The sequence below is a fragment of the Phyllobates terribilis genome, unplaced genomic scaffold (genome assembly GCF_046119375.1).
Source record: "Phyllobates terribilis strain yellow unplaced genomic scaffold, ASM4611937v1 Scaffold_1__5_contigs__length_1240528914, whole genome shotgun sequence".
Classification (NCBI taxonomy): domain Eukaryota; kingdom Metazoa; phylum Chordata; class Amphibia; order Anura; family Dendrobatidae; genus Phyllobates; species Phyllobates terribilis.
This window is the reverse complement of record NW_027362761.1, coordinates 195,685,526-195,757,614: the sequence shown is the minus strand read 5'-3', so window position 1 is coordinate 195,757,614 and position 72,089 is coordinate 195,685,526.

The window sequence follows — 72,089 nt, the reverse complement described above, 5'->3', positions numbered from 1 at the left end:
ACTCGGCGAGCTCCGAGCATCTCGAGTACTGAGATGCTCGGGCAAGTACCGAGTACTTGCGAGTATGCTCGCTCATCACTAGAAATTACAAAAGAGTTAAAGGGATGTTACTGCTAAGAATAATTATACACAAGTTCTTCTAGAAGACATAAAATTGCAGCTATGTGGTGCAGGTTCACTTAAAAATAACTTTTTGGGCAGGCATAATTATGAATTTTGTGGTCAACTATGCCGAATTTCCAACAGTGCCCCCAACGATCACAAATTGGTCTTCTTGTATGTGCCAAATGAACCACTGCTCCAGGGCCTGGGTTTGACAGAAAACCTGCCATAAATTTGCAGCACAATTTGTGGGGATTTTACCTCTTTTCAAAAAAGAAAAAAAAGAAAAACTGAAACAGAAATTGAAAAGCTGTAATACAAATTGACGTGCTGGTTATTTTAAAACCCACACTGCAGGTCAATTTTCATACCGAAAAATTCTATAGCACGAAGTTAAGTTCACGTCTCATTCACATTGTGATCAGCTGTGGACTTTGCGAGAGCGAATAGGTAAGGAAAATCTGCTGTATTTCCATATCATGTAGACACACCCCAATAAGAAAAAAACATAGCAAATAAAAAATCAGATGGGGTCTGATTTGGCTCTGTATAGCTCAGCATCTCTGCTATGGCATTTGTGTATGTAATCCTTTAGTTATAGGGGAAAACTGCTGCTAGTATAGGGCAGCTAATGTAAAAACTCCTTTTTAGAGGAAAGAAGTATAACTTGAATCACTATTGCCCTTATGCAAAATCTGTAACAGGGCTACAAACTGCAAAGTGTCATTTATAGTGACCCACCCCTTTTGTGGAGCAGAAGGACTTCTTAGCTCCTCTTAGGCTATAAGGTCCGGTGGCAGGCATAGTCTCTGCAATTCTTATAGCTTCATCTCTCAAACATCAGTTATTTTTCTCATACACCGAAAGATCCGCATTTCAAAAGTGTTTTTATCAGTTTCATTCGAATTTTGTCAGAGTGTCTGTTTTTACCATCAAAGTTTAGTCAGATTTTCATCAGTTTTTCTCTGATTAAAAAAAAATGATGAAGGCTTCTTATATCAGTCTGTGAAAAATGGACACAGATGGCATCCAAGTACCGTCCGATTTTTTCATAGACTTGCTTTGGTGAGATTGACTCGTATTAAAATCGGACATGTCTCTCTTATTTTGTGTAGTGAACTATAAAATAGATGGACATGTGAGCAGCCCCATGGATTATAATGGATACGAGTTCTATCTGTGAAGAACACGGTGCAAGGCAGCGCTAGTCATCATACTGGGGGATACTCGCTGCACCGGGTCAATTAATGCACACCAGCAATGTCTTTTCAGTATTTCATAATGCAGAAGTTTATTATTTTACCATAAACCGCAGTTCACACATCTAATGTCCACGAGCCCCAAGTGGCAGACAGGCCCACTTGGCTCCAGGTACAGCCTTCAGCAAGGTAATAATATAGCAATGTCCATATCAATGTCCATATAACGCAGTGTATTACCTTTGCCGGGTTTTTAGCCGCTTCAGTCCATTTGGTTTGCCACCACTGTGGCTTTGCGGCTTCCCAGATGGGGGTCTCTAGCCGTCGCTCCCTCTAAGGCTACTGGTATGCTTACACCGTCAACATCCAGCCTGCGCCTTTCAGGACTCTTCACCAAGCTGGTTTTCCCAGATGGGGGTCTCCACTCGACCTCACTAGGCCTCACACGAATGGTGTCCCACACACGGGGAACAGGCCTCACGCCTATCACACTGCCTCAAGACTACCAGGGTTTATATATCCTGTAGCACACACACACACACACACACACACAAAGGACCTTAGCTGATGTCACAGTCATGTTTTCAGACCTTCTGTGTGCTAAAGGACATGTGTGATGTCACAGTCATGTGACCAGTCAGCTGAGGGGGAGGTACCTGGTCGGCCAAAACATACCCTGGACCATACAGTAATGCCAAGCAAGGTGCTGCATTACAACGGTAAAAACTAAAGTCTGTAGAAGTCCTCATTCAATATTTGAAACTATTTTTAAGCTTGCTTAAAAGTCATTGTTCTCAGTAGCACATAGTCCCATGTAAACAAGTGATGTGCTGTTGAGAATAATAACATTGTATGCGCACACAACGATGTGTAAATGATCTGACGTGCGCTCTATCTAACAGGCTATTAAAGATCCGTCGATCAACTTCCATATAGACAATTTATTTATTTATTTTATGGCCTTCAGCTCAATCTCAAGCCATGGTGATTTGATGGATGAACGCTCTGTAAGAAGATCAATCTTGTGCAAGCCTAGATATATCCACCAGTGTCTTCTCCGCTGTTATCTTGATTGTATCAAGCCATCGGGTTGCTGGTCTTCCTCTTTGCCTTGCTCCACCTATTCTTCTGACCATTATGTCATTCTCCAGTGATTGCTCTCTTCATATGATGTGTCCAAAGTAGGTAAGTCGCAGCTTGGTGATCCTTGCTTCGAATGACATAGCTCTCTTGATTTGTTCCAAAATTTATTTTTTTTGTTCTTGCCATCCACATTACTGGTAGCATCCTTCTCCAGCACCACATTTTGAAGACGTTGATTCTTCTTCTGTCTTGTTTCTTTATCGTCCAGGTTTCGCATCCATATGTTACTACAGAAAAGACCAGACTATGTACAAGCTATGTCTTCATCGCCAGTGAAATGTTCCTCGATTTGAAGACCTTGTCAAGTGACTTCATTGTTGATTTGCCCATAGCTATTCTCCTATGGACTTCCGGTGTCATTGCTGCATCTTGCATCTTAATTGATCATTGATACAAGTAGGTAGAAGTCCTTTACACCTTCCAGTTCGTCCTCGATGGCATGACTTTCAACATTACTGATCCACACAAATACACACAACAAATACACAATACATACATCAAAAACACAATATATACATCATATACACAATACACACAACAAATACACAATACAGACAAATAAACAATGCAGACATCAAATACACAATATAGACAACAAATACACAATACAGACAACAAAGACAATACAGACATCAAATACACATAACAAATACACACAGCAAATACACAATATAGGCAACAAATACACAGTACAGACATTAGATACACAATACAGATATTAAACAAACAATACAGACAACAAATACAGAATACACACAACAAATACACAGTAACAGCATTCCCAGCAAATACATGTAACTGCTACAAGAAGGGCTGCATGTGTTGGGTGAAGGCCACCAGCCAGCAGGGGATGCCAGGCAGCATGGAGGAGCTAATAAAGCAACTGGTGCAGGCTAATCTCCAGCAGCATCAACAGCAGCAGCAGCAGTGGCAACAGCAGCAGATGCAACAGATGCAGCACAAACAGCAGATAGAGCTTTTAGCCGAGGTGATCCGTGGCAGGGCAACCGCCCCACCCCCAAGTCCAGGTGATGATTCGCACATCAGGAAGACTGTAAGAAGAGCATTACAGAAAATGACCCCGGGGCATGATATAGAGGCCTTTCTGACCGTGTTTGAAAGGGTCGCCGAGAGGGAGAAACTTCCGCCAGAGCAGTGGGCAGAGGTGCTGGCGCCATACTTGATGGGGGAGCCCCAAAAGGCTTATTATGACTTAGCTCTGAAGAATGCCAAGGAGTATGGTAAACTGAAAACCGAAATTCTGGCACGCTTGGGGGTGACCATGACTGTCAGGGCACAGCGGGTCCACCGCTGGGATTATTACCGGGACAAACGTCCTCACTCCTAGATGTATGACCTTTTGCACCTGGTCCAGAAGTGGCTGCAGCCTTAGTCTTCTACACCTGCATAGATGGTAGAGCGAGTTGTGATGGACCTGTTTGTACATTCACTGCCGAGGCCAATACAGACTTGGGTTGCCCAGGGGGATCCCCGGAATGCAGATGAACTGATTGGACTGGTCGAGAGATACCAAGGTGTTCCTTGGGAAGGCAGCCCACCCCATACTTGGGGTCCCAACAGGGGCAGAGGCCCAAAGGGGGTGGGGCATCCAACGTCTAAATGAGCAGGGGAGGGCGTGCCCAAGGTCCCTACGGGTGATGTTATTTGCTGGAGGTGCCACAGCCCAGGCCATATAGCCGCCCATTGTCCTCTGACTCCTGCAGATGGACTGCAGCATGGGACGCCACTGTTCCCTGTTAAGCACATCCGGCCTGCAGTGTGAACTGCCCACCCAGCGAGGGGCCACAAGCGTGTCCCACGAAAGTGAACGGGCAGCAGGTAATGGTACTGCTAGACTCCGGAAGTCTGGTGAACCTTGTGAGGGCCACCCTTCCTCTCCAACTGATCCCGAGAAAAAAAATCGGTGTACGGTGCATTCATGGTGATGCTAAGGACTATCCCATGGCCAGAGTGAACACTGCTGTACTGTATATCCATTGTGTATATAGTGTTTGTCTAGTGTGTCATTAAGGCAATTAAGTATCCAATTTAACCTTGGACTGGTCTTTTATCTCGATCCACGAATCCACAAGTCTGTGTTCTCAGTTTAATGTCATATGCTGCCAGGGCTGGTTTCTGGCCTGATATAATCCTGTTAATGGACCAGGTTTATACAGTGGGGGAAATAAGCATTTGATCCCTTGCTGTTTTTGTAAGTTTGCCAACTGACAAAGACATGAACAGTCTATAATTTTAAGGGTGGGTTAATTTTAACATTGAGAGAATATCCAAAAAAATCTAGAAAATCACATTGTATAAATTATATAATTTTTTTTTGCATTTTGCAGTGAGAAATAAGTATTTGATTCCTCTGGCAAATAACACTTGGTGGCAAAACCCTTGTTGGCAAGCACAGCAGTCAGATGTTTTTTGTAGTTGATGATGAGGTTTGCGCACATGTCAGGAGGAATTTTTGTCCACTCCTCTTTGCAGATCAATTCTAAATAATTAAGATTTTGAGGCTGTCGCTTGGCAACTCAGAGCTTTAACTCCCTCCATAAGTTTTCTATGGGATTAAGGTCTGGAGATTGGCTAGGCCACTCCATGACTTTGCTGTGTTTCTTTTTGAGCCACTCCTTTGTTGCCTTGTCTGTATATTTCTGGGAAGACCCAGCCACGACCCATCTTCAATGCTCTTAGTGAGGGAAGGAGGTTGTTGGCCAAAATCTCACGATACATGACCCCATCCATCTTTGCTTCAGTACGGTGTAGTAGTCATGTCCCCTTTGCAGAAAAGCACCCCAAAGTATAATGTTTCCCCCACCATTCATCACAGTTGGGATGATATTCTTAGGGTTGTACTCATCCTTCTTCCTCCAAACACGGCGAGTTGAGTTAATGCCAAAGAGCTCAATTTTTGTCTCATCTGACCACAGCACCTTTTCCCAATAACTCACAGAATCATCCAGTTGTTCATTGGAAAACTTCAGACAGGCCTGCATATGTGCCTTCTTGTGCAGGGGGACCTTGCGGGCACTGCTGGATTTTAAACCTTTAAGGCGTAATGTGTTACCAATGGTTTTCTTGGTGAGTGTGGTCCCAGCTGCCTTGAGATCATTAACAAGTTCCCCCCATGTAGTTTTAGGCTGATCTCTCACCTTCCTCATGATCAAGGATACCCCACAAGGTGAGATTTTGCATTGTGCCCCAGATCGATGTCGATTGACAGTCATTTTGTATTTCTTCCATTTCTTGCTATTGCACCAACAGTTGTCTCCTTCTCACCCAACGCCTTACTTATGGTTTTGTAGTCCATTCCAGCTTGGTGCAGGCCTATGATCTTGTCCCTGACATCCTTAGAAAGCTCTTTGGTGTTGCCCATGTTGTAGAGGTTAGAGTCTGACTGATTAATTGAGTCTGTGGACAGGAGTATTTTATACAGGTGACTATGTAAGACAGCTGTCTTTAATGCAGGAAACGAGTTGATTAGGAGCATCTAACTGGTCTGTAGGAACCAGAACTCATAATGGTTTGTAGGGGATCAAATATTTATTTCTCACGCAAAATGCAAATAAATTTATCTAATTTATACAATGTGATTTTCTTGATTTTTTTTGGATATTCTATGTCTCAATGTTAAAATTAACCGACCCTTAAAATTATAGACTGTTCATGTCTTTGTCAGCGGGCAAACTTACAAAAACAGCAAGGGATCAAATACTTATTTCCCCCACTATATCTAATGAGGAACTGGTGGCAGTCCTTCCAGGCTGGCAAGGCTCTGTTTCACTAGTTACCCTCATAAACTGAGAGATCGGAATGGATTTTTAATTGCAATTAAATGGCAACTTGTATAGTGAAGTAAATTTTTTGATTTGTGGGTTTTATAATTAAATCTATGGATAATTTTCCCTCTATTTCTATGAATTCTTTTATGTCATCATTTGAAGAACAGTTTATTTTCCCCATTCTATGTTCATTCAGCATTCTCTTTATTGGTGCTGTTACATTGATGACATTTTCTGCCTATGGGGGGTGGGCACATTGGAAAGCCTTCGAGATTTTCACTTTATATTTAAACAGCATTTAATCTGAGCTTTAGTTCACATTCTGATTTCAAACAGAACAATTTTTTTGGACACAACATTGAAAGAAATAGATGGAAAATTATCCATAGATTTATTTATCAATGTGAGTGGCCTCTTCTTGTCTCCACACCACAAGTATCTCCAGTATTAGATCAGAAAGATAAGCTAGACAGCAGTGTGAGCATTATGTTCTTACCTAAGCACACCTGGTATCTTCAGTACTAGATCAACCAGACATGGTGGACAGCAGTATGAGCAGCCTCTTCTTACCTTAGCACCACTGGTATCTCCAGTATTAGATCAGAAAGACAGTAGACAGCAGTGCGAGCAGCTCTAGTACTAAATCTCCAGTACTAAATCAGAAAGACAGCGAAGAAAACAATATGAATATCTGCTTCTTACCTCAGCATCCCTGGTATCTCCAGTACTAGATCAGAAAGATATGGTGGACAGCAGCGTGAGCAGTCTCTTCTTACCTGAGCACCTATGGTATGTATGTAGCAACAACTGTCATTTTCACGAAAAAAAGTCCGAAACGTGCGCGTCGGGGCTGAAGGCAGGAGTTCCTGATACTACTCTTATCTGGACTTTGACTACAACAGTTATAATCCATTTTGCCAATTTACCTTTTTGCATAAAAAATGAGTTAGAAGCATTGTATTTAAGTAGGCAGCAGACTAATATACCAGCTAAGCACTAAAGCACTTTAAACATGAAAATAATCAAGGATATGCTACCAGGCTTACCTCTTTGACTCTTTAGCGGCACTTTATATAGCATATGTGTTGATTTCATTCATAATGTCTAAATTAGATAAAATGTTGTTGTAGCTATGATTAAGTGTATGTGAGCAATATTGATGTTTTTCTGGTGTTGATACTGTTGCCTCATACTGTACTTAGTTTACAAATAGATTTCTAGATTAGTATTTTTAGAGTCAACTATTACAAACTATCATGCTGATTTGATTTAACCTATTATCTTGTGAGTATAACTAAGCAATGATACATAGCACGACATACCAAAAAATGTTAGCTCATATTTATTTTGACTACATCCTATGGTTATTTTGTGCGATTAAAGCCGCTACTGCACAGGCAGTGTAATGAACCATTTCTATATAGGTGAAAATCATAAGCTTTTCATTTATCTGTATATAAGAGTATTGATAAGGCTATACAGTATATACTGTATATATAAATTAATTTGTATACCTGTATAGCTAGGATTATTAATTGTAGTTCCAGCTCTTCATTCTTTCCAGTACCCCTTTTTCTGAGTTTTATTTGTTTTTAAATACAATCTCTAATGAAAAAAGTGTTTTTTGTTATTATTTCTATGGTCACGTCTGGTTTTTGCCTGGGTTGAAAATATATACTCAAAATATATACTCATTAGTGATGAGCGAGCGTGCTCGGGTACTCGGCGTTCTCGGCATCTAGGTTTCAGCCACTGCCGCTGCATGTGTCGTGGCTGTTAGACAGCTGTGGCACATGCAGGGATTGCCTGTTTGACATTCTGGAGATTGTGAGAGGGAGTCGGGTCCTTCAGTCACCCCCCTTCGGCACCCTTTATGACCACGTGGGGTGGGGAAGCCGAGAGTTGCCATGGCAGAGAGAGGTCAAATGATGACCTCCAGGTCTTCCAGCAGGGTCTAAAGGGCGAACTGCCAGTGTAAAGCTGACATGTCTCATGCATTGCAGTACATATCCCATAGAGGGACAAATTAAAAAAGCTACAAAAAAAGTTAGAATTGTTTAAAAATATATATTAAAAAATCACTAAATATAAAAAAAAAGTAAAAAAAAAAATATACCAATAAATACGCATGTTTATGTAAAAACGAAAATAGACAAAAAAGTACACATATTTGGAATCACTGTGTCTGGACCAACCCAATTTATAAAACTGTCACATTAGTTCAGTGAACACAGTAAAAAAAATAATAAGCGTAACAAAATAACTATGCTTTTTCATCAAACTGCCCCAAAAAAGTGGAATAAAACGCGATCAAAAAGTCGAAAGTAAATAAAATTGGTATAGCTGAAAACGTCATTCCGCACAAAAAACAAGCCGCCATACACCTCAATCAGCAGAGAAATAAAAAAATTATAGCTCTCAGAATAAAGCGATGCAAAACAATTTTTTTTCTATAAAAGTTTTTATTGTGTAAAAGCCCCAAAGCATTAAAAAAGATATAAATGTGGTACCGCTGTAATCATACTGACCCGAAGAATAAAGCTGCCTTACCAATTTTACCACATGTGCTGCAGCATACGGGGAAAACAAAACAAAAAAATTCCTGAATTGCTGTTTTTTGTTCATTCCAAAAATCAGAATAGAAAATCTTAAAAAAATGTCATGTGCCTGAAAATAGTACCAATAAAAAAGTCAACTCGTCGCAAAAAACAAGATGTCACATGGCTATGTCGCCAGAAATATGTAAAGCATCTTTTAGTGTGTGACAGCAGCCACACATAAAAACTCGCTATAAATCTGGTATCGCTATAATCGCATAGAAATACGTGATTCAGACGGAACCCACGGCGGAAGAATCCCTGTAATGACGCAGATGGAGGCACTGTGGGCATCATCTGGCCTGTCATCTGGCGGTGTCCATCTTTTTAAGCGTGCATTAAAGTGCCATCGGCCACAGTTTTGTGCACTTCTGAAAAGACAGACAACGCTGAACAGAGGCCAGACAGAGTCCAGAGTAACTCTGCTGCCTCATTATAGTGAATGGATCCTTTAATGGTTTCATCTGAATCCCGTCATTCGGAGATTTAGATAGAAACCCCGATGTAAGTGCTCAGTGTAGAGCGCCGGATTAATGTGATCCCAAATGTTATGTAAAATGTTCCCAACAAAATCTTCAACTCAATCCACAAAAAAAGCAAGTCACCACCCAGGTTCATCATCTGTCAATGGAAATATAGGGGGCTTACAAGTTACTGGTAGCACAAAGGCTCTGGAAAAGCACTAAGGCCCCCCCCCCCTTCCCCATAAAATGAAATACAGCAAAACATGCACTCCCAAATCCAAATGTCCCCCTGCATTCTGAGCCCCAGTGTGCCTAAACCACATTTAGTGTTCACATGTTTGACATTTCTATAGTGATGAGAGCCTGCATAATTTACGGGTTCAAGTCTCCAGAAGCATGAGCTGGGCACAATGTATGGGCACTTCAATGTGTGGCGCCCAGCTGCGCTTGGTACCACAGATCCTAGAAGGGTGCATTAATGGAATCCTCCACAAGAGGCCCCCATAAGCATTCACACACCTCCACCTTCCACCTCAGAACAACAGAGGGAGCCCGTTAGGGATATAAATAGGGAAGGTGGAGCTAGGCAGTCTAGTCTGGAGTCTAGAGACCAGCAGTTGAGCCTGAGAGTTCCTGTTGAGAGAGTTCCCGCAGAAGATGAGCCTGAGAGAGGTCAGCCTGCAGAGGAGCCCAGTCCAGACTCAGTTGAAGCTCAAGTAAGTGAGCCCAAGGCGTGCCGACGCCTGTAAGAGCGGTGAAGAGCGGCAAGCTGCCATTAGTGTGAGTAGCCTAGTGAGGGCCCGAGCGAGGCCGAAGGCTAGAGAAGTGAGTAGCAGTGGGGGCAGAGGAGCTTACCCAGCTCACCCCGAAACATCTACCGGACACCGGGTCCGAGCTTACCGGGATCTCTACGACCCAGTAAGGCATAACCGGAATCCGTGGAGAACTACAGGTCCCAGGACGACCAGAGAGCTGATACGCAACAGAGCCAGGAGACACATAGGCCCCGTAAGCTGGGAGCGTGCACTCCAAGAGAAGGCCCTACCACAACGTCAGCCAGTGCAGGACAGAGATAAAGTTAGGCTTAGCTTCAGGCAGGTCAGAAACTTACTACGCAGAGGCAAGAAACAGGAGGCCCTACACCCGCTCATTGGGGAGGATCCTGATATGCACCCTTCACCCTATAGTGCTCTGGGATGTGCCTGAATTACCACCAGTAAAAGGTACTGAAGTGACTATCGTGTCCGTCCCTGTTCTTGCTCTGACCCGGCTGGGTCTCGCCTGTCCTGCATCCCCCCTCTCCATATACTGCCCTGAGGCCTAGCTCCACATGGGGGGAGCTATACCATCGAGCTGCCTTATCACCGGCCTCAGCGGACTGCCGCAGCACTGGTGATTCTCACCAGAAACCACAGGTGGCGTCACGAACTTCCATAAAAATTAGTAAACCAAACCACCCTTTTAAAAGCTGACCCCAGGGTACGGGCCCGGGAGCCGACCACCGCGACATCTCCAAGGCCAGGCAAAGGCCCGGGTACCGAGTCGTCCCCATTCCCCTGGGCTAGTCATTCCTTTCCTGGCGTCACGAACAGGATTCCGTGCCCGCTGCAACGGCGGAGTGTTATTGCCCATTGCCAGCGGGTACTGTGCGCCTTTAATAAAAACTGTGCATTAAACTGTGGTGAAGATGGAAGCCATTGTCGCGCTGTGGTGCGGGAAGAAGAAGGGCGTAACCGCGGGAAACCGAGAGGCGTACCTGCAAAAGCGCGTGAAGCCCCGGACACACCCTACACCTTGACGTCAAACCAGGAAGCGTCAGGTCCTGGAAGGAGCCGCGGTGAGCGCTCTGACGTAGGACGCAAGCGACGCAAGGTCCTGAAGAAGACCGTCACCTGCGGAGCTGTGGCCTACTGGAATAAAAAGAAAAGAAGGTAGGCCACGGTTCGCTAGGGGGGCGCCAGAATGTCCAAGGTACAGCAACTAGCCGGAGCACCGGTTAACGTCCCTGATCCCGCACCCGATGCCGCGCAGGGCGGAGCAGCCGCCCCATCAGCAAACCCTGTCACTCCTGTCATCCCCATAACTCTACCGTATATTCCAGGGGCAAAGTGGCTCCCCCAGTACAGCGGCAAGCCAGATACCCTGTCTGTATTCAAACGGAAGATATGCGGTATCCTGGACATGTACTCTATGACAGGCAAGCAGAGGGCCGCTGTTGTATTAAGACAATTGACTGGTGCTGCGGAGCGGGAAGTGGAAACATGGTCGGCCGCAGACCAGGAGTCAGTGTCCGCAGTCGTTAAAAAGCTACAGACTGTTTTTGAGGATTATACTAAGGCGGACCTCAGGATGAGGTTCTACAACTGTTCTCAACAGCCGGAGGACAATGTTCGGGACTATGCCTGGCGTCTACAAGGGGCCCTGCAAGCTCTGAAACAGGTTAGTCCAACCAGCATCGAAAATGAGAACAAAATGCTGAAGGAACAGTTTGTCCGGGGACTGAAGTCTCCTGAGGAGAGCAGGACTCTGCGTTGGTGGTCCCTGGATCATCCAGATGCCACCTTTGACAATCTTAAGGACATGGCTATAAAAGGACTGCAGCCTCTGGAAACAAATTACATCTAATGTTACCAGGGTGGAGCCACCCCAGTGCCGGCAACACCCACCTTTTCCCCTGTAGCTGCTGAAGCCAAGGTTCCAGCAACGTCCCCTAGAGAGCTGGACAGCCTGTGCTCTGAGGTGCGTCAGTTGAGCAAAACCCTGACCACTGTGCTGAGTGCCCTGCAGCTGTGGACGGAACCCGAGGAAGAAGGGAAAATCCTGCTAGCTGATAGCCCTGAGGATGTCCCCTGGATGAGAAGGAGGAGGAGAACAACACCACCCTCTACGAGGATCAGCGACCAGCGCTGTCCACAGAGGGACCCTGCCTGCTACCGATGCCGCAAGACAGGTCACACCGCCCAGAATTGTCCTTTAAGCGAGAAAACCCTGGGGCCGAGGGCCGACACCCAGGAGTAGATTTCCCAGGCCCATCAGACTGGTACAACAGGTTCGTGGGAGGAAGACCTTTCCCATCCATTGTGCTGGACGGCATCCCGACGCACGCCCTGCTGGACACAGGGTCTCAGGTAACTATAATGCCTGAAGTCCTCTACAAAATGTTCTGGTCTATGGACGACCTAAGTCCGCCAGCTCCAAATCTTTCTGTCTGTGCCTCAAATGGACTCCCCCTTAACCTAATCGGGGTTAAGAATGTGACAGTAAAAGTGGGGAGAGTGGAGCTGAAGGACCAGGGGTTAATTGTAGTAGAGACTAATCCTGATGATACCAATCCATACATGGTAATTGGCACTAACATTGTTGGTAACTGTTTGGGAGAAGCTGTGTTCTTGCTCTAACAGATAGCTGACACTGCCAGACCAGGACAGAGAAGGGCGTTGCAGAAGGAGATCCGAGTCCTGATGTACCAACAGCAAGTAAGGTTAACAGATGGTGAAATCGGTAATGTGCGGGTGACAGACCCCATTCCCATTGTGATCCCCCCTATGAGTGAAATGCTTATCTGGTGTAGAGCAGCCATAGGTCTTAGAGGACAGAGCTACCAGGCGGTAGTGGAACCCCTTTGCTCCGAGCACAGACCCACGCTCTTAACCGCCATAGGAGTGGTGGATGTATGCAATGGGAGGGTGCCCGTTCGTCTTCTCAACATTGGAGAAGATGAGGTTAAATTACCACGTTATTCCACTGTTGCCAAATTACATGCTGTAAATAATAACTCCATTCACAAGGCGGAGTCCTTAACCTCACTAGACGAAGTGGAGGATAATGACCCTGCAACCCAGGTGGAGGATTGGTGTCAACAGCTCCATGTTGGGACAGACACCACTCCTGCCCATCAGAAAAAGGGTGTACACCGGGTGGTTCAAGAATACGCTCAGGTGTTCAGTAAGCACCCACTTGACTTTGGGAGGATTAAGGGGGTGCAACACCATATCCCCACAGGTGACCATCCACCCATGAAAGAGCGGTATAGGCCTATACCACCAGCTCACTACGAGAAGGCAAAGGAGATGCTGCACGACATGAGAAAGGCGGGGGTGGTAAGGGATAGTTGTAGTCCCTGGGCAGCTCCCCTAGTGTTAGTCAGGAAAAAGGATGGGAGCATGAGAATGTGTGTAGATTACCGACAAGTAAATCACATTACACATAAGTATGCATACCCTTTACCGCGCATAGAGGAGTCCCTGGCTGCCTTAAAGTCTGCAAATTACTTTTCCACCCTTGACCTCACTAGTGGGTACTGGCAAGTTGCTGTGGCTGAGGAGGATAGGGAGAAGACGGCCTTTACAACCCCGATGGGACTCTGCGAGTTCAACAGTATGCCGTTTGGACTCTGCAATGCCCCCGGGACATCCAGAGATTGATGGAGTGCTGCCTGGGACACCGCAACTTCGAAACTGTGTTACTTTACCTGGATGATGTGATAGTGTACTCCAAGACGTACGAGGACCACTTGAAGCACCTGGCGGAGGTATTTGAGTCACTGTTCCGGTACGGGATGAAGCGGAAGCCCTCAAAGTGCCACCTGCTCAATAGAAAGGTACAGTACCTGGGGCACATTGTCAGTCCGGAAGGGGTAGCACCAGACCCGGAGAAGGTTACTGCCATCCAGAAGTGGCCGGAGCCGAAGAACCTCAAGGAGGTGCGTCAGTTCCTGGGACTAGTAGGATACTACCGGATGTTTGTAAAAGACTACACTAAGAAAGCAGCCCCTCTGCAAGACCTCCTGGTAGGGCAGTCCCCCAAAGGCAGAAACCCCCCCTTCCAGTAGGGTAAGGAGCAAGCCGAGTCATTTCAGGAGATGAAGGAGATCCTGACAGGCGATGAGAGCCTGGCTTACCCTGACTACAGCCAACCGTTCCTGCTGTATACAGATGCCAGCATCGAAGGGCTGGGCGCTGTCCTAAGTCAGAAGCAGAATGGCCAAGAGAAGGTAATCGCATACGCAAGCAGGAAGCTCCGCCCGACCGAGAGGAATCCAGAGAACTACAGCAGCTTTAAGTTGGAGTTCCTGGCCTTGGTCTAGGCCATCACTGAGAGGTTCAAGCACTACCTAGCCTCCAGCAAGTTCACTGCCTACACTGACAATAACCCCTTGACCCATCTTGAAACAGCCAAGCTAGGAGCACTGGAACAACGATGGATGGCTCGACTGTCAAACTATCAATTCACAATTATATATCGGGCGGGCCGCAAGAACGCCAACGCCGATGCCCTGTCCAGGATGCCTCACCAGTCAGACAGAAGAGGAAGTGGATGACCTGGAGGAGATTGAGCTACCTGCCTTTCACCGGAATGGGATGATCCACGAGCAACGAGCCTCCAGGAGGCAGCGTGGGAAGATGTTAAAACCCTCTGCCACACCACAGCTGGAAAGAGACCCAGGACAGTGACCCGGTTGTCAGCCGTATTAAAGAACTGATAACCCAAGAAGGTTCCTCCCTGGAGAAGGAAGCGTCTCTCCAAGCAAAGCAGCTGTGGAACGAGAGGAGCCGGCTGTTTATCTACCGTGAGAAGCTGTGCCGGAGGTACGTCAATCCAAAAACCCATGAGATGGTATGGCAGATAGTGGTCCCCAAGACAGACATTCAAATGGTGTTGGAGGCCTACCACGATCAGGCGGGACACTTTGGCTGGAAAAAGCTAGAGACCCTGTTGAAGTGGCGATTCTACTGGGTAGGAATGCGCAGCTCCATTGAGCGGTGGTGCCGAGACTGTGGACCCTGTAGCCTCAGAAGAAAAGACTACAGCTGCCAGAAGGCACCCCTGCAACCCATCAAGACGACTCGACCCCTGGAGATCGTGGCCCTGGACCATGTCAAGTTGTCACCCAGTAGGTCAGGGTACTCCTACGCCCTGACCATGGTGGATCACTACTCTAGGTTCCTGGTGGTCGCCCCCGTCAAGGACCTGACGGCAGAGACAGCAGCAAAAACCTTCCAGGCATGTTTCTGTAGACCCCATGGATACCCTGAGCAGGTGCTGACGGACCAAGGCCCGGCCTTTGAGGCTGAGCTGTTCAAGGAGTTCTGCCATTTGTACGGGTGTAAAAAGATAAGAACTACAACGTACCACCCACAAACCAACGGTCTCTGAAAAGATGAACAACATCATCATCGACCTGCTGAAGACCATACCACTTGAGGAGAGAAATCAGTGGCCAGACCTACTACCTGACCTAGTGGATCTGTACAACCACATACCCGTGAGTTCCACGGATTTTACTTCAGCATATCTCATGCGTGCAAGACCTGGGAAGTTGCCCATGGACCTGGAGCTTGGTGTCGTAGAACCAGAAGCGGATGTGACCACTGAGGACTGGGACACGACCAGACAAGAGCAGTACAAAAGGGTACAAGCCTGTGTCGAGGACAGTCTCACTCGGGTGAGGGATAAGCAGGAGGCCCACTACAACAAAAGTGCGCCCGTAGAGCCTTTCACACCAGGTGAAATAGTATTGAACAGGAAGAGAAGGAACCACAAACTTGATGACCAGTGGGAGAAAGAACCCTACACTGTGCTGAAGTCAAGATTTGACAGCGGGAAGACCTGCTTAATCAGTAGGGATGGAGGAAGGACGTCCACGACAGTATCCAGGGACCATTTAAAGTTATGTCCAAATTTACTGAAGCCCCAAGAAGGAGTGCCTCTCACAGTACCGGAGGAGCCTAAAGAAGCAGTGATACACATTGACTTAGGAGATTTCCCAGCAGATTGGCCCCAATTAGGAGGAGCAGTAATCATCCCTGTAATCACCTTCTACCCACAGCAAGAAAAACCTGTAAGTGCTGCAGAAGAGCCTGCTCAAGAAGAGTCCCCGGTTGGAGCAGAGCAAGAAGGCCCAGCCAATGGTATGCTTGCTAGTCCAGTAGAGAGGTCAATGCAGTCTTGTAGCCCCTCCACATCTAGTCTTAACATATTGGGAGGTTGTGCACCTATTAGCGCTTCACGCATCCCAGGCCTACGCAGATCAACACGTAGCACGAGAGGTCAACCCCCTGTCAGATGCACTGAGTAAATAGGTAAAACTCTGTCAGTGTAAATAGTTACCCCTGAGGTATTGTATATTATTGTACTGTATTTGTCATGCATATGTATATTATTTTGTGCTTTGCTTTATTACTGAACAGTTCAAGTGATATGGACACTTTGCCTAAGGACTTCCTTATTTGTCTAAGAACTCTGTGGCTGACGACTGTGTGCAGCCCAAAAACTATTTATTGTATATAATTGCGCTCCCAGGAGTGCTTCCTTTAGGTGACCTCAGAAGGAAAACCTGTCGGGAGTGGCTCTACCGAAGGTCCAAGGCAGGATCTCCATGCCCTGCAGCCACCCCAGGGCCTACGTTGAGGGTTTGGGACAGGTCCCTTAAACTACCAAGTACTCTACCCTGTGAGATGGACATCCTGTCTGGGAACCTCACTACAAGAGACTTGAATTCTGAGGACGCTTTGTACTTGTTTATGTTATGCAACGTTTAAGAATGTGCCTCCCATAAAGGGAAGATTGTTATTGTTCATGTTTACTATTGTTGTTTTAAAAAAAAAAAAAAAAAATGTACTTCAGCCCGGGAGTGCTGAACTTTCCTAGGGGAGAATGTGGCACCCAGCTGCGCTTGGTACCACAGATCCTAGAAGGGTGCATTAATGGAATCCTCCACAAGAGGCCCCCATAAGCATTCAGAAACCTACACCTTCCACCTCAGACCACCAGAGGGAGCCCGTTAGGGATATAAATAGGGAAGGTGGAGCTAGGCAGTCTAGTCTGGAGTCTAGAGACCAGCAGTTGAGTCTGAGAGTTCCTGTTGAGAGAGTTCACGCAGAAGATGAGCCTGAGAGAGGTCAGCCTGCAGAGGAGCCCAGTCCAGACTCAGTTGAAGCTCAAGTAAGTGAGCCCAAGGCGTGACGACGCCTGTAAGAGCAGTGAAGAGTAGTGTTGAGCCACCCCTGTAGTGTTCGAGTTCGGTTCGGTTTGTCGAACACCTTCGAACACCGTTAAAACCAATGGCAGGCAAACAAAAACACATAGAAACACATAGAAAACACCTTCAAAGGTGTCCAAAAGCTGACAAACTGCTCAGAAGACATAACTAACACATGGAAAAGTGACAAGTACATATAGTCATGCGAAAAGAAAAGAGGTGGAGGAGTAAAAGGAGGGGGAGACACAGATAAAGGCATGTCATGCCCTTCTAAAATCCAAAAAGTGAGAAGCAGACACGGCCAGTCCGTTCCTGCCCGTGCCACCTCCGTTTGTGCCAGAGCCGCGGTGGACCCCGACGACCAGCCTCCCTCTCCCAATACTGGTGCCTGTCCGCTGGTGGGTCGAGCGAGCCCCCCTGGGGTGGAGGCAGCTCTAAGCTTTTTAATTTAAATTGTCTCTCTAATTTGAATGAATACACTTTAAATCCTTTTACAAGGATCTATTGAAGGGCAAGTCTCATGCCAGCAGCCGCATAATTCCAGCTCCAGTAGTGTCCACTAAAGCTGCTGCAGTTAAAAAGCTTTTATAAGGATCAAGCTCGGCTGTCCACCGCAAGGCGTCCTACCGCCAGTTCCAGCCCCTATGCCTTGGGGTGCCTCCTGATGCTCTTCACTGAGTATCCTGTGGTCCCGAAGCATTTCCTTTGAAAAAATTAAGTGTCCAAACTACAGGTGGTGTAGCTTGCTTAGCAGCCGGGATAATCCGCTGACTAGCAGACACTGCTACTAGGCACAAAGTATTTCCTGGGCTAGATGCAGTTAAAAATTTGTAATTAGATACTCTCGTTGGATGCTGAGAAAGCATTCCATAGAGTCTCCTGGCACGCCTTATATTATTCTCTTAAAAAGCTTGGGGTAGGGGTCTAGGGGACACTTTTATAGCCAAAATCACGGCCCTGTATCGCAATGCGTCACCTAGGCTGAAGATAAATGGAACTGTAGCACCCCGAGGGCTCGGTTGCTGCAGAGGTATTGCACCTCACCCAGAAGTGTGATATCTCACTCTCAGGTAAGGATGGAGTGTGGATCAGGACCCCGACACCTGCATGCATTACACCACATTGCCGTGGGGCAGGGCGACCAATATGCCCCTGAGATGGGCACGACAGTCCCTGTCCCTGGCTGGAGTGGGGGGAGGGAACACTGAGAAAGGGGAACCCTGTAATGCAGGAGCAGGGAGAAAGCAGTTCCTGGGTGCATTGAGAAGGGAGTATAAAAGGTGGGCACCATCTTAGTTCAGTGCAGAGAAGTCTGAGCAGAAGTGACAGGGAGCAGGGGCTCTGCATGAGCTCTGCTCCAGAGGCGGGGATAGTAACAGAGGCCCAGGCCTGGAAGAGGAGAGGAGAAGGCTCCAGGAACGAGGAACGAAGGGATCCCAGGGGTGTGGACGGGCGAGTCGCCACCGCACGCCCGAATCCACCAGCGTGGAGGGGTCAGGCCAAAGGGGGAGACCGGTCCCCGAAACTAGTGGAGGCGGGAAACGACCCTCAGCTAGAAACCGGAGGCTGTGACATTTTATGTGGCGCAGCCCCTCGCTACACCTGCTAGGAGGGCAGCACATAGGGTCAGGGAAACTGGCGCCAAGTTTACCAAGAGGAGGCCTGAGGCAGCCGGACAGAAGGGTTGGTAAGAAAGGCCAGACAAAGGACACACAAAGGGGGTCCTGTGAAGCGCTCCAAAGTTATCTGGGAGTTGTCTGAGCCGCTCACCTGATGAGCACAGTACGACGTGGGCAGCCGTTACCTGCAGAAGTGGTCTGGATAATAGGAACTGTGAGTAAAGGCCCTGGACTGCATCACTGACTCCGTGTCGTTACTGCTGCTGCCCTGCACCATCAACCTCATCCACCGCATACACTGCCCTGAGGCTATACTCCTCCCGTGGGGAGTTATGCTATGCTCTGCTGCACCCACAACACCAGCCTCTGCGGTCTGCCCTGCAGCGGTGGTTCACTCTGACCGCAATCCACGGGTGGCGTAGTCGGACATTTAAACATCAAAACCACATAAATAGTTCCGCCACTGGTTTGACCGCCCTGAGCCACGGAACCGGGTCGCCGCCACGGAGACTACAACCACCAGCATCCACCAAAAAGGGTCCGGCTCCGGATGTCCCAAGGCCCAGGGGGCGCGTCAGAACATTTTCATCACCTTTCATAATCACCAATGGGACAAGGCAGGGATGTCCTCTGTCCCCTCTCTTATACATCCTAGTGACGGAGCACCTGCTCTCATCAATTCGCCATAACCCCAATATTAGGTGGATTGAGGTGGGAGACACCGAGTACAAGTGCTCTGCATTTGCTGATGATGTCAATCACATATATCCATCAGCAGGCTGTTATGGCTGAAATAGATCACTTTGTTACATGGTCAAATTTTAAAATCAATACAGCGAAGTCTGAGGCCCTCGATGTCTCCCTCCCCAAATCCATACAGGATTCCATCCAGTCCAACTTTCCCTTTGCCTGGCCCTCACAGGGTATCAAATTCTTAGGAATTCCTATTCATAGAGACCTCTCCCATCTATGTTATCTTAATTTTGGGCCCTTTATTGAACAACTCCATACAGACCATGGTTGGCAAGTTAGAACTGTAAGATTCCCTACGTGAACCACTGGTGTTTTGTGGAAAAGCACATGTACACTGTGTTCCAAATTATTATGCAAAAAGTGTTTAGGAGTGATAAGGGAAGAATTTGTTTGTTTGTCAGTTAAACTCATTGATGGTGATGTGTGTCAGGGCTCTTTATATCACTGTAAGCAATTGCAGACACCTGTGCTAATTAGTTTGGCAGGTGTGTCCAATGAAAGGCAAGACTACTTAAGAAGGCTGTCCCACATTATTAAGCAGCCTACATTTTCTGCCAAAATGGGAAAGAAAAAGGATGTGTCGGCTGCTGAGAAGCAACAAATTGTGGAGTGTTTAGGTCAAGGCATGACTACAATCAACATTGTGCGATGATCAGGATGAAGTGTCTTGGCAATCAAGAAGTATGTAGCTGATTCACAGTACACACGTGTGCGTGCTGATAAGGGCAAATTGAGGACTCTTTCCTACAGGCAATTACGTCAGGTTAAAAGAGCAGCGGCAAAAAAGCCTTGTCATAGCAGCAGACAAGATCATTTTCATGCATGATAATGCACAGTCTCATGCTGCACATAACACATCTGCATCTCAGGCTGATATGGGCATAAAAGGGGACAAACTTATGGTGTGACCCCCATGCTCCCCTGACCTCTACCCCATTCAGAACCTCTGGAGCATCATCAAAAGGAGTGTCTATGATGGCGGGAGGCAGTTCACATCTAAGCAACAGCTCTGGGAGGGTATTCTGTCCTCATGCAAAACAATTGAAGCAGAAACCATCCAAAACCTGACAAATTCAATGGACGAGAGAGTTCAGAAGCTCCTTTCGAAAAAGGGGTCCTATGTGCAAATGTAACATCACCTAGAATAAAGTTTTGAGTTGAAAACTGTTTGATTTCAGTTTCTAATAACCTGTTAATGCTTATAATTTCAAAAATGACCATTTTTTTGGTCTTTATTAAAATGAAAAGGTTGATCGAAGAGTGTGGGGGATCTAAGAGTGTGGCAACCCAGTAGTCAGGATTACTTCGAATTCTGACAATCTGAGGGTCATGTTGCAGGTAGTGCAGCAAGAAGGCACTTATGTGTCTTGCGCATCTCGGAGCCCCAAAATAATTTTCCGGGCTAGATGCAGCTAAAAATTATTAATTTTAAATCTGGTGGAGCTTAGTATAGATGGCCTAATAGAATCAGTACTGCACACTGCTACAAAGCCCAAATTATTTTCCAGCCAAGATACAGATAAACATGATTAGTAATTTTAAATCTGGTGGAGCTTAGTATAGATGGCCTAATAGAATCATTACTGCACACTGCTACAAAGCCCAAATAATTTTCCAGCCAAGATACAGATAAACATGATTAGTAATTTGAAAGCTTAAAACGGTTGGTGAGGTGATTTTAACCAATCATCAAGCTTTTACTCTCCCCAGGATGACACAGGGGTAGAAAAGTCGTTTCGGATCCATGATTTGTTCATCTTTATGAACGTGAGTCTGTCTACATTATCAGTGGAGAGCCGCGTGCGATTATCTGTCAGCACACCACCAGCAGCGCTGAACACACGTTCAGACAGAACGATGGCGGCGGGGCATGACAAGATCTCCAAGGCGTAAGTGGCGAGCTCTGGCCATTTATCCAGATTGGAAGCCCAAAAAGAGCAAGGGTCCAGTGACACAGTCATGGCTTCAATGTTTACTTGGAGATACTCCTGTACCATCGTCTCTAGGCGTTGACTATGTGTCAGACTTCTTGTCTCCTGTGGCCTTGCAAAGGATGAGCTAAAAAAGTGGTGAAATGATTCCGCAAAATTGATGTTACCAGCAGATACTGTGTTTCTGTTACGGTTTGAGTGCTGAGCACTCGACGGTCCCACGGTTGGCAAGTTGGAACTGTGAGATTCACTACGTGCACCACTGGTGTTTTGTGGAAAAGCACATGTAAGATTCTGCAACAGTCTCTGCTGATACTCCTGCATGCGTGCATCCCTTTCTATGGCAGGAATTATTTCTGCAAATTTACTTTTGTACCGGGGATCTAACAGTGTGGCAACCCAGTAGTCAAGATTATTTCTAATTCTCCCAATTCGAGGGTCATGTTGCAGGTAGTGCAGCAAGAAGGCACTCATGTGTGTTGCGCATCCAGGAGCACCAAGTCCCTGTTGTGTTGGTGGCGAGGTAACAATCATGCTTCCTTCCTCTGTCCTCTCCCCCCAACCTCGCACAACAGAAATGTGATCAAGGTCTCCCTCATCTGATGAGTCTTCCATCAGTTCGTCCTCCACTTCTTCCTGGGCTCCTGCACCTTCCTCACTAGTTTGGCTGCTACCATGCGCCCTGGTAAAACCATCTCCCCCACCCTCACATGCCTGCCGCCTTGGTGCTGCCGACCGTCTGGACCTTGCAGATGTTAGCCCTTCCGCATACAACTCCTCTACTTCCTCCACCTCCTCTTGTGCCACCACCTGACTCCGAATTCTGTTTAACATGTGCTCCAGCATGTAAATCACCGGAATAATCATGCTGATAATGGCATCGTCAGCACTAAACATCTTCGTCGCCATTTCAAAACTGTGCAGAAGGGTGCATAGGTCCCTGATCTGAGACCACTCCTCCAGCGTGATTTGCCCCACCTCTGGATCCCGTTGGCCCAGGCTATACATCAGAACGTATTGCACCAGGGCTTGTCGGTGCTGCCACAGTCGCTGCAACATGTGCAGAGTTGAATTCCACCGGGTAGGCACATCGCATTTTAGCTGGTGAAATGGAAGGCCCAACGACTTCTGTAGAGATGTAAGTCGCTGAGCTGCGGGATGCGAACGGCGGAAGTGAGCACACAGCGACCGTGCCCTCTGCAGAAGGCCATCTAGTCCGGGATAGTGGGCTAAAAATTGCTGGACAACCAGGTTCAACATGTGAGCCAGACAAGGCACGTGTGTGACATTGCCCCGGCGAAGGGCCGCACCCAGGTTTGCAGCATTGCCGCACACGGCCTTCCCTGGTTTCAGGTCCAGTGGAGACAACCATTCATGAAATTGGTTCTCCAGAGCTGACCACAACTCCTCAGCTGTGTGACTCACATTTCCCAGACATTTCAAAGTAAAAACCGCCTGATGACGTTGAGCCCTACTGCCAGCATAGTAAGGAGGTGTGCAGGATCCCTTCTGTGCAGTTAGAAAGCTTGTGGCATGACCAGACAGGCTTTGGGTGCAGGTGGAGGACCGAGAGGAGGTTGAGGAGGCAGAAGCAGTGGAGGAACTTTGAGATAAAGAGGATTGACGCACAACTCGTGGGGACGGCAAGACTTGGACAGCAGCCCCTTGTCCTGCTGTCACCATAGTTACCCAGTGCCCAGTCAGCGACATGTAACGCCCCTGTCCATGCCTACTCGTCCAAGTGTCTGTGGTGAAATGCACCCTGTCACACACAGAGTTTCTCAAAGAAGCGGTGATGTTGTGTGCGACATGCTGGTGGAGCGCAGGCACACCTTTCTTCGAGAAGTAGTGCCAACTGGACATCTGGTACTGGAGCACTGCAACGGACATAAGGTCTCGAAAATCCTCTGTGTCCACCAGGCGGAAAGGCAGCATTTCTGTAGCCAAGAGCTTGCAGATGGTGAAATTCAACCTCTTAGCTTTCTCATGGCTAGGAGGAAATGGTCTTTTACTTATCCACATCTGAGGGACTGAGGGCTGGCTGTTGTGCTTAGACGGGGTTGATAAGGGTGTCCCCGGCAAACTGCTGGTCTGTGAGGAAGATGCAGGCGGACATGTTAGGTTGCCTTGATCCAAAGGTGGTGCTATCGATGTCGGACAGCGCTCAACACCAGCTGGTGTTACCACCTCCAAAGAAAATGATGACCTGCCAATCACGCTGGCTGTTGCGGGTAAAGAGGTGGCAGGTCTGCGTCCCAAAACAGTTGTGACTGCTGTCCCCCCAGTCACAGAGGATGAAGAGGCCGGAGATTCACAAGATGGGGCAGACGGTTGTTGGCCCAGCCAGCTAGGCCGCATTGTAGCACAGTGAGCTTCCCACTGCAACTTATGCTTCATGTCCATATGCCGGTTCATGCATGAAGTACTCAAACTATGTATTTTTTGGCCTCTACTTAGCTTTTGTTGACAAATGTTACAGATAACACGAGTTGGGTCATCTTTATCGATCTGAAAAAATGCCCAGGCTATGCCAGGCTTAGCACCCATGCGACCTGAAGAGCCACCATGACTTGTGGTCAGAGGCAGAGTTGTGTTTGAGGATGCAGTTGTTGACGTGCTTCCAGTACTACGTCTCTGTCCAGGAAGGCGCAACCTGACCTCGTCGTCACTAGCATCCTCCTCCACCTCCTCTGCTGACCTCATCTCTTGGCTAACTGTGGGTTGACAGTAAGTGGGATCTCCAACCTCATCATCATCACCCTGTGTGTTATCACACCCGTCGTCCTCAGAGCCAACCTGTTCCTGCCCTGACAAAAAACTAAAGTTGTCGCTCCAATCAGGTATTTGAGTCTCATCATCGTCTTCCTCATTAACTCCTGTTGGTGGAGACACAGTTTGGGAAAGAGGGTCTACATTATGGTCAGAACCTTCTGCGTCTGGTCCTGGATCCGACTCATAAAGATTCTGGGCATCAGTGCAGATCATTTCCTCGTCTGGATTCACAGAAGCGCTGGAGTCGACCTCTGATTCCCAGGCTATAGTATGAGTAAATAGCTCTGCAGACTCAACCATCTGTTCTACCTCATACTCAGACGGGCAGCTGGAGATTTGGGAGCTGTGAGGAAGCAAGTGCGATTTGGGTGACACCTTTGAGGACTGGAGTATTTGTGATGTTGAAGTTGATGTGGAGGAGAGCCCACTTAAAGGAGCACTTGATATCCGTTGAAGCACCTGCTGTTTTTGTGCCTCATCTGGAATTTGTAGCGATTGGCGTGGCCGTAAGAAAGGGATCTTATCACATTGTCCGCTAAAAGAAGTAGACATTTTAGTTTTGCTGGAAGATGGTCTTTCATCTGCAGAGGTTACTGTTGCTTTAACACCTACTCCACGGACACAACCTTTTTTCTCCTTCCCAACACGCCTATTCCCCTTTCCACCAGCAGCAGGCCTTTTTCCACTCACTTTGGTGGTTAACTAATTCACAACTCTGGAGTTGTTTGCACAAAAAAACAATGGATGGGAACCGAGCAGAGCTGAGTGGCCAAACTGTGGTATTAGGCCAAAACTATTGTCTGGGTTAGATGCAGAAAAAAATTATATTCAATTTGCAACCTGATGGAGGTCAGTATAGATGGACTATTAGAACAAGTCCCACACACTGCTAGAAGGCCAAATATTTTTTCAGAGCTTGATGCAGAAAAAAATTATATTCAATTTGCAACCTTATGGAGGTCAGTATAGATGGACTAATAGAATGATGCTATGCCCAAAAGGTTTTACTTCACTAGGTGCAGTAAAAAAATTGGTATTCTATACACAGGTGGTGTAGCTTGCAGCACAGATAGGCTACTCCACTGACTAACACACCCTGCAATAGGCCAAAAAGGATTAGCTTTGCTAGATTTAGCCAAATGCTGTGAAAAAAACTTGCACAGCACTGGCACAGACCTGCCTGGCAAAAACTGATAGGAACTGATGTAACTGCAATTACAATTAGTCTTTACTCCCACAACCTATCTATTTAAGAGCACAGACCTGCCTGATAAAAGTCGTAGGAAATGCTGTAACCTAGTCCTTAAAAGGACTGCAATCACAACTATTCCCTACTCCCAAGCTATCTGTAGATTTGTGCGAAAATTGGCTTGAAATTAACAAGGTATAGCGCACACAGCAACAGCGGTGCCGTCTAACATGCAGCTGCAGCAGTGAGAAAATGGTCGCGACGGGGAAAATGGCTTGGTCTTATAGGGCAAGGACATGTGACATACACTGCCAATGACACATGCCCTTGCTTGTGTGAAAAAAAGCACTTCGCTCCGTGTGTGCGCTGCTGATAGGCTGACAGATTGCACCTCCCCACTGTAAATGCGGGAAAGAGAAAAAAAAATGGAGATCTTCATTATTCCTGCAGAGATCCATCCCCTGCCCCTCCCCCCGCTGTACACTCAAACTGCGTATTAACATTAATTTTCATCATTACTGAGAAAAAAATCCAGTTATGATTTTGGTGCACGAACAGTTATCGAACATAACCTGAACAGCCGAATTTTTTTAAAATCGTTCGTGTTCGCCGAACGGCTCGAACACCGCCCAAAACAGCTCGAATTTGAGATTGGCGAACAGTTCGAGTCGAACAACGCTCATCTCTAGTGAAGAGTGGCAAGCTGCCGTTAGTGTGAGTAGCCTAGTAAGGGCCCGAGCGAGGCCGAAGGCTAGAGAAGTGAGTAGCAGTGGGGGCAGAGGAGCTTACCCAGCTCACCCCGAAACATCTACCGGACACCGGGTCCGAGCTTACCGGGATCTCTGCGACCCAGTAAGGCATAACCGGAATCTCTGGAGAACTACAGGTCCCAGGATCACCAGAGAGCTGATACGTAACAGAGCCAGGAGACACATAGGCCCCGTAAGCTGGGAGCGTGCACTCCAAGAGAAGGCCCTACCACAACGTCAGCCAGTGCAGGACAGAGATAAAGTTAGGCTTAGCTTCAGGCAGGTCAGAAACTTACTATGCATAGGCAAGAAACAGGAGGCCCTACACCCGCTTATTGGGGAGGATCCTGATATGCACCCTTCACCCTACAGTGCTCCGGGATGTGCCTGAATTACCACCAGTAAAAGGTACTGAAGTGACTATCGTGTCCGTCCCTGTTCGTGCTCTGACCCGGCTGGGTCTTGCCTGTCCTGCATCCTCCCTCTCCATATACTGCCCTGAGGCCTAGCTGCACCTGTGGGGAGCTATACCATCGAGCTGCCTTATCACCGGCCTCAGCGGACTGCCGCAGCGCTGGTGATTCTCACCAGAAACCACAGGTGGCGTCACGAACTTCCATAAAAATTAGTAAACCAAACCACCCTTTTAAAAGCTGACCCCAGGGTACGGGCCCGGGAGCCGACCACCGCGACATCCCCAAGGCCAGGCAAAGGCCCGGGTACCGAGTCGTCCCCATTCCCCTGGGCTAGTCAAATGTACTGTGGGCACTACCATAGCAGTTTTGCAATTTTCACTCAGCAACATCCACTGCTGCTTGTTTCTGGCGTGGCAAATCAGGGATGATCGTGGGCGGAGCTGATTTTTTGGCGCGAACAAGCCGGAAACCCCAAACACGTACTCGAATTTGAAATGCCTAACAAATTCGCTCAACACGTGGCAGATGAGTGGGGGGGCTGGTGATAGCTCAGAACAGGTCAGATCAGCGGGGCGCTTTTTTTTTTCTTGTAGGCGGTAGCTTTAATTCAGGAAAGCGCGGCTAGCCAATCAGAACACAGGAAGCATCCACAGTGTCCCAGACACAAGGGCTTCTGCAATTGGCTGATGAAATCACATGTCCTCTATATAAAAAGCGGTCATGTTCCCTCAGCTCTATTTTATGCATGTCACTGAAGGAGATAGACACTGCTGAGTGTGCTGTGTCCTGTGTAATGAGAGGTATTAGCTAGATAGATGGGTGCTTGTTTGGAAGTCAGATAGTGTAGATAAGTCCTGCGCTGTGTACCTGTTCAATCGACCTTGCAGCCCTTTTTTTGTGCAATTACTGAGATTCTGAAACAAACAGCAGGGCCTATTGCTCAGAACAGTGCTGTGCATCCGTTGCACTGTCTGTGCTCCATGCAGGGGTATACCTTCAATCTATTTTTGCACTTCCTAATGTGATAAAGCAAGCAAGCCCTTGTAGGCCACTTTTTGATTTTGTGGGGTTGAAATTCAGCTATCTGCAGAGCTTTTCAGTGCAGAGCTTCTGAGTGCAGAGCACAGAAAACTTTTTTTTTATTTGCTAATAAGATAGTGCAAGCTGTGTTAGCCCAGTTTGTCATTTTTTTTGTGGATGAACTTCAGCTTTATGCACAGTAAAACAAATATTTTTTTGCTGTTGCTAGCCACAGTCCACCAAAGATTTTTTGTGTCACAGACGTGTTACACTCTGCTATAAGCCACCTAGTGCTTTTAGTGGCGGCAAAATTCATCTAGTAAATCTAGTAAAAAAATAGATTTTTTTCTGTTGCTAGACAGAGTCCACATAAGATTTTTTGGGGTCATAAATGTGATACACTTTGCTAAAAGCCACATACTATTTTAGTGGCGGTGAAATTCAGCTGTATGCAGATCTTATGCAGAGTAAATAAATCTATTTTTAACTGTGACTAACGCGATACAGCAGGCTAGATCTGAGTTTGAAATATCTTGGAGCATATATTCTATGTTATACAGGCCTCATCCACAGTCAAAAAATACTTTCATCGATTCCTAACGTTATACAGCAGGGGATATCTCAGTTTGAATTAGTTTGGAGAATATCTCCTATGTTATACAGGCCTCATCCACACTAGAAAAATACTTTCTGTTACTAACATCATACACTAGGGGACATCTCAAGGTGCCAAGGGAGGGTGGTTCACTGCAATCGAGGGGGGTTGGCAATACCAAAAAAGCTATTAGTGAAGGTGTTAGTGAAGGCGAGGAACAAATGGAAGAGGAAGAGGTGATGGGCGAGCAACAGTCAGAACATGAAAAGGATAATCATTTCCTTTCTGTTCATGTTTGGCAGGTGGGGACAGAGGAAACAAGCATCAGAATTACACAGTCACCAACACTGCATGAGCTTGAACCTCAGGAAAGAGGCCGACATATGAGTGCACTATCTGCAACATGATCCTCGTTTAGTTATGAATCAAAATAGTGCTGACGACTGGGTTGCCACTCTGTTAGATCCACATTATAAAAGTAAATATTGCCAGCTCCTTCCCACCCTGGAAAGGGACCCGCAAATGCTGGAGTATCGACACACGCATTTACACAACCTTAAGATAGGTTTTCCCCAAGCCAGCAATGAGGCACAGAGCAGCTCTACACTTCCAACCTTCGACACTTCAATTCATCATCAACACCAAAATATTAGCAGCAGAAGCAATTTCTGGGAGTCCTTTCACACATCTTTTAGACCAGCTCATGCACCTGCACAACAGAGTACAAGTCTGACACGTGGTGAACGACTGGAGAGGATGGTGCACTCCTGATTGAGTCTCTATCACGGGCCCCCTGAGGAAGCCTGTGAGGGCGAAACTTGTTGGGGTGGCCACATAGTATTTTAACACAGCATAGGTCCAGTTAGGTAGCAACAGTAGAGACACAGTATAAATATGATTTAAACGCAGGCTGAAGCTGTTATGATCTGCAACATGTACTAAGGAAAGATAAGGGAAAGCTGCCCTTAAGTAAGCCTAAGCTGAATCCCTACGATGTAGCGGGCTGCCTGTTCCTACCGAACAGACCCGCCTTAGTCCTCGGCTAGTCTGAACGAAGACCTATAGCATTAAGGGAGGGTCCCTAAAAGAACTAAGGACTGGGACAAAAATGGGACACCTCCTAAACAGAGAAGTTGTTGCAGAACACAAAAAGACAAAAAGGTACTAGAGGTCCCAGAAGGACCAAGCAAACTGACAGAGAAAGGCACCGAAGCACCAGGCTAGAGAAACAGTCAAACACTGAAGTCCAGCACAGCCAGAAGGGTGGAGCTGGGATATAAAGGCAGATTGTCACGTGACCACAAAACACAAGATGGAAAAAACTAACAGAAGGGTTTTAACAGTACCCCCTCTTTTATGAGGATCCTCCGGATCCTCCAGGCCCAGGCCTATCCGGAAACCTCCTGTGGAAAGCTTTAACCAGCCTAGGAGCAGAGACATCATCCGTCTTTACCCAGGAGTTGTCTTCGGGACCGAAACCCTTCCAGGAGACAAGATACTGTAATCTCCCTCTATGCCATCTAGAATTCAAGATACGAGAAATTTCATATTCGCAGTCTTCCACCACAGGAGGAACTGTGACAGTGGCGTCCCTATCAGATACATCAGCCTTTTTCATCAAGTAAACATGAAACACAGGATTAATCTTCCAGGAAGTAGGGACATCCAACATAACAGCAGACAGGTTAACAACCTGAAGCACTTTAAAATGGACCCACAAACTTAGGACCCAGTTTTTTAGAGGGAATCCTCAACCGCAGGTTCTTTGTGGACAACCAAACCATGTCACCCACAGTAAACAAAACCTCCTTACGTTTCCTGTCAAAATACTTCTTGGACTTCTTGTTAGCCTCTTGAAGGTCGCAATGTACATTAGTCCAAACTCTCTCCAAATCACCGAAAAAATTCTCCTCCTCCGGCACCGCCGACCCCAATTTAGAGAACGAACCAAAAGACGGATGTCTCCCAGTACAACAAAAAAAAGGAGAACACCCAGCAGAGGAGGATGTATGATTCTTAAGAGCAAATTCTGCGAGAGGCAGAAACTCAGACCACACCTCTTGATTGTCCGCCACAAAACAATGCAAAAACTGTTCAACATCCTGGTTCTTTCTTTCAGTCTGTCCATTAGACTCAGGATGATAACCAGAAAAAAAAATGACAAATGGACCCCAACCTGTCACAAAAAGCATGCCAAAAGCGAGCCACAAACTGAGGTCCTCTATCAGAAACCATATCCGTGGGAACGCCATGGAGCTTGACAATCTCCTTAACAAACGCCTTAGCGAGTGTCTTGGCGCAGGGCAACTTAATGAATGGAACCAAATGACACATCTTACTAAAACGGTCCACGACCACCCAGATGACAGTAAAACCCTCAGACACAGGAAGATCGGTAATAAAATCCATTGTGAGATGCGTCCAAGGCGCACTAGGAACCTCCAGAGGGCAAAGCAACCCCGCAGCAGGAGTATGTGAAGCCTTTGACCTAGCACACACAGTACACTGACGCACCCACTTGATGACTTCCTTCTGCCATCCAGGCCACCAAAAACTGCGACTGATAAGTCTCTTAGTCTCAGAAATTCCTGGATGACCTGCCAACCGAGACTCATGACACTCCACAAACAAATCTCTCCTAAAGGCTCTAGGCATGAACAACCTCCTATGGGGAGTGTTTGATGGAGCATCATCTTGATCTTTCAGAATCCCATTCTCCAAAACAGAGTCCAATGCCGCCACCACAACTCCTTTCTGTAAAATGCTCTCCTCCTCCTCGGCACCGACCGTAGGAGAGAAGCTGCGAGATAAATCATCGGCTTTAACATTCTTAGTACCAGGGATATAGGTAACAGAAAAATGAAACCGAGAAAAAAAAAAAAGTGCCCACCTTGCTAGACGGGCATTTAAGCGCTTGGCAGCATCCAGATAGATCAAATTCTTATGATCTGTGAAAACCTGAATAGGAAATCTAGCGCCTTCCAAAAAATGATGCCAATGTTCAAACGCGAGTTTAATAGCCAGCAACTCCCGATTTCCAACATCATAATTCAGTTCAGTTTCCGAAAAAAATTTCAAAAAGAAGGCACAAGGATGTACTCCACCCTTGTTCTCCTGAGACAAAACTGCTCCGACCCCCACCGATGAAGCATCGACCTCAACCAAAAAAGGCTTGGTCTCATCAGGCTGCATGAGGATAGGGGCAGAACTGAACCTCTCTTTGAGATACTCAAACGCTTCAATGGCCTCAGTAGTCCACTGGGCCGTATTCGCAACTTTCCTGGTGAGATCAGTCAGAGGCTTAACAATTATAGAAAAATTCTTAATGAATTTCCTGTAATAATTGGCAAAACCCAAAAATCCCTGTATAGATTTCAAACCAATAGGCCTAGGCCATTCGTGCACAGCCTGAACCTTCACCGGGTCTATCTTAAAGTCCTCACTGGAGACAATGTAGCCCAAAAAACTAATTTTCTGCACAGCAAACTCACATTTCTCCAGCTTAGCAAAGAGTGAATTATCACTTAATAACTGCAAAACTTCACGTACACTCTGCCAATGGGACTCTACTAAATCTGGTGAATAAATCAAAATGTCATCCAAATACACAACCACATTCTTACCAATCAAAGGTCTCAGGATGTCATTAATAAGGTTCTGAAAAAATGCAGGTGCATTGGTAAGACCAAAAGGCATCACCAGATTCTCAAAATGACCTACCGGAGTGTTAAATGCAGTTTTCCATTCATCACCCTCCTTCACTCGTAACAAATTGTATGCCCCCCGGAGATCAATTTTAGAGAACCACTTGGCCCCCACTAACTGGTTAAACAAGTCAGGAATTAACGGCAATGGGTTGGAATTGCATACGGTAATCTTATTAATTTCACGAAAATCCAGACATGGACGTAAACCCCTGTCCTTTTTTTTAACAAAGAAAAATTCAACTGCCACAGGCGACTTAGAAGGTCTAATGTGACCAGCAGCCAGGCTAATCTGTATATACTCCTCCAAGGCCTTTCTTTCAGGAATAGTCAGATTAAACAAGCAACTCTTGGGAAGATTAGCTCCAGGAACAAACTCAATGGCGCAATCATAATCCCTATGAGGAGGTAAAACTTGCAACTCCTCCACTGAAAAAACCCTCCAAAAATCTTGAATAGGTACAGGTAATTCCCTTTTTTCCACAGCCGCAATGCGACCATTGCCACATTTATCATAGCACTTCGGACTCCAAGACTTTATCATATTAGTAGACCAGTCCAGTAAAGGATTGTGCAGTTTTAACCAAGGCAAACCCAGAACGATCGGAGAGGGTAAATTATCTAATACAACCAAGTCCAAAATTTCTTGGTGAACTCCATTGACAGTGAGGGGAAATGCAGCAACCTTGTGAGTAATACATTTCAAGGGAGTGTTATCAATTGCAATCACAGAAATATGTGATGACAAAGGTTTGGATTTCAATTTAAGGTTTTCCAAAAACCCTTTATCAATCAAATTAAGTGTTGAACCACAATCTACAAATACCTGAAATTCAATCAAATTTTCCTGCAAAGTAGTACTCCCAGAAAGAAATACTCCTGCAGAGCGTTAACAAGCTATACGGGTGTAACTGACTTTTTTTTTTTTCTTTACTTAAACGAAGCTCACAATACTTAATCAAATGGTCAGCTTTACCACAATAAAGACACCATCCCTCGGCGAACCTCCGGTCTCTTTCCTGAGAGGAGAGCGACTTCGCCCCAACCTCCATCGGTTCTCCGCCATCTGAGCAGATTTTCTGGGGACTAGGACCTGACATTACAGAAGTCTTTACCTCATTCACCCTGGACCTCAGTCTCCTGTCCACACGAACAGCTAACTGCATGGCATCCTGCAGAGTCTCAGGTACGGGGAATGCAGTTAGCAAATCCTTAACCCTTTCACTCAGACCAGCAAGAAGTAAACATTTCAGCACAGGATCATTCCATAAGACTTCTGAAGCCCATCTCCTGAAGTGTGTGCAATAATTTTCAACATCACCTGACCCCTGATTCAAACGCCTGAGTTCTGCCTCAGCAGATGAGACTCGGTCAGGATCATCATATAATAGACCCATAGCAGAAAAAAAATAGACCCATAGCAGAAAAAAAAAAATTCTACAGACCTTACACTGATCATTAGGTTGGAGAGAAAAGACCCACCCCTGTGGTTCATTGCGCAAAAGTGACATAATAAAACCAATGTGCTGTGATTCATTCCCAGAGGACCTTGGTCTCAAACGAAAATATAACAAACAAGCAATTTTAAAGGAAAAAAAATCTTGCTGTTTACCATAAAAAACATCAGGCTGTCCTACCTTGTGTTCAACAAAATGTGCTCCAGAACAGCTACTCACGTGTTGCTGAAGCTCGGCCACCTCCAGAGACAATCCCTGCAGGCGTTGAGCCAAATCCTGGATGGAAACCATACTGACCCCCGAATTTCTTTCCTTTTAGTTTTTTGGGCTGGACTTACTGTTATGATCTGCAACATGTACTAAGGAAAGATAAGGGAAAGCTGTCCCTATAGTAAGACTAAGCTGAATCCCTACAATGTAGCGGGCTGCCTGTTCCTACCGAACAGACCCGCCTTAGTCCTCGGCTAGTCTGAACGAAGACCTATAGCATTAAGGGAGGGGTACCTAAAAGAACTAAGGACTGGGACAAGAATGGGGCACCTCCTAAACAGAGAAGTTGTTGCTGAACACAAAAAGACAAAAAAGGTACTAGAGGTCCCAGAAGGACCAAGCAAACTGACAGAGAAAGGCACCGAAGCACCAGGCTAGAGAAACAGTCAAACACTAAATTCCAGCACAGCCAGAAGGGCGGAGCTGGAATATAAAGGCAGATGGTCACGTGACCGCAAAACACAAGATGGAAAAAACAAAAGGGAGGGTTCTAACACAAGCTGCGGTAAGGTTGTATAGGCAAATGTAGGGAAAACTGCTGCTTAATAATCTGATACCTGGTTGGCTCTGAATGATAAGATAGATGTGATCTATGCTGATAGATAATCATTTTTTTGACCTTCTTTTATATAATTTTGAATAAAAGTAAAGTTTTAACATTCCTTAATATTGGGGATCTATTTGCTCCTTGGAGCAATCTGGTGTTTGAACAGTCTTGTCCCCTAGGGGATGTATGCACTCCTTGTGGTGTTATAGGTCCCCATTATACTACTTAAACTTTAGTGAAATTGATGCCACTTTGGTGGTTTTAGGCCCTCATTTTTTTTATGTGAACACTCCTGATTGTCTCTCCATCTATGAGGTTGGCTGTAGTGGAAGAGGTTTCTATCTCCATTAAACTACTTCTACTCTGGTGAAATTGATGCCACTTTGCTGGTGTCTGCCACTAATTTTTGGAAATGTGGGGAATCTAGATTGGGTCTCCATTAGAGATGAGCGTTGTTCTACTCGAACTGTTCGCCAATCTCAAATTCGAGCTGTTTTGGGCGGTGTTCAAGCCGTTCGGCGAACACGAACAATTTGAGAAAAATTCGGCTGTTCGAGGTTATGTTCGATAACTGTTCGTGCACCAAAATCATAACTGCATTTTTTCTCAGTAATGATGAAAATTAATGTTAATACGCAGTTTGAGTGTACAGCGGGGTGGGGGGAGGGGCAGGGGATGGATCTCTGCAGGAACAATGAAGATCTCCATTTTTTTTTCTCTTTCCCGCATTTACAGTGGGGAGGTGCAATCTGTCAGCCTATCAGCAGCGCACACACGGAGCGAAGTGCTTTTTTTCACACAAGCAAGAGCATGTGTCATTGGCAGTGTATGTCACATGTCCTTGCCCTATAAGACCAAGCCATTTTCCCCGTCGCCACCATTTTCTCACTGCTGCAGCTGCGTGTTAGACGGCACCGCTGTTGCTGTGTGCGCTATACCTTGTTAATTTCAAGCCAATTTTCGCACAAATATACAGATAGCTTGGGAGTAGGGAATAGTTGTGATTGCAGTCCTTTTAAGGACTAGGTTACAGCATTTCCTACGACTTTTATCAGGGAGGTCTGTGCTCTTAAATAGATAGGTTGTGGGAGTAAAGACTAATTGTAATTGGAGTCCTTTTCAGGACTAGGTTACATGAGTTCCTATCAGTTTTTGCCAGGCAGGTCTGTGCCAGTGCTGTGCAAGTTTTTTTCACAGCATTTGGCTGAATCTAGCAAAGCTAATCCTTTTTGGCCTATTGCAGAGTGTGTTAGTCAGTGGAGTAGCCTATCTGTGTTGCAAGATATACCACCTGTGTATAGAATACCAATTTTTTTACTGCACCTAGTGAAGTAAAATCTTTTGGGCATAGCATCATTCTATTAGTCCATCTATACTGACCTCCATCAGGTTGCAAATTAAAACTAATTTTTATCTGCATCTACAGTACCTCTGAAAAAATATTTGGGCTTCTAGCAGTGTGTGGGACTTGTTCTATTAGTCCATCTATACTGACCTCCATCAGGTTGCAAACTGAATATATTTTTTTCTGCATCTACCTCTGAAAAAATATTGGGCTTCTAGCTGTGTGTGGGTCTTGTTCTATTAATCCATCTATACTGACCTCCATCAGGTTGCAAACTGAATATAATTTTTTTCTGCATCTAGCTCTGAAAAAATATTTGGCCTTCTAGTAGTGTGTCGGACTTTCTCTATTAGTCCATCTATACTGACCTCCATCAGGTTGTAAATTAAAACTAATTTTTATCTGCATCTACAGTACCTCTGAAAAAATATTTGGGCTTCTAGCTGTGTGTGGGACTTGTTGTATTAGTCCATCTATACTGACCTCCATCAGGTTGCAAACTGAATATATTTTTTTCTGCATCTACCTCTGAAAAAATATTTGGCCTTCTAGTAGTGTGTCGGACTTTCTCTATTAGTCCATCTATACTGACCTCCATCAGGTTGCAAATTAAAAATAATTTTTATCTGCATCTACAGTACCTCTGAAAAAATATTTGGGCTTCTAGCTGTGTGCGGGACTTGTTGTATTAGTCCATCTATACTGACCTCCATCAGGTTGCAAACTGAATATATTTTTTTCTGCATCTACCTCTGAAAAAATATTTGGCCTTCTAGTAGTGTGTCGGACTTTCTCTATTAGTCCATCTATACTGACCTCCATCAGGTTGCAAATTAAAAGTAATTTTTATCTGCATCTACAGTACCTCTGAAAAAATATTTGGGCTTCTAGCAGTGTGTGGGACTTGTTCTATTAGTCCATCTATACTGACCTCCATCAGGTTGCAAACTGAATATATTTTTTTCTGCATCTACCTCTGAAAAAATATTTGGCCTTCTAGTAGTGTGTCGGACTTTCTCTATTAGTCTATCTATACTGACCTCCATCAGGTTGCAAATTAAAACTAATTTTTATCTGCATCTACAGTACCTCTGAAAAAATATTTGGGCTTCTAGTAGTGTGTCGGACTTTCTCTATTAGTCCATCTATACTGACCTCCATCAGGTTGCAAACTGAATATAATTTTTTTCTGCATCTAGCTCTGAAAAAATATTTGGCCTTCTAGTAGTGTGTCGGACTTTCTCTATTAGTCCATCTATACTGACCTCCATCAGGTTGCAAATTAAAACTAATTTTTATCTGCATCTACAGTACCTCTGAAAAAATATTTGGGCTTCTAGCAGTGTGTGGGACTTGTTCTATTAGTCCATCTATACTGACCTCCATCAGGTTGCAAACTGAATATATTTTTTTCTGCATCTACCTCTGAAAAAATATTGGGCTTCTAGCTGTGTGTGGGTCTTGTTCTATTAATCCATCTATACTGACCTCCATCAGGTTGCAAACTGAATATATTTTTTTCTGCATCTACCTCTGAAAAAATATTTGGCCTTCTAGTAGTGTGTCGGACTTTCTCTATTAGTCCATCTATACTGACCTCCATCAGGTTGCAAATTCAAACTAATTTTTATCTGCATCTACAGTACCTCTGAAAAAATATTTGGGCTTCTAGTAGTGTGTCGGACTTTCTCTATTAGTCCATCTATACTGACCTCCATCAGGTTGCAAACTGAATATAATTTTTTTCTGCATCTAGCTCTGAAAAAATATTTGGCCTTCTAGTAGTGTGTCGGACTTTCTCTATTAGTCCATCTATACTGACCTCCATCAGGTTGCAAATTAAAACTAATTTTTATTTGCATCTACAGTACCTCTGAAAAAATATTTGGGCTTCTAGCAGTGTGTGGGACTTGTTCTATTAGTCCATCTATACTGACCTCCATCAGGTTGCAAACTGAATATAGTTTTTTCTGCATCTACCTCTGAAAAAATATTGGGCTTCTAGCTGTGTGTGGGTCTTGTTCTATTAATCCATCTATACTGACCTCCATCAGGTTGCAAACTGAATATATTTTTTTCTGCATCTACCTCTGAAAAAATATTTGGCCTTCTAGTAGTGTGTCGGACTTTCTCTATTAGTCCATCTATACTGACCTCCATCAGGTTGCAAATTCAAACTAATTTTTATCTGCATCTACAGTACCTCTGAAAAAATATTTGGGCTTCTAGCTGTGTGTGGGACTTGTTGTATTAGTCCATCTATACTGACCTCCATCAGGTTGCAAACTGAATATATTTTTTTCTGCATCTACCTCTGAAAAAATATTTGGCCTTCTAGTAGTGTGTCGGACTTTCTCTATTAGTCCATCTATACTGACCTCCATCAGGTTGCAAATTAAAAATAATTTTTATCTGCATCTACAGTACCTCTGAAAAAATATTTGGGCTTCTAGCTGTGTGCGGGACTTGTTGTATTAGTCCATCTATACTGACCTCCATCAGGTTGCAAACTGAATATATTTTTTTCTGCATCTACCTCTGAAAAAATATTTGGCCTTCTAGTAGTGTGTCGGACTTTCTCTATTAGTCCATCTATACTGACCTCCATCAGGTTGCAAATTCAAAATAATTTTTTTCTGCATTTAACCCAGCCAATAGTTTTGGCCTAATACCACAGTTTGGCCACTCAGCTCTGCTCGGTTACCATCCATGGTTTTTTTGTGCAAACAACTCCAGAGTTGTGAATTAGTTAACCACCAAAATGAGTGGAAAAAGGCCTGCTGCTGGTGGAAAGGGGAATAGGCGTGTTGGGAAGGGGAAAAAAGGTTGTGTCCGTGGGGTAGGTGTTAAAGCAACAGTAACATCTGCAGAAGAAAGACCATCTTCCAGCCAAACTAAAATGTCTACTTCTTTTAGCGGACAATGTGATAAGATCCCTTTCTTACGGCCACGCCAATCGCTACAAATTCCAGATGAGGCACAAAAACAGCAGGTGCTTCAATGGATATCAAGTGCTCCTTTAAGTGGGCTCTCCTCCACATCAACTTCAACATCACAAATACTCCAGTCCTCAAAGGTGTCACCCAAATCGCACATGCTTCCTCACAGCTCCCAAATCTCCAGCTGCCCGTCTGAGTATGAGGTAGAACAGATGGTTGAGTCTGCAGAGCTGTTTACTCATACTATAGCCTGGGAATCAGAGGTCGACTCCAGCGCTTCTGTGAATCCAGACGAGGAAATGATCTGCACTGATGCCCAGAATCTTTATGAGTCGGATCCAGGACCAGACGCAGAAGGTTCTGACCATAATGTAGACCCTCATTTCCAAACTGTAACTCCTGTTGGTGGAGACAATGAGGAAGACGATGATAAGACTCAAATACCTGATTGGAGCGACAACTTTAGTTTTTTGTCAGGGCAGGAACAGGTTGGCTCTGAGGACGACGGGTGTGATAACGCACAGGGTGATGATAATGAGGTCGGAGATCCCACTTACTGTCAACCCACAGTCAGCCAAGAGATGAGGTCAGCAGAGGAGGTGGAGGAAGATGCTAGTGACGACGAGGTCAGGTTGCGCCTTCCTGGACAGAGACGTAGTACTGGAAGCACGTCAACAACTGCATCCTCAAACACAACTCTGCCTCTCACCACAAGTCGTGGTGGCTCTTCAGGTCGCATGGGTGCTAAGCCTTGCATAGCCTGGGCATTTTTTCAGATCGATAAAGATGACCCAACTCGTGTTATCTGTAACATTTGTCAGCAAAAGCTAAGTAGAGGCCAAAAAATACATAGTTTGAGTACTTCATGCATGAACCGGCACATGGACATGAAGCATAAGTTGCAGTGGGAAGCTCAGTGTGCTACAATGCGGCCTAGCCAGCCGGGCCAACCACCGTCTGCCATATCTTGTGCATCCGCGGCCTCTTCATCCTCTGTGACTGGGGGGACAGCAGTCACACCTGTTTTGGGGCGCAGACCTGCCACCTCTTTACCCGCAACAGCCAGCGTGATTGGCAGGTCATCATTTTCTTTGGAGGTGGTAACACCAGCTGGTGTTGAGCGCTGTCCGACATCGATAGCACCACCTTTGGATGAAGGCAACCTAACATGTCCGCCTGCATCTTCCTCACAGACCGGCAGTTTGCCGGGGACACCCTTATCAACCCCGTCTAAGCACAATAGCCAGCCCTCGGTCCCTCAGATGTGGACAAGTAAAAGACCATTTCCTCCTAGCCATGAGAAAGCTAAGAGGTTGAATTTCACCATCTGCAAGCTCTTGGCTACAGAAATGCTGCCTTTCCGCCTGGTGGACACAGAGGATTTTCGAGACCTTATGTCCGTCGCAGTGCCCCAGTACCAGATGCCCAGTCGGCACTACTTCTCAAAGAAAGGTGTGCCTGCGCTCCACCAGCATGTCGCACACAACATCACCGCTTCTTTGAGAAACTCTGTGTGTGACAGGGTGCATTTCACCACAGACACTTGGACGAGTAGGCATGGACAGGGGCGTTACATGTCGCTGACTGGGCACTGGGTAACTATGGTGACAGCAGGACAAGGGGCTGCTGTCCAAGTCTTGCCGTCCCCACGAGTTGTGCGTCAATCCTCTTTATGTCAAAGTTCCTCCACTGCTTCTGCCTCCTCAACCTCCTCTCAGTCTTCCACCTGCACCCAAAGCCTGTCTGGTCATGCCACAAGCTTTCTAACTGCGCAGAAGGGATCCTGCACACCTCCTTACTATGCTGGCAGTAGGGCTCAACGTCATCAGGCGGTTTTTACATTGAAATGTCTGGGAAATGTGAGTCACACAGCTGAGGAGTTGTGGTCAGCTCTGGAGAACCAATTTCATGAATGGTTGTCTCCACTGGACCTGAAACCAGGGAAGGCCGTGTGCGACAATGCTGCAAACCTGGGTGCGGCCCTTCGCCGGGGCAATGTCACACACGTGCCTTGTATGGCTCACGTGTTGAACCTGGTTGTCCAGCAATTTTTAGCCCACTATCCCAGACTAGATGGCCTTCTGCAGAGGGCACGGTCGCTGTGTGCTCACTTCCGCCGTTCGCATCCCGCAGCTCAGCGACTTACATCTCTACAGAAGTCGTTGGGCCTGCCACTTCACCGGCTAAAATGCGATGTGCCTACCCGGTGGAATTCAACTCTGCACATGTTGCAGCGACTGTGGCAGCACCGACAAGCCCTGGTGCAATACGTTCTGACGTATAGCCTGGGCCAACGAGATTCAGAGGTGGGGCAAATCACGCTGGAGGAGTGGTCTCAGATCAGGGACCTATGCACCCTTCTGCACAGTTTTGAAATGGCGACGAAGATGTTTAGTGCTGACGATGCCATTATCAGCATGACTATTCCGGTGATTTAAATGCTGGAGCACATGTTAAACAGAATTCGGAGTCAGGTGGTGGCACAAGAGGAGGTGGAGGAAGTAGAGGAGGAGGAGTTGTATGCGGAAGGGCTAACATCTGCAAGGTCCAGAAGGTCGGCAGCACCAAGGCGGCAGGCATGTGAGGGTGGGGGAGATGGTTTTACCAGGGCGCATGGTAGCAGCCAAACTAGTGAGGAAGGTGCAGGAGCCCAGGAAGAAGTGGAGGACGAACTGATGGAAGACTCATCAGATGAGGGAGACCTTGATCACATTTCTGTTGTGTGAGGTTGGGGGGAGAGGACAGAGGAAGGAAGCATGATTGTTACCTCGCCACCAACACAACAGGGACTTGGTGCTCCTGGATGCGCAACACACATGAGTGCCTTCTTGCTGCACTACCTGCAACATGACCCTCGAATTGTGAGAATTAGAAATAATCCTGACTACTGGGTTGCCACACTGTTAGATCCCCGGTACAAAAGTAAATTTGCAGAAATTATTCCTGCCATAGAAAGGGATGCACGCATGCAGGAGTATCAGCAGAGACTGTTGCAGAATCTTACATGTGCTTTTCCACAAAATACCAGTGGTGCACGTAGTGAATCTCACAGTTCCAACTTGCCAACCGTGGGACCGTCAAGTGTTCAGCACTCAAACCGTAACAGAACCACAGTATCTGCTGGTAACATCAATTTTGCGGAATCATTTCACCACTTTTTTTAGCCCATCCTTTGCAAGGCCACAGGAGACAAGAAGTCTGACACATAGTCAACGCCTAGAGACGATGGTACAGGAGTATCTCCAAGTAAACATTGAAGCCACGACTGTGTCACTGGACCCTTGCTCTTTTTGGGCTTCCAATCTGGATAAATGGCCGGAGCTAGCCACTTACGCCTTGGAGATCTTGTCATGCCCCGCAGCCAGCGTTCTGTCTGAACGTGTGTTCAGCGCTGCTGGTGGTGTGCTGACAGATAAGCGCACGCGGCTCTCCACTGATAATGTAGACAGACTCACGTTCATAAAGATGAACAAATCATGGATCCGAAACGACTTTTCTACCCCTGTGTCATCCTGGGGAGAGTAAAAGCTTGATGATTGGTTAAAATCACCCTACCAAACGTTTTAAGCTTTCAAATTACTAATCATGTTTATCTGTATCTTGACTGGAAAATAATTTGGGCTTTGTAGCAGTGTGCAGCACTGATCCTATTAGGCCATCTATAATAAGCTCCACCAGATTTAAAATTAAAAATAATTTTTAGCTGCATCTAGCCCGGAAAATAATTTTGGGGCTCCGAGATGCGCAAGACACATAAGTGCCTTCTTGCTGCACTACCTGCAGCATGACCCTCATATTGTCAGAATTCGAAGTAATCATGACTACTGGGTTGCCACACTCTTAGATCCCCCAAACTTTTCGATCAACCTTTTCATTTTAATAAAGACCAAAAAAATGGTCATTTTTGAAATTATAAGCATTAGCAGGTTGTTAGAAACTGAAATCAAACAGTTTTCAACTCAAAACTTTATTCTAGGTGATGTTACATTTTCACATAGGACCCCTTGTTCGAAAGGAGCTTCTGAACTCTCTCGTCCATTGAATTTGTCAGGTTTTGGATGGTTTCTGCTTCAATTGTTTTGCATGAGGACAGAATACCCTCCCAGAGCTGTTGCTTAGATGTGAACTGCCTCCCGCCATCATAGACACTCCTTTTAATGATGCTCCAAAGGTTCTGAATGGGGTAGAGGTCAAGGGAGCATGGGGGTCACACCATAAGTTTGTCCCCTTTTATGCCCATATCAGCCAGAGATGCAGATGTTTTATGTGCAGCATGAGATGGTGCATTATCATGCAGAAAAATGATCTTGCTGTGAAATACACGGTTCTTCTTCTTGAACCATGGCAGGAAGTGCTGTTTGAGAAAATCCACATACCTTATGGAGTTCATCTTTAGCGCCTTCAGGGATCCTAAAGGGGCCGACAATCTCTCTCCCCATGATTCCAGCCCAAAACATTACTCCACCTCCTCCTTGTTGGCGCTGTAGCCGTGTTTGCGTGGGGTGTCCATCAACCAGCCATCCTCCACTCCATCCATCTGGAACATCGAGCGCTGCACGGCACTCATCCGTGAACAAAACAGTTTTGAAATCAGTCTTCATGTAATGTTTGGCCCACTGGAGCCGTTTCTGCTTGTGTGAAGTGGATAGAGGAGGTCGACAGGATGGCGTATGCACAGCTGCAAACCTCTGAAGGACCCTGCATCTTGTTGTTCGGGGGACGTTGGAGGCACAAGCAGCTTCAAAAACTTGTCTGCTGCTATGACAAGGCTTTTTTGCCGCTGCTCTTTCAACCTGACGTAATTGCCTGTAGGAAAGAGTCCTCAATTTGCCCTTATCAGCACGCACACGTGTGTACTGTGAATCAGCTACATACTTCTTGATTGCCAAGACACTTCATCCTGATCATCGCACAATGTTGATTGTAGTCATGCCTTGACCTAAACACTCCACAATTTGTTGCTTCTCAGCAGCCGACACATCCTTTTTCTTTCCCATTTTGGCAGAAAATGTAGGCTGCTTAATAATGTGAGAGAGCCTTCTTAAGTAGTCTTGCCTTTCATTGGACACACCTGCCAAACTAATTAGCACAGGTGTCTGCAATTGCTTACAGTGATATAAAGAGCCCTGACACACATCACCATCAATGAGTTTAACTGACAAACAAACAAATTCTTCCCTTATCACTCCTAAACACTTTTTGCATAATAATTTGGAACGCGGTGTACATGTGCTTTTCCACAAAACACCAGCGGTTCACGTAGTGAATCTTACAGTTCTAACTTGCCAACCGTGGTCTGTATGGAATTGTTCAATAAAGGGCCCAAAATTAAGATAACATAGATGGGAGAGGTCTCTATGAATAGGAATTCCTAAGTATTTGATACCCTGTGAGGGCCAGGCAAAGGGAAAGTTGGACTGGATGGAATCCTATATGGATTTGGGGAGGGAGACATCGAGGACCTCAGACTTCGCTGCATTGATTTTAAAATTTTACCATGTAACAAAGTGATCTATTTCAGCCATAACAGCATGGATGGATATATGTGATTGAGTGATATATACTAGGACATCATCAGCAAATAGAGAGCACTTGTACTCGGTGCCTCCCACCTCAATCCACCTAATATTGGGGTTATGGTGAATTGATGAGAGCAGGTGCTCCGTCACTAGGATGTATAAGAGAGGGGACAGAGGACATCCCTGCCTTGTCCCATTGGTGATTGTGAAAGGTGATGAAAATGTTCTGACGCACCCCCTGGGCCTTGGGACACCCGGAGCCGGACCCTTTTTGGTGGATGCTGGTGGTTGTAGTCTTCGTGGCGGCGACCCGGTTCCGTGGCTCAGGGCGGTCAAACCAGTGGCGGAACTATTTATGTGGTTTTGATGTTTAAATGTCCGACTACGCCACCCGTGGATTGCGGTCAGAGTGAACCGCCGCTACAGGGCAGACCGCTGAGGCTGGTGTTGTGGGTGCAGCAGAGCGTAGCATAACTCCCCACGGGAGGAGTATAGCCTCAGGGCAGTGTATGCGGAGGATGGGGGTGATGGTGCAGGGCAGCAGCAGTAACGACACGGAGTCAGTGATGCAGTCCAGGGCCTTTACTCACAGTTCTTATTATCCAGACCACGTCTGCAGGTAACGGCTGCCCACGTCGTACTGTGCTCACCAGGTGAGGGGCTCAGACAACTCCCAGATAACTTTGGAGCACTTCACAGGACCCCCTTTGTGTGTCCTTTGTCTGGCCTTTCTTACCAACACTTCTGTCCGGCTGGTTCGGGCCTCCTCTTGGTAAACTTGGCGCCAGTTTCCCTGACCCTATGTGGTGCCTTCCTAGCGGGTGTAGCGAGGGGCTGCGCCACATAAAATGTCAGAGCCTCCGGTTTCTAGCTGAGGGTCGTTTCCTGCCTCCACTAGTTCGGGGACCGGTCTCCCCCTTTGGCCTGACCCCTCCACGCAGGTGGATTCGGGCGTGCGGTGGCGACTCGCCCGTCCGCACCCCTGGGATCCCTTCATTCCTCGTTCCTGGAGCCTTCTCCGCTCCTCTTCCTTCCTTCTCCCTCTTCCAGGCCTGGGCCTCTGTTACTAGGCCCGCCTCCGGAGCAGAGCTCATGCAGAGCCCCTGCTCCCTGCCACTTCTGCTCAGACTTCTCTGCACTGAACTAAGATGGTGCCCACCTTTTATACTCCCTTCTCAATGCACCCAGGAACTGCTTCCTCCCTGCTCCTGCACTACAGGGTTCCCCTTCCTCAGTGTTCCCTCCCCCCACTCCAGCCAGGGACAGGGACTGTCGTGCCCATCTCAGGGGCATATTGGTCGCCCTGCCCCACGGCAATGTGGTGTAATGCATGCAGGTGTCGGGTCCTGATCCACACTCCATCCTTACCTGAGAGTGAGATATCACACCTCTGGGTGAGGTGCAATACGTCTGTAGCAACCGAGCCCTCAGGGTGCTACAGTTCCATTTGTCTTCAGCCTAGGTGACGTATTGCGATACAGGGCCGTGATTTTGGCTATAAAAGGGTCCCCTAGACCCCTACCCCAAGCTTTTTAAGAGAATCATATATGGCGTGCCAGGAGACTCTATGGAATGCTTTCTCAGCATCCAACGAGAGTATCTAATTACAAATTTTTAACTGCATCTAGCCCAGGAAATACTTTGTGCCTAGTAGCAGTGTCTGCTAGTCAGCGGATTATCCCGGCTGTTAAGCAAGCTACACCACCTGTAGTTTAGACACTTAATTTTTTCAAAGGAAATGCTTCGGGACCATGGGATACACAGTGAAGAGCATCAGGAGGCACCCCAAGGCATAGGGGCTGGGACTGGCAGTAGGATGCCTTGCGGTGGACAGCCGAGCTCGATCCTTATAAAAGCTTTTTAACTGCAGCAGCTTTAGTGGACGCTACTGGAGCTGGAATTACGCGGCTGCTGGCATGAGACTTGCCCTCCAATAGATCCTTGTAAATGGATTTAAAGTGTATTCATTCAAATTAGAGAGACAATTTAAATTAAAAAGCTTAGAGCTGCCTCCACCACAGGGGGGCTCGCTCGACCCACCAGCGGACAGGCACCAGTATTGGGAGAGGGGGGCTGGCCATCAGGGTTCACCGCGGCTCTGGCACAAACCCGGCGACACGGAGGTGGCACGGGCAGGAGCGGACTGGCCGTGTCGGCTTCTCACTTTTTGGATTTTAGAAGGGCATAACATGCCTATATCTGTGTCTCCCCCTCCTTTTACTCCTCCACCTCTTTTATTTTCGCATGACTATATGTACTTGTCACTTTTCCATGTGTTAGTTGTGTCTTCTGAGCAGTTTGTCAGCTTTTGGACACCTTTGAAGGTGTTTTCTATGTGTTTCTATGTGTTTTTGTTTGCCTGCCATTGGTTTTAACGGTGTTCGAAGGTGTTCGACGAACAGTTCGACGAACAGTTCGGCGAACACACGGGTGTTCGACGAACCGAACCGAACTCGAACACTACGGGGGTGGCTCAACACTAGTCTCCATCTATTTGGTTTGGCTGTAGTGGAAGAGTTGTCGGTCACCATTATACTAGCTCTACTCTAGTGAAATTAATTCTTTGGTGCAGATATTTTTGTCACAGGCGTACACAAGATATAATCAAAATTGGTTTTATTGGTACCATGGTATATAAAGCAGGCTATATTTAATCTTTACATTTTTCAGTGCTGATATTGTTCTCCATACAGGGGTACACATTAGTAATGAGAGAGCACTAAATGTGCTCAATTTAGTGGTTCAGTGGTTTCTCAAAACCTACCCAGATCTGCCAGAGCTGCTTGTTAAAGTACAACGCGTGTGTGCCCATTTCTGAAAGTCAGCTATAACGTCCGCCACCATGGCAGTGCTTCATCAGTATTTGCAGCTTCCAGCTCACCGACTGTTGTGCGAAATCACCACATGTTGGAAATAAACGTTGCAGATGTTGGGAAGTATTTGTGAGCAGCAGAGGGCAGTTGTTGAGTACCAACTTCAACATGGCCATCGGTATTCAGGTCAGCCTCCGCATATAAGAACTGATGAGTGGGCATGGATGTCTGACATCCAAAACTTTCATGACTCCACCAAGATGGTGAGTGGCAATGACGCCATAATTAGCATCACTATCCCGCTTCTCTGTCTACTGAAACGCTTGGTGCTCAACAGTTAAAGAGGAGGCATTGCAGGTAGAGCAAGGAACTATGCAGCCCAGCCTCATCTCATCTCAATGCGGATTGGGTGATAATGAGGAGGAGGAGGAGAACATGGACAGTCGTCCTCTTGGGGAGACCAGGGAAGTCTCGGCTGTCTTGGAAGTCTTGATACCCCTCTTTCAGTCTGTGGGAAAGCTGTATGAGTTTCGCTTAATGAACTTCAGTGGCCTAAACCGTGGCTTTGCTTATGCACATTATTTCTGAAAATGCATTGCAGATCAGGTCATTGTTCAACTCTGTAGTGATTAAATTTAATGGATAAAGAAAGATCTTTGTCTGTGACTAAGCACTACTGAGAAGTGTGAGCTGATGTTGGACGGGCTGTCATTGCTTATGCAGGAAGCTTCATTAGAGGACTTCCTGGAAGAAATGACAGCCTGAGTAGATACATTTTCCCTCTATGCCAGTCCTTTTACCGAGCTAAAGAATATGGCTGTGGTGAAAATAGGAATTATTCCTACCGTTAATTACGTTTCCAGGAGTCCATCATAACGGCACGACAGGAGTTAAGTCCTCTGTTCCTCTAGGGACAGGAAACACATGAGAGGTTAAAAGCCCCACCCCCCCATCACACCCTCAGTGTTAGTACTAATCACCAAACCAGGATGGATGCAACTCTATTTTATTATATACATATACCAATGTTACATTCACATTAGTGTCAAGAGCGGGGCGGGAAATATGGTGCCGTTATGATGGACTCCTGGAAACATAATTAATGGTAGGAATAATTCCTATTTTACCAGTACGTCCATCATAACGGCACGACAGGAGACATACCAAATCAAAGAAATGGAACATTTAGGGCGGGACCACTGCCTGAAGGACTTTACGGCCATAGGCTAATTGTTGACCGGACAACACATCCAATTTATAATGTTTACTAAATGTGGATATATTGGCCCAGGTTGCTGCCTGGCAAATTTGGCCCACTGACGCTCCAGCTCTCTCTGCCCAAGAAGCGGAGATTGCCCGAGTAGAATGAGCTTTAAGCGAAATTGGTGGATCCTTCCCCTCAGATTCATATGTGAGGGCGATAGTCTTTGTCAACCACCTTGCTAGAGTCGGCTTAGAAGCTTTCTTGCCCTTATTCACACCCGAAAATTGCAAAAAAAGGTTTGAGTCTCTCCTCCAGGGGGCTGTGACTTCTATATAACGAACAATTGCCTTCCTGACGTCCAAGGTATTGAATGATTTTTCCTTTACATTTTTGGGGGAGTGGCAGAAAGACAGCAGTATTATCTCCTGATTCAGGTTTGAGCTGGACACCACCTTAGGGAGAAAGGAGGGGTCCAGTTTAAGAACCAATCTGTCTTCCAGAATCTTAAGGTATGGGTCCAGAACTGAGAGAGCCTGGATCTCGCCTATCCGTTTCGCTGTAGTAACTGCAACAAGAAAGGCTGATTTCATAGAAAGCAGGTCTATTGATGTTTCTTCTAGCGGTTGAAAGGGAGACTTACATAAAGCCCTCAACACAAGGTTCAGATCCCACGGCGGTACTAGACTCCTTATCGTGGGTTTTAAACGAGAGGTTGCTTTTATGAACCTTGATATCCATGGGTGGTCTATTAAGGAGTAGTCCAAAAAAGCACTCAGAGCCGAGATATGAACTTTTACCGTATTTGGCCTCAGACCCTTATCAAATCCCTCTTGGAGGAAATCCAATATCGCTGGGATATTGGGGTGAGACGAATTTCCCACAGACTGACCTGCAAAGCTACAGAACTGTTTCCAAATCCTAGCATAGATGGCTGACGTTACTGGTTTCCTACAGGCCTGTAGAGTCGTAATTACCCGATGGGAAAGGCCCTTAGAGGCTAGGATCCGCCTCTCAGGTTCCATGCTGTCAATTGGAGGAATTGGATGTTCGGATGTAACAAGGGACCCTGCAATAGAAGATCTCTCCTGGCTGGGAGTCTGAATGGGAGATCCACCGCCATCCGGTATAGCAGAGGGAACCAGCTCTTTTTGGGCCAGTAGGGCGCTATCAGAATAAGAGCTCCCCTCTCCTGTTGGATTTTCCTTAGTACTCTTGAGATGAGAGGGACTGGAGGAAAGGCGTACACCAGTTTTGTCCCCCACGACTGAGAAAGGGCATCTATTCCTTCTGGACTGTCGGCTGGGTCCAAGGAAAAAAAGCGCTGCAGCTTTCTGTTTTTCCTTGTTGCGAACAGGTCTATAAACGGGGTGCCCCATCGTTGAATGATTTGATGAAACACCTCCGGATTCAGCTCCCAATCTGAGGGACCAACTCTTGCTCTGCTGAGAAAGTCTGCTACCACATTTTCGGACCCCCTTAGATGAATAGCCGATATTGAAAGGACATTTCTCTCCGCCCAGTAGAAAATTCTTGCCGCCAAGGATTGTAACCATTTTCCTTTTGGACCTCCTTATCGACAAAGAAAAGCGATGGTGGTGCTGTTGTCTGAGAAAATTTTTATATGATTTCCTCTGAGCAAATGCTGACATCTTTGAAGAGTCTCCCTGACCGCCTTTAGCTCTCTGAAATATGACGACCTGTGTTGCATCTCTTTGGGCCACGTCCCTTGTAGATATCTGTTTCCTATGCTTGCTCCCCAGCCTCTTTGGCTGGCATCCGTATGGATCTGGATTGAAGGAAGAAGGATCCAGTCTACCGCGTTTTCCAAGTTTGAAAGGTCTGTCCACCAGGAAAGGGAGTTTTTTAGCTCTCTTGACAGCCTCATTTTCTTGTCTAACCCCGATGGTCGTCTGTTCCAAACTGACAGGATCGACTTCTGTAATGGCCTTGAACGGGCCTGTGGCCATTTCACGCTTGGAATGCATGAGGTCATCAGTCCTAAGACCCGCATGGCATATCTGATTGAGGTGGTCTTCCGTTTCTTGAAGCTGTAAATTTCCAGTTTTATTTTTTGTCTTTTCTCCTGGGGCAAGGAGGACTTCTGAAGACTGGAGTCTAAGAGTACTCCTAGAAATACTTTTGTAGTACTTGGATGGAGGTTTGATTTTTCCCAATTGATTTTCCATCCCAAGTATTCCAGGGTTTCGATCGTATGCTCTTGTTGAATAAGAAGAAGAGACTCTGACTCTGCCACCAACAATATATCGTCCAGGTAAGGGATGATTATAATCCCCTGTGTTCTTAAGAAGGCCGCTACTTCTGTCATAACCTTTGTGAATATTTGAGGGGCCGAGGTTAGACCGAAGGGTAGGCAAGTGAATTGAAAGTGGTGTACTGTGCCCTCCTGTTCTAGAGCGAACCTTAGGTATTGCTGGTGACTTGGGTGAATTGGAACATGGTAATATGCATCCTTGAGGTCTAGGGTGCACATTACCGATCCCTTCTTTATCAATGGAATGCTGGTTTTTATAGTTTCCATTTTGAATCTTTTGTATTCCACCCACTGGTTTAAGGGCTTGAGGTTTATAACCGTACGGCATTTGCCCGAGGGTTTTAACACCAAGAAGAGGGAGGAGTAATGGCCTAAACCTTGCTCTGAAGGGGGAACCTGTCTCACCACGTGTAGGGATTGAAGGACTAATATATCCTGCCATAGACTCTTGAGATCTACGGGGGAGCGAGGACGAGTGATTTGGAAACGACGAGGGGGAGTATGGGAGAAGTCTATTTTGAAACCTTCCCCTAAGGAACGTAGGATCCATTGATTTTTTGTAATGGATGCCCACTTGTCCTGAAAGAAAAGAAGCCTGCCCCCTACTCCAATGGCGTCATGGTCTAGTTGGGGCCCCAGAGGCGACCTGATCTGCTCTGTCCTTTCCTCCTTTCCTGTAAGACCATCTCCTCATCTTACCCTTACCCTTGTAATCACGTTTAGGGGATCGACGGGGTCCACGAAAGGGCCGGTATCTTTTAACCCTATCTTCGGGAAATCCTTTTTTCTTGTCGGATGCTCTTTCTAGGATCTCGCCCAACGCTGGACCAAAGACCCGAGCACCCGAAAAGGGAATTGAGCAGAATTTATTCTTTGAGTGGCTATCCCCCGACCACGTCTTTAGCCATAATGCCCGTCTAGCTGTATTAGATAATACGCTACATCTAGCTGCGAATCTGACTGATTCGGCCGAGGCATCAGCCATGAATTGCGTTGCCAGCTTTAACATGGGAAGAGAGTCTGATAGCATCTCTACAGGGGAGTCTGACCTAATTTGATCTGACAGCTCGTCCAACCAAAGGCACATGGATCTTGCTACTGAAGTGGCTGCGATATTTGATTTAATTATGGCTGCTGAAGCTTCCCAGCTCCTCTTGAGCATACTCTCAGCCTTCCTATCCATTGCGTCCTTGAGGCAAGACAAGTCTTCAAAGGGGATGGATGTTTTTTTAGCCACTTTCGCTATTGGAACATCTACTTTAGGGATCTCCTCCCAGAGTTTGATATCCTCCGGATTGAAAGGAAGACGGGATTTAAAGTCTCTTGGCACAATGAGTCTTTTCTCCACTTCTTCCCATTCCTCCATAATCATTGATTTTAAATGCTCATTTACAGGGAACACTCTATTTCTCCGAGTTCTCAGACCTGCGAACATTTCATCTTGTCTGGAATGGGAGACCTGAGTGTCCTCCAAGTTCCTGCTAGGGACAGGAAAAACACTGAGGGTGTGATGGGGGGGTGGGGCTTTTAACCTCTCATGTGTTTCCTGTCCCTAGAGGAACAGAGGACTTAACTCCTGTCGTGCCGTTATGATGGACGTACTGGTAAATACAACTCTCACCGAAAAGCAGTGTCAGACTGAAGAACATTGAGCCCACCAGAGGATTTGATTCTGAGGGACCACCTTTCTCCCCCGCTAAAGAACCCTATAGCAGCTGCAAAGTTTGCGCTATGAACTCTCCTGAAGGAGAAGGAGGAGTGGGCCCATTCAACACTGCCGAGAAGCATCCCTGGCTAAGAAAAGTGTGGGGGAAGGTTCCCAGACACTCTATGGCTGCTTTTTTAATGTGGACTAGCTCCGAACCGTCCCTGGCCACATTCACTTGTCCACGTGTTTGCGGTTAGGCGGTCCTTCCCAGTAAGTGCACTGGGGAGGGCACAGGTTATGTTCTGGGACCCATGCTTGAGGAAGGCGGGGACGACACCGGGATAAATAGTGGCAGCAGGGGACCGAGTATGGAGACCCGGCCGCTGCCATGAGATTGTGAAAAGTTTCCACCTCCACGAACCAAAAGGCAACATTTCAAGTGCAAGCAGCTGTCTAGAAATGTGGCAGTTTAGTATTGCGGCCTGTGGGTGGGTGGGTGGCTGGCTGGCTGCACACTTGTGCTTGCATTCCAAGTAACAGAAAACTAAGGAGATGGATGGTCTCATCATCATCACAACCTGAAAGGTTTGCACTATGAACTCTCCTGATGGAGAAGCCAGGGCCCACTGGAGGATTCTCCGGTTTTCTGGTGGGCCCGTCCAACGCTGCTGAGAAGCATCCCTGGCTAAGAAACATGTGTGGGAAGGTTCCCGGACACTCTATGGCTGCTTTTTTACAGTGGACTGGCTCCAGCAATCCATAAGATTGCAATCTATAAGATCCCTTCACTGGCCCCCAATTGCCCAGCGTATCCAGTTCAAACTACTAACACTGACGTACAAAGCCATCCATAACCTTTCTTCTCCATACATCTCTGAACTAATCTCCCGATATATTCCCTTACGTAATCTCCGGTCCTCCCAAGACCTTTTTCTTTCCACACTTATTTTTTCCTCACCCAATCACCTCCTTTACTTCTACCAAATATCCCCCATCCTCTGGAATTCTGTGCCTCAACACGTCCGATTAGCTACCACATTCAGATCCTTCAGACACAACCTGAAAACCCATCTCTTCAAGACAGCCTGCAGCCTGCCACTACCTCGCTGCCACCTCACCTCAACACCACCGGAGCTAATGCAACTCCACGACCTACTGTCTCCTTCCCCACCATTCTGTAGAATGTAAGGCCGCAAGTGCAGGGTCTGTAAGACTTCAGATGCAATATGGCACCTTGGCAAAGCCCAGTTATGTTCTCCCTCTGATATCTAACAATAACAAACAGGACATGCTCGAGAAACTTGCACCTACTGCCACTCAGGTTCTTCTGCTCCTTTGTGAGAAACTAATGTTTGCTCAGACAGTCTACCAAATAAAATTCCTAAGGTATGGAAATTGTGGATGGCTTTGCTTCTGGTACTGTGTGCTAATACCAAACCGTGGCGTGCCATTCACTGGATATTCCTGGCTGGCTGGAAACAAGCTCATTCCCACAGAAAAGTACCAGCAAGCTAAAGAGATCGTGGCCTCCATCATCATGAAGGAGTTTGCTCGTTGTCTGGTAGTCTGGCTTTTATACTAAAGATCCTGCTCATTTTTATAGTTTTAAGTGAGCACGCAGAGACCATGGTTTCTGCAGCAGCACATCCAGGCCGGAATAGTGGTGGAGAAATTGCTGTACCATCAGGTTGAGGATGCAAGCCATGCAAGGCACGTGTCTGAGGTTGCTCCCACGTAGGGTCGCCACCGGGTTTGCACCATTATTGCACATGGCTTTCCCTTGCTCCAGGTTCAGTGGAGACAGCCATTGCTCAAATTCGGCCTGGAGAACTGTCCACAACTCTTCAGCTGTATGACTGCGATCTCCAAGGCATATTAATTTTAACACTGCCTGATTGCGGTGAGACCTGGCTGCGCAGTATGGAGGTGGGGGGGATTCTCTCTGCACTGTTGGAACATGTGTCTCAGGAAGGCAGAGATTGAGGGCGCAGGGATGCAGAAGCACTGGAGGAAGTGTTAGATACAGAGGTTTGTCCTGCAAACTTTGGAGATTCCAACACTTGCTGTCTAGTGACACCTTGGTGTCTAGTGGTTTAGTTCTCCATCCCCTGGTGTGTAGTGGTTTAGTTCTCCAACCCTAGCTGTTTAGTAGGTTAGTTTTCCAACCCCTATTGTCTTATTAGTTTAGTTCTCCAAACCCTGTTTTCTATTAGTTTAGTTTTCCATGTTTTGGTGTGTATTTGTTTCATTCTCCACCCTTAGCTGTTTAGTAGTTTAGTTCTCCAAGCCCTGTTTTATATTAGTTTGATTCTCCATGTTCTGGTGTGTATTTATTTCTTTCTCCAATCTATCCATGCCCACCCCCAGGGGTTAACATCTGGTGACGAGGGTTTGAATTCTTCTCAGACCCTACTTCGAATCAACTGAAAAAAATCTTGGGCATCGCTGCACACTCTTTCCCCCTCTTGAGTCTGTGAAGCTTTGGATCAGACTTTGGATGCCCCGGAATAGAATGTGTGAACAGCTCTGCAGACTCGCCCATCTGTGCTTCCCCACAGTCAGTTGGCCAGTTGGAGAGTTGTGATGTGGGTGAAAACAAGGGTAATTGGGGTGCCACCTCTGAGGACTGTACTGTGTGTGATGTTAAGGTGGAGGAAGAGGAGCAGAGGCCAGTTGATGCAGCGCTAGTCATCTACTGAAGCACATGTTGTGCGACTGCCAAAGAAAGGGAGTGGAGTCATGTAACAAAAGTTTTAAAAATGCTGCACATTTGCTCACTGCAGCAAAAAAACCTACTTCCCCTTTCTCATATCATATGTGTGTCACAACTCTAAACAGCTATTCAGTACTTTCAAGTCCCTCCTCTGTCCACCAGCTCCGCCTCCCTCTCCTCTCATCTTAACTGAAGACTTAGCCTTATTCTTCAAGCAGAAGATTGACAACATAGGGCTAAGCTTTTGCCTAAAGTCCCAACAGCCCCTTCTCTCACAACGACTCAACTCTCCTCCTCCAAAACCAGCTTCTCTGCCATCACGGAAGGTCATCTTTACTCTCCAAATCACATCTCACCACCTGTGAACTTGACCTAATAACATCCCACCTCATTCTAAAATGTACAACAGTCTTCATCCCAAGCCTAACCCTCCTCTTCTACCTGTCACTAACAACTGGCGTCTTCCTCTCATGATTCAAACATACCTCGATCACACCCATCCTTCAAAAGCCCTCCCTTGACCCATCCTATGTTTAGCTATCGCCCCATCTCATTTCACCCCTATGCCTCCAAACTACTGGCTCAACACGTCTATTTTGAACTGTCCTCCCACCTCTCCTCCTGCTCCTTTTTTGAGCGCTTACAATCAGGCTTCTGACCTCACCATTCCACTGAAACTGCCCTGAATAAAGTCAACAATGACCTACTAACTGCCAAATCCAAGCCAGACTACTGTCTTCCTCCTCCTAGACCTGTTATCTGCCTTCAACACAGTAGACCATACCCTCTTACTACAGACTCCTCTCTCGGCATCACAGACTTGGCCCTGTCTTGGATCTTTTCGTACCTAACCGACAGGACATTCAGTGTCTCCGACTCACACACCACTTCCTCATCTCACCCCCTATGTGTCGGTGTCCCCTAAGGTTCAGTTGTAGGACAAAGGCTTTTCTCCATCTACACCTTCAGCCTGGGACAGCTCATGGTCTTACGGCTTTCAGTATCACCTCTTTGCTGATGACACACAGATCTACCTCTCTGGACCTGATATCACCTCCTTACCAACCAGAATCCCACAATGTGTGTCCTGTATTTCATCTTTCTTCTCTGCTATATTTGTAAAAATTAACATGAATAAAACAGAATGCATCATCTTTCCACCATCTCATTCACTCCCCCCCCAGCTGACCTATCCATCAAAGTGAATGGCTGCCCACTCTCCCCAGTCACGCAAGCTTGACTCTGATCTGTCCTTCAAACAGCAGATCCAAGCCCTTTCCACTTGCTGCTGACTCCAACTCCAAAGTATCTCTGGGATCTGGACATTCCTCAACCATGGATGTAGAAAAACACCAGTGCACGCCCTCATCATCTCCCGCCTCGACTCCTGCAAGCTCCTGCTCTGTGGCCTCCCTTTTACCACTCTCACACCCCTGCAATCTATCCTAAACTGCGCTGGCCGATTAATCCACCTGTCACCCCGCTATTCCCAGGCTTCTCCCCTCTGTCAAACCCTGTGCTGGCTCCCTGTTGCCTAGAGACTCCAATTGAAAAGCAACCTCCCATCCTTCCAAGATCTCCTTCTCTACTTCCCTCTTATCTCTTCTTGTCAAGATCGCATACAAGATTTGTCCCATACATCTCCGCTACTGTGTATTGCTGTACCCCAACATATCAGACTCTCGCCTACTGTGCAAACCTTGAAAAAGAAGTTGAAGACCCACTTTTTGTGACAAGCGTACAATCTGCGGTAACCCTCGCTCCAGCATACCGCTGCACGACTAGCTGTACCCTAACCTACTGTATCCTCACCCATCCCTTGTAGATTGTTTGTGTGCCCTCACGGGCAGGTTCCTCTCTCCTCTTGTACCAGTTGATGAGTCACCGACGGTGACTCCTTTTCACATGTAAAGCGCCACGGAATAAATGTCGCTGTAATAGTAATAATAATTATAGTACTTGTACTCTGGGTCAATTGATGGCACTTTCCAGGTGCCTACTCCTAATTTGATGTGTTGTGGCAGCTTTTGGGCCCATTTTAAGGTGTTGTGTATGCGTTTTTTTTGTCCCCCCATTGAATCCTATGGCGTTAGGTAACGTTCGACGAACAAATCGGCGAATATTGCAAATTCGGCGATCGTAATCCGAATCGAATATTGAAATATTCGCTCATCTCTACTCAGGAGGAATTGGACTACAAATTGAACAGTCTGTTTTCTTTTGTTACTCCTTTGAAAATGCTACATTTTTGTGGGAAAATGTTTACATTTTCATTTTTTCCTTTCACATTGCTTTAATTCCTGTGAAACACCTGAAGGGTAAATATACTTCTTGAATGTAGTTTTGAGCACTTTGAGGGGTGCCACTTTTGGTGAACATTTAACACGCTAAAGCCTTTAGAGTCTGAGCTGTAGCTCTTGCTTTATTTAGCAATTTTTCCGAGCATTGCGCAGACTGATCACGGGTTGAATTTGCGGGGATGTCCAATTTTGGGAAGATTGTCAGCTTTCATAAATGTTTTCCACTTGTAAATACTTTTTCTCATTGTAAAATAATGATCTCCAAATAGTTGGAAACAACCTCATTACCTTTTCTAGATTGACGGGCAGCAACAATTAGTTTCTAAGATGATTGCTGATGTCTCATTTTAGGCATTGTGTTAATAAACCCTTGAATTCTCCAAACCAGCAAATTGACCAAACTTTTCCTTTTATATACAGGTGCATCTCACTAAATTAGAATATCATCAAAAAGTTAATTTATTTCAGTTCTTCAATACAAAAAGTGAAACTCATATTATATAGTCATTACAAACAGAGTGATCTATTTCAAGTGTTTATTTCTGTTAATGTTGATAATTATGGCTGACACAAAAGTCATTATCGCAGTAAATTAGAATACTTTATAACAGTTTGAAAAATGTTTTTAAAATCCGAAATGTTGGCCTACTGAAATGTATGTTCAGTAAATGCACTCAATATTTGGTCGGTGCTCCTTTTGCATCAATTACTGCATCAGTGCGGCGTGGCATGGAGGCGATCAGCCTGTGGCACTGCTGAGGTGTTATGGAAGCCCAGGTTGCTTTGATAGCAGCCTTCAGCTCATCTGCATTGTTGGGTCTGGTGTCTCATCTTCCTCTTGACAATACCCCATAGATTCTCTATGGGGTTATGGTCAGACGAGTTTGCTGGCCAATCAAGCACAGTGATACTGTTGTTTTTAAACCAGGTATTGGTACTTTTGGCAGTGTGGACAGGTGCCAAGTCCTGCTGGACAATGAAATTTCCATCTCTAAAAAGCTGCTTGTCGCAAAGGGAAGCATGAACGGCTCTAAAATTTCCTGGTAGACTGCTCCTCTGACTTTGGTTTTGATAAAACACAGTGGACCTACACCAGCAGATGACATGGCTCCCCAAACCATCACTGATTGTGGAAACTTCACACTAGACCTCAAGCAGCTTGGATTGTGTGCCTCTCCACTCTTCCTCCAGACTCTGGGACCTTGATTTCCAAATGAAATGCAAAATTTACTTTGCATTTACTTAGTGTCAATGACTGCCTTCTGGACATCTGTCAAATCAGCAGTCTTCCCCATGATTGTGGAGCCTAGTGAAACAGACTAAGGGACCTTTTTAAATGCTTGGGAAACCTTTGCAGGTGTTTTTTGTTAATTATTCTAATTTACTGAGTTAATGACTTTTATGTTTTCATTGGCTGTAAACCATAATCATCAACATTAACAGAAATAAACACTTGAACTAGATCACTCTGTTTGTAATGACTCTATATAATATATGAGTTTCACTTTTTGTATTGAAGAACTAAAATAAATTAACTTTTTGATGATATTCTAATTTAGTGAGATGCACCTGTAGGTGGTCACACTTGATGAAGAAAAGTTAATATAAGGCATTTGATTAGCTGCTACTAACCCTCTCCTGAGAAAAAATACTGACCGAATACTGACCAAATACTGATAGTGGGGCTGTGGCCTTAAATTAACTGTGTCAGCACGCAATGACTGTTCAAACTAAGTCCTGCCATTCGGTGTTTCACGGCAGGCCAATCATTTAAATGCACCTTACCACCAGCTTGTTTTCCCTCAATCTCCACCCCCCTCTTCTTTGATTGACAGCTCTGGCTTCATAGGGCCAGAGAAGGGTGAAGATCAGCAGCGTAGCTACCGGAGGGATCAGAGGGGGTGGTGGCCCAGGGCCACGCACTCTCAGGGGCCCACCTGGAACTACGCTAGTGCAACTGTATGGGCGTGTGCAGCACGCTGATACAGTTACACTCTGGGGCAGAGCAGAGAGACTTGATGTCCCTGCACTGCCAGGCGGCCGCTATGGGACCCTTGAGCATGAGGGGGGCCCCAGTGCCATCATCGGGCCCCCCGACAGTCACCCCAGGTTCAATGATGAGAGAGGGAGCACGACGCTCCCTCTCCCATCACTCCCCGGATGCAGACACTGACTGGGAGCGATGACGCTTGGCACCCACTGTTCTGAGATGTGCGGGAGCTCGGAGTAGCACGGGGAACGAGGAGGAGAGGTGAGTATTGTATTTTTTTGCTTTTATGGGGGTGCATTGTACTATATACTCTGCCTATGGGAGTACATCATACTATATACTCTGCCTATGGGGGTGCATTATACTATATACTTTGCCCATGGGGGTGCATTATACTAAATACTCTGCCTATGGGGGTGCATTATACTATATACTCTGCGTATGAGGATGCATTATACTATATGGAGGCCTATGGGGGTGCATTATACTATATAAAGTCTGCCTATGAGAGTGCATTATACTATATAAAGTCTGCCTATGGGAGTGCATTATACTATAGACTCTGCCTATGGGGGTGCATTATAATATATACTCTGCCTATGGGGGTGCATTATACTATATAGACTGCCTATGAGGGTGCATTAAACTATAGACTCTGCCTATGGGGGTGCATTATACTATATACTCTGCCTATGGGGGTGCATCGTACTATATAGACTGCTTATGGGGGTGCATTATACTATATAAACTGCCTATGGGGGTGCATTATACTATATTCTCTGCCTATGGGAGTACATTTTACTATAGACTCTGCCTATCGGGGTACATTATACTATATGGAGGCCTATGGGGGTGCATTATACTAAATAAAGTCTGCCTATGGTGGTGCATTATACACTATATGGAGGCCTATGGGGGTGCATTATACTATATAGAGTCTGCCTATGGGGAGTGCATTATACTATAGAGGCTTATGGGTAGTGCACTATACTATATTGGGGACTATCTGGTGCATTATACTATATGTAAGCTATTTAGGGGGCCATCTTGCAGTGTTGGAGATAATGTGGGGTCTTTGTATAGTGTGGGGGCCATCATACAGTGTGGGAGATAATGTGGGGTCTTTGTATAGTGTGGGGCCATCACATAGTGTTGGAGCCATCAGTTTGAAGGCTACTAAGGGGTCAGTATATTATGTGGGGGGTACTATACAGTGAGGGGGCATTACACTATGCATAGAAGAGCATCATACTGTGTAGAGGGGAGCTGTACATGGGGGGAGACTCAGGACATTATTAAATGTTAAGTGGACACTTATCGTTATAGGGGAACTCAGGTTATTATGACTGTCAAAGGGGCAAACAGAGGGCACTTTTACTTTCTAGGGGGCAAAATGTGGGCTTTGCTTTCTAGGGCATTTCTATAGTCTAGAGGTTTGTTTTACCATTTAGAGGGCACACAGTACCACACAGCAGGTGCAATAATAGGGATACATATGACAGCAGCGGCTCAGTATTGGGGTATCAGCAGGATGAGGAGGTTGTGCAGGTTGGGAATAGATGGGGATGGTGTCTGAAATGTAAGGAGTCAAATGTGTCTTTGTTGTAATCTCTGTAGATGAGTCCTGGATGGAGAAGTTGTTGTGTCGGTCTGGGCCAGATGGAAAAGATGGGAAAAGTGAACGATTTCATCAGAAAGAACGTCACCTGTAAGGTACTATATATAACTGTACTGTAATCTCTTTAGTGTTCTGCAGGACTGGTATCTACCACTATATGGTCACCATATAGCAGTAATATCAGTGTTAGTCTTTGTATAGAAATTTTTTTTTAGTAACAGCACAGTCATCTGCTGAGGTTCTCCTACATCCACTCTTAGGGAGCTGCACCATAGTTGTAATCAGGGTTACCTGGTTAGGGGACCACTCAGAAGTTCCCCCCCCCCACGTGAACCAAACCCCTAGCTACGCCTCTGGTGAAGATTGATGAAAACCAGGCAGGTGGAAAGGTGTATTTAAATGATTGGCCCTGCCGTGAAGCACCAAGCACTGACAGAGTGCCTAGGGAGTAAGGGTGTACTTACATTTTCACACACTCATTTATTTGGTATCTTGGCCAAGTTTTTGGTAAATTAATAATGATCCGGTACAAATTGGCATGTGACATTCTTCATCTAAGGTTGTATTTTTATAATATTAACACCTTCAAAGGACCAGTCGCTAATATATATATATATTATTTGCAATCATAAAATTTTAAAATCGGGTGAACTTAGTTGTTTTCATGACTGTATGACCATCCATATCATCTATTACAGTATATAGAGGGGTGGAGAATTTGAGACAATTCCATGCGGCTCCTTATTTCAGTAGCTTTGCCAATAATGTGGAGAAATAAAGCATTTTCTGACATAAATATAACTGCAAAATGCTATAGTTCTCTGTTGTCAGCTGTTTTGCTCCTGTTGGATCAGGAAGAGACTTGGAAGTTGCCGTTCATTGTGATCAGCAAATGCAATATGGAATCCCATGTTTTCCTTTAACTCATAGAGCTGTAGGTTCTATGGACTTAAATAAAGGTTCATTTAAATAGGTGTCATGAATTATAACATGGGGTTGTGGGTTATTTGGAGTCTGTGATATTTTTTGTTAATTTATTTAATGAAGTTGTTAACTTGACACATAAAACAGCAGTGGCAGTTATGATGACATCACAAGGCACATGACAGCACAGGGCATATGACATCATAGATCTCACATGACATCACAATTGCTATGGAATGTACAAAGATCTATTCCTGAGCCATCCTGTGTCACAGCTTGAAGAGGACAAGTCCAAGTAGGTAGCTCTTCACTAAACGCTGAGGATCGGGTCACATCGGAGCGGGAGGAGGACTCGCTGCACAGCATTATGCGCAGCACAAACAGCACAGCAGGACCAGGAAGAGAACTTCAGTGTGTGCTGTATGGACAATGTCCTCATCACCCCCAGGATTTTACCAGATGATTATTAGATGCATTGTTTTCTTTCTTCCTGACCTTCCCCAAGGCTGTTCTGAGTTCGGTGGAGTAACTATCATAGGACCTGCCATTATAAAGTGAGAAGACTTTTTGGGGTCCAGCATAGAAGGTAGGTATGCGTGCATGTGCCTGTGTGTGTGTGTGTGGACACACGGGTATATGTCCCCTGAAATGCAGCACTGAAGGGTTGTGTTTGGCCCCAGCACTGAAGGGGTGTGTGTCCCCAGCAATAAAGGGGAGGCTGTATGATGGTTTGTGTGTCCCTACACTAACGAGGTGTGTGATTGTGTGCTCAACACTGCCACAATGAAGGGGTGTGCGCGCATGTGTTAATGTTTGTGTGGACACACGTGTACATGTCCCCTGAAATGCAGCACTGAAGGGCTGTGTGTTTGTCCCCAGCACTTAAGGGGTGTGTGTGTGCTTTTGTGTGACCCCAGCACTGAAGGGGTGTGTGCCTGAGACCCCAGCAATAAAAGTGAGGCTGTGTGATGGTTTGTGTGAACCCAGCACTAAAGGGATGTGTGTGTGTCCAGCACTGAAGGGGTGTGTGTCTGTGACCCCAGCAATAAAGGGGAGGCTGTGTGATGGTTTGTGTGTCCCTACACTAACGGGGTGTGTGTATGTCCCCAGCACTGAAGGGGTGTGTGTCTGTGACCCAAGCAATAATGGGGAGGCTGTATGATGGTTTGTGTGACCCCAGCACTAAAGGGATGTGTGTGTGTGTCTGTGACCCCAGCATTAAAGGGGAGGCTGTGTGATGGTTTGTGTGTCCCTACACTAACAGGGTGTGTGTTTGTCCTCAGCACTGAAGGGGTGTGTATCTGTGACCCCAGCAATAAAGGGGAGGCTGTGTGATGGTTTGTGTGTCCCTACACTAACGGGGTGTGTGATTGTGTGCCCAATACTGCCACAATGAAGGGGTGTGTGCACTTGTGTTTATGTGTGTGTGGACATACGTGTACATGTCCCCTGAAATGCAGCACTAAAGGGCTGTGTGTTTGGCCCCAGCACTGAAGGGGTGTGTGTGTTTTTGTGTGACCCCAGCACTAAAGGGATGTGTGTATGTCCCCAGCACTGAAGGGAGGTGTGTCTGTGACCCCAACAATAAAGGGGAGGCTGTGTGATGGTTTGTTTGACCCCAGCACTAAAGGGCTGTGTGTTTGGCCCCAGCACTGAAGGGGTGTGTGTGTTTTTGTATGACCCCAGCACTAAAGGGATATGTGTATGTCCCCAGCACTGAAGGGGTGTGTGTCTGTGACCCCAACAATAAAGGGGAGGCTGTGTGATGGTTTGTGTGACCCCAGCAATGAAAGGGTTGTGTCTGTGACCCCAACAATAAAGGGGAGGCTGTGTGATGGTTTGTGTGTCCCCAACACTGAAGGGGTGTGTGTCTGTGACCCCAGCAATAAAGGGGAGGCTGTGTGATGGTTTGTGTGACCCCAGCACTAAAGGGATGTGTGTGTCCCCAGCACTGAAGGAGTGTGTGTCTGTGACCCCAACAATAAAGGGGAGGCTGTGTGATGGTTTGTGTGACCCCAGAACTATAGGGTTGTGTGTTTGGCCCCAGCACTGAAGGGGTGTGTGTGTTTTTGTGTGACCCCAGCACTAAAGGGATGTGTGTGTGTGTCCCCAGCACTGAAGGGGTGTGTGTCTGTGACCCCAGAAATAATGGGGAGGCTGTGTGATGGTTTGTGTGTCCCTACACTAACGGTGTGTGCGTATGTCCCCAGCACTGAAGGGGTGTGTGTCTGTGACCCCAGCAATAAAGGGGAGGCTGTGTGATGGTTTGTGTGTCCCTACACTAACGGTGTGTGCGTATGTCCCCAGCACTGAAGGGGTGTGTGTCTGTGACCCCAGCAATAAAGGGGAGGCTGTGTGATGATTTGTGTGACCCCAGCACTAAAGGGATGTGTGTGTGTCCCCAGCACTGAAGGGGTTTATGTCTGTGACCCCAGCAATAAAGGGAAGGCTGTGTGATGATTTGTGTGACCCCAGCACTAAAGGGATGTGTGTGTGTCCCCAGCACTGAAGGGGTGTGTGTCTGTGACCCCAGCAATAAAGGGGAGGCTGTGTGAAGGTTTGTGTGACCCCAGCACTAAAGGGATGTGTGTGCCCCCAGCACTGAAGGGGTGTGTGTCTGTGACCCCAGCAATAAAGGGGTGGCTGTGTGATGGTTTGTGTGTCCTGTGAGGGATCGGCTCTGTGGTAAACGCTGGTTCACACACAGGGATGCAGTTCGCAGCTTCAAACAAACTGGTGGTTTATTAAGTGTCCATAAACCAGTCAGGAAACGAAATATAACAGCCTATTTCAGGTTCAGAAAGGTAAAACCGAACAAAAGCTCAAAAGAATCAGTCCATATACAGCCCGGCCTCAGCCGTTTAAATGAAGTGCCTTTCTCTGCCTGCAGCAGAGTCTGAGCAGCACATGCAAGGCCTGCTCACCTTGCACAACACACAGACTGGGACAGACCCAGCTGCCTTAAATCAGGACATTCCAAGATCTGGACTGGAGGTAAGTGAGCAGCCGATCCCACCCAGCTCTTTCAGCTGCTCGTAAAACCCGGACCCATAATCCGGGCCATAGAACACCTCTCAGCACTATGTGTGCTGGAGCTTGCTTCTCCGGGTCCTACATCACCAAGGCTTGGTACCTCGGGGACACATACCTCCCATCCATGACCTGTCCAGCTGCAACCTTACAGTCCCTACACTAACGGGGTGTGTGTTTGTATGCCCAATACTGCAACAATGAAGGGGTGTGTGCACGTGTGTTTATGTGTTGGGGTGAGTGTGTCTGTGTGTTTAAAGAGGTTGTCCAGTCAAAACTGATAAGTCTGCAGTCACTCTGTGTGACTGCAGACTTATGAATTCCCCTAGCTCTCCATACACTTGTCTTGAATGAGGCACTCATTCAATGGCCGTCCACATCACTAGATGGGGCGTGGCCACACTCAATACAAGTGTATGGAAGCGAGGCCGCGCCCACCTGCCGGGAGTATGTATAACTCATATATATCCTCCATTACCAGGCCTGAAGCCGGCTAATCCCTGCAGCGCACAATGCGTGTGCTGTGGGAATACATAAGTCTGCAGTCACACAGAGTGACTGCAGACTTATTGGTTTTGACCAGACAACCCCTTTAAGTGTGTGTGTGTATGTATGTATGTGTTGAGGTGAGTGTGCATGTGTGTGCGTTTATGTGTATATGTGTGCGAGTGTTCATGTATGTATTAAAGGTAACCAGTCACTTCATTTCAGGACCCTAAACCCCCACCAACTTTGTCCCCTAAATTGAATTGATGACCTATCTGTAAGATAGATCATCAGTATGAGATGGGTGGGGTCCGACACCCCTATGATCAGCTGAAATCTGCTCCGGTAGTTGCCAGATGCATCATAAGCATACATGATAGGACCGCTGCCTCTGGTCTATAAGACGCACACAATATTTAGCAAGATTTTTGGCTGTTAAAAAGTGCGTCATATAGTCTAGAAAATACAGTTAATGACAGTCACTCTTTAACTAAGAAATGCATCTTAACCCCTTAACAACTTATGACTGATTATGTCCGTCATAAGCCTGCTCCCCACCCCCCACTGTATCTTTCTAGGCAGATGATGGCTGTCCTATTCAGCCATCATATGCCTCTAACAGCCGCTGGTGGAGCTGTTAAATGCCGCAGTCAATCTGTGACAGCGGCATTTAATGCGTTCCGGCAGTGGGGGGCACTGTTTTATCTCCTCATCAGTGCACCCATGACGTGATCGCTGAGGATCCCTGTGTCTGTCATCACAGTACTCCTGTAAAAGCCAGCTTGTGCCTGCTGTTTATAGGAGACCGTGATTTCTGCTATCTATAGAAATGCGGTGACAATGCTGCAAATAGCATAAGCAATCAGATGATGGCAGGTTTTAGTCCCCTATGGAGATTAACAAATATAGTGAAAAGTAAAAAAAATGTTTTAAAACATATGAAAAAAATATAAAAGTTCAAATCACCGGTTTTCCCCCTTTAACCCCTTTACCCCCGAGGGTGGTTTGCACGTTAATGACCAGGCCAATTTTTACAATTCTGACCACTGTCACTTTATGAGGTAATTACTCTGGAACGCTTTAACGGATCCCCCTGATTCTGAGATTATTTTTTCGTGACACATTGTACTTCATGATTGTGGTAAAATTTCTTCGATATCACTTGCGTTTATTTGTGAAAAAAATGGAAATTTGACAAAAATTTTGAAAATATTGCAATTTTCAAAATTTGAATGTTTATGCCCTTAAATCAGAGAGATATGTCACACAAAAGAGTTAATAAATAGCATTTCCTACATGTCTACTTTACATCAACACAATTTTGGAGCCAAAATTTTTTTTTGTTAGGGAGCTACAAGGGTTAAAAGTTGACCAGCGATTTCTCATTTTTCCAACAAAATTTACAAAACCATTTTTTTAGGGACCACATCACATTTGAAGTCTCTTTGAGAGGTCTTTATGACAGAAAATACCCCAAATTGACACCATTCTAAAAACTGCACCCCTCAAGGTGTTCAAAACCACATTCAAGAACTTTATTAACCTTCAGGTGCTTCACGGGAATTTTTGGAATGTGTAAGAAAAAAATGAACATTTAACTTTTTTCACAAAAGTGTTACTCTAGACCCAATTTTTTTTATTTTCGCAGGGGTAACAAGAAAAAATGGACCACAAAATTTGTTGTGCAATTTCCCCTGGGCACGCAGATACCCCATATGTGGGGAAAAAACAGTTTGGGCGCACGGCAGGGCTCGGAAGGGAAGGAGCGCCATTTGACTTTTTGATTGTAAAATTTGCTTGAATAATTAGCAGACGCCATGTTGCGTTTGGAGAGCCCCTGTGTACCCAAACATTGGAGCTCCCCCACAAGCGACCCCATTTTGGAAACTAGACCACCCAATGCACCTATCTAGATGCATAGTGAGCACTTGGAACCCCCAGGTGCTTCACAAATTGATTCGTAAAAATGAAAAAGTGTATTTTTTTTTTCAGTTTTTCATTTTTACGAATCAATTTGTGAAGCACCTAGGGGTTCCAAGTGCTCACTATGCATCTAGATAGGTGCCTTGGGGGGTCTAGTTTCCAAAATGGGGTCACTTGTGGGGGAGCTCCAATGTTTGGGTACACAGGGACTCTCCAAATGCAACATGGTGTCCGCTAACAAATTGAATGGAAAATCGTCTCAAATTGTTAGCGGACACCATGTTGTGTTTGGAGAGACCCTGTGTGCCCAAACATTGGAGCTCCCCCACAAGTGACCCCATTTTGGAAACTAGACCCCCCAAGGCACCTATCTAGATGAATAGTGAGCACTTGGAACCCCCAGGTGCTTCACAAATTGATTCGTAAAAAAAAAACACTTTCATTTTTACGAATCAATGGCATCATGGCAGGGTCATCATGGCAACATCCTGGAAGCCCCGGCAGACATCGCTGGAGGCCGGAAGAGGAGGTGAGTATCGGCGATCACCTCCCCTTGCCACCGCAATGCTGCGATCGAAGTCGATCGCAGCATCGCGGGGGTTAATGTGCTGGGAGCGGTGCGTGACCGCTCCCTGCACATAGTATCGGGTGTCAGCTGTGACAATCAGCTGACACCCGGCGGCGATCGCGCCCGCACAGCCTATGTGCGGGCGAAATCGCCAGGGTGTACTAATACGTATCAGGTCCATAAGTCCCAGGGCAGAGATACGTATTAGTACGCCTTGGGTCGGAAAGGGGTTAAAAATTAAGAAATAAAAAATGAAAAATAATAATAAAAAATGAAAAAATAGACAAATTTGGTATCGCTGCGTTTGTAAAATTCAAACCCATCAAAATATAAAATAAATTAATCTGATCGGTAAATGGCGTAACTAGAAAATAAAATGCCAGAATTACAGTTTCTCGACCGTTGCAACAAGAGAAAAAAATTTAATAACAGGTGATCAGAAGATCGTATATACCCCAAAATGATATACATTTCTGTTTTTTTTCCGCCACTTAAATAAATGTTTGGCATATTTTGATTTTTTTTCCTGCTTTCCAGTACATCATATGATAAAATGGATGGTGTCATTCAAAAGTACAACTAGTCCTGCAAAAACAAGCCCTCATATGGCTATATTAATGGAAAAATAAAAAAGCTACAGTTCTTTGAATAAGGGGAAGAAAAAACGGAAGTGCAAAAACAGAAAATCACCCAGTCCTTAAGGGGTTAAAGGGATTTTATAATAATGAGTAAAATAACAAATGAAGCTTTACCACCTCCTCCCTCAGTTCTGGCTCTTCACTGCTGCCTCTGATCTTTAGCCACTGGCTTCAAAGGTGACGTCATGACTGCAGTTCTGCAGTCAATCACTTGGCTCAGTGGCCCATGGCGGCAGAGCTTCTAAGCTCAGTGATTGGCTACAGCAATGATGTGTGCTGTAGTTGAGCCATCACCGCTGCAGCCTGTCAGAATAGACCACAGGAAGTGCTTAATATCCAGAGCTGGAGCAGCAGGGAGAAAGTAAAGCTCAGTGGTTGTTTTCTACCAATGGTAACCTTTATATTTAATCAAAAACATTCCTGTAAAACCCCTTTAACATGATTCTATAGAAAATGTCTATATCCGGGTACTGTCCTCCCCTCATGAATCACAAAATATGCCAAGTGTGAACAACTCCTGTCCCTAAGTGAGGACTTGCTGGCGATCAGTTGATAGTCGCGGGTCCGGCACTGAACCCCCTCTGCAGTCAGCTGTTTGTTTTTTTTCCTGGAAGAAGTAGCGGCCTCTTTAGGACAAATGTGGTATTACATGGTGCTCTTTCAAAAGAATGGCTTGCCATGTAATACATGATATCTTGAAGTCTTCCATATCAAGATATTGGAAGACCGGTAATGATTTATTACCTACCAGCCATTGTCTTCTTTATCACTCGCTAGTTCTTATACAGATTTGGCTAATTTCACATCTTCCTTGGAAGCCGTATTAGGAGCCTCCAGTGCAGATTATATCATATAGGACGAGTGCTCGGCCAACAGCTGTTTGGCCATTGTTCACATGATGTAAACCTATGTTATATAAAGCAATATGCAGCAGGACACACAAGATCCAGGGATACATCCGATAGTCAGCAAAGGGGTCAGGAAGGAATTCCCCCCCCTCCTGAAGCAGAACTCTTTGGGGGGGGGTTCTTTGCCTTCCTCTGGATCGTTGGGTCCCAGTGGCTCTCAGGTGGTCCCCAATGACCGCAACTCGCTCTGTGGTCTCCACCAGGGCCAATCTGAGAGTCACTATGACCATAGTTTAATTTCTTAAAGGACCAGTAATATTTTCATTACAATGTTGCTTATTGCTATTCCAATATAAAAAAAAAATTATATATAAATATATTGTGTTGTGTGTTTTTTGCCTGGATTTCACCTTACACTGACAATGATGGGAGTAATCACTACTACCCTGAATATTCCAGAACTAGACCTGGAAGTATAGGGGGCTCCATACACAGAGAGCAGATGTCATAATGTCAACTCTGGTACGAAAATACATTACATTTGTTATAGGGTTCAGTCTGTGATGGGAGCACTAACATAGTATACAAGATGTCCTACATAACATGCTACAGAAAGAAGACTGAAGACCGGACACAGAGCCGCAGAATACAGAAGACAGAAGGTCTGGTGTAAAAGTAAAAAGCAGAGTAAAGATGTTCAACAAGTAGCCAGGGGGCTCCAGGACCAAACCAGGAGGGAGCGTCAGTCATCAGTGGCATTGTTCGCATGAAATGGCCCTCATTTACCACCCATTCTGCAGCCACTTGTTTACCTTTGTCCAACACCTCCGTTGGTCCTTGCAGTTATTAAGTCACTACTGAAATTCTTTCCTGACTACACAATGACACGTAGGTACAAACCATGCATGCCACCATCACCGCACACAACCCGAGTCCTGGTCCAGACCAGTGGCCTTTACAATTCAAGTCTAAGTGGGTTTAAATAAGGGTACTGTCTTTATAAGAGAACCATGTGCTTGCAACTTGGAACAGCAGTAATACAGTAACACCGGAGTATTATTCTCCGGGCACAGAAATGCACATGCAAACAAACCTCTCAAAAAGGCAATAAGTACCCACTCAACTGGAGATACATATTGCTAGCCCTTGTTTCACCATGGTGTATGTCAAGTGGTGGCCGATCCTAGTCTACTGTAAATTGGCTTTTCAGATTGCACGGTGATGAAGAATCTGAGGGCCACATACCTTCAGGAAAAAGATCTCATAAGGGCACGGTACCTTGAAATGTGAAAAACAGAATAATATTTTTCATACAATTCTATTGTGTTATATTCAGGATATACAGTTACAGTCATATGAAAAAGTTTGGGCACCCCTATTAATCTTAAGCTTAATGTTTTATAAAAATTGGTGTTTTTGCAACAGCTATTTCAGTTTGATATATGTAATAACTGTTGGATACAGTAATGTTTCTGCCTTGAAATGAGGTTTATTGTACTAACAGAAAATGTGCAGTCTGCATTCAAACAAAATTTGACAGGTGCATAAGTATGGGCACCTCACCAGAAAAGTGACATTAATATTTAGTAGATCCTCCTTTTGCAAAAATAACAGCCTCTAGTCGCTTCCTGTAGCTTTTAATGAGTTCCTGGATCCTGGATGAAGGTATTTTTGACCATTCCTCTTTACAAAACAATTCTAGTTCAGTTAAGTTTGATGGTCGCCGAGCATGGACAGCCTCTTCAAATGATCCCACAGATGTTCAATGATATTCAGGTCTGGGGACTGGGATGGCCATTCCAGAACATTGTAATTGTTCCTCTGCATGAATGCCTGAGTAGATTTGGAGCGGTGTTTTGGATCATTGTCTTGCTGAAAGATCCATCCACTGCGTAACTTCAACTTTATCACTGATTCTTGAACACTATTGCCAAGAATCTGCTGATACTGAGTGGAATCCATGCGTCCCTCAACTTTAACAAGATTCCCAGTGCCGGCATTGACCACACAGCCCCAAAGCATGATGGAACCTCCACCAAATTTTACTGTGGGTAGCAAGTGTTTTTCTTGGAATGCTGTGTTTTTTTGCCACCATGCATAACGCCTTTTTGTATGACCAGACAACTCAATCTTGGTTTCATCAGTCCACAGGACCTTCTTCCAAAAAGAAATAGGCTTCTTCAAATGTGCTTTTGCATACCTCAGCCGACTCTGTTTGTGCGTACTTGCAGAAACGGCTTCTTTCGCATCACTCTCCCATACAGCTTCTCCTTGTGCAAAGTGCGTTGTATAGTTGACCGATGCACAGTGACACCATCTGCAGCAAGTTGATGCTGCAGCTCTCTGGAGGTGGTCTGAGGATTGTCCTTGACTGATCTCACCATTCTTCTTCTCTGCCTTTCTGATGTTTTTCTTGTCCTGACACTTCTGGCCTTAACAAGAACTGTCCCTATGTTCTTCCATTTCCTTACTATGTTCCTCACAGTGGAAACTGACAGGTTAAATCTCTGAGACAGCTTTTTGTATCCTTCCCCTGAACAACTATGTTGAATAATCTTTGTTTTCAGATCATTTGACAGTTGTTTTGAGGAGCCCATGATGCCACTCTTCAGAGGAGATTCAAACAGGAGAACAACTTGCAAGTGGCCACTTTAAGTAGCTTTTCTCATGATTGCATACACCTGGCTATAAAGTTCAAAGCTCAATGAGGTTACAAAACCAAAAAAAGTGCTTTAGTAAGTCAGTAAAAAGTAGGCAGGAGTATTTAAAACAAGAAAATGATAAGGGTGCCTATACTTATGCACCGGTCAAATTTTGTTTGAATGCAGATTGCACATTTTCTGTTAGCACAATAAACCTCATTTCAAGGCAGAAACATTACTGTGTCCAACAGTTATTACATATATCAAACTGAAATAGCTGTTGCAAAAACACCAATTTTTATAAAACATTAAGCTTAAGATTAATAGGGGTGCCCAAACTTTTTCAGATGACTGTATATGAAAAAGTTTGGGC